At 50.8% G+C, this 62,042-nt stretch overlaps 1 long non-coding RNA gene across 1 annotated transcript; it reads right to left on the bottom strand.

The window, feature by feature from the left end:
- Positions 1-43,812: 43,812 nt before the first annotated feature.
- Positions 43,813-54,919, bottom strand: LOC142477001 (uncharacterized). The gene is made up of 2 exons (XR_012792121.1): positions 54,214-54,919; positions 43,813-44,184 (listed from the first exon to the last, which is right to left on the bottom strand). It is a non-coding gene; the product is annotated as an uncharacterized LOC142477001 (long non-coding RNA).
- Between the last annotated feature and the right edge of the window lie 7,123 nt (positions 54,920-62,042).

Below are 62,042 nucleotides of genomic sequence, written 5' to 3'. Positions count from 1 at the left end.
CCTGTTACTATACTTAGGGATAGCGTAGAACTTCTAGCCGTGAGGTCTGTGTGCTTTATACCGTCCCGCCCCAGATCCCCTCCCTGTTACTATACTTAGGGATAGCGTAGAACTTCTAGGCGTGAGGTCTGTGTGCTTTATACCATCCCGCCCCAGATCCCCTCCCTGTTACTATACTTAGGGATAGCGTAGAACTTCTAGGCGTGAGGCCTGTTTGCTTTATACCATCCCGCCCCAGATCCCTCCCTGTTACTATACTTAGGGATAGCGTAGAACTTCTAGGCGTGAGGGTCTGTGTGCTTTATACCATCCCGCCCCAGATCCCTTCCCTGTTACTATACTTAGGGATAGCGTAGAACTTCTAGGCGTGGGGTCTGTGTGCTTTATACCGTCCCGCCCCAGATCCCTCCCTGTTACTATACTTAGGGATAGCGTAGAACTTCTAGGCGTGAGGTCTGTGTGCTTTATACCATCCCGCCCCAGATCCCTCCCTGTTACTATACTTAGGGATAGCGTAGAACTTCTAGGCGTGGGGTCTGTGTGCTTTATACCATCCCGCCCAGATCCTCCCCTGTTACTATACTTAGGGATAGCGTAGAACTTCTAGGCGTGAGGCCTGTGTGCTTTATACCATCCCGCCCCAGATCCCTTCCCTGTTACTATACTTAGGGATAGCGTAGAACTTCTAGGCGTGGGGTCTGTGTGCTTTATACCGTCCCGCCCCAGATCCCTCCCTGTTACTATACTTAGGGATAGCGTAGAACTTCTAGGCGTGAGGTCTGTGTGCTTTATACCATCCCGCCTCAGATCCCTCCCTGTTACTATACTTAGGGATAGCGTAGAACTTCTAGCCGTGGGGTCTGTGTGCTTTATACCATCCCGCCCCAGATCCCTTCCCTGTTACTATACTTAGGGATAGCGTAGAACTTCTAGGCGTGAGGCCTGTGTGCTTTATACCATCCCGCCCCAGATCCCTTCCCTGTTACTATACTTAGGGATAGCGTAGAACTTCTAGGCGTGGGGTCTGTGTGCTTTATACCGTCCCGCCCCAGATCCCTCCCTGTTACTATACTTAGGGATAGCGTAGAACTTCTAGGCGTGAGGTCTGTGTGCTTTATACCGTCCCGCCCCAGATCCCTTCCCTGTTACTATACTTAGGGATAGCGTAGAACTTCTAGGCGTGGGGTCTGTGTGCTTTATACCATCCCGCCCCAGATCCCTTCCCTGTTACTATACTTAGGGATAGCGTAGAACTTCTAGGCGTGGGGTCTGTGTGCTTTATACCGTCCCGCCCCAGATCCCTCCCTGTTACTATACTTAGGGATAGCGTAGAACTTCTAGGCTGTGGGGTCTGTGTGCTTTATACCATCCCGCCCCAGATCCCTTCCCTGTTACTATACTTAGGGATAGCGTAGAACTTCTAGGCGTGGGGTCTGTGTGCTTTATACCGTCCCGCCCCAGATCCCTCCCTGTTACTATACTTAGGGATAGCGTAGAACTTCTAGGCGTGAGGTCTGTGTGCTTTATACCGTCCCGCCCCAGATCCCTCCCTGTTACTATACTTAGGGATAGCGTAGAACTTCTAGGCGTGAGGTCTGTGTGCTTTATACCATCCCGCCCCAGATCCCTTCCCTGTTACTATACTTAGGGATAGCGTAGAACTTCTAGCCGTGGGGTCTGTGTGCTTTATACCATCCCGCCCCAGATCCCTCCCTGTTACTATACTTAGGGATAGCGTAGAACTTCTAGGCGTGAGGTCTGTGTGCTTTATACCGTCCCGCCCCAGATCCCTTCCCTGTTACTATACTTAGGGATAGCGTAGAACTTCTAGGCGTGAGGTCTGTGTGCTTTATACCATCCCGCCCCAGATCCCTCCCTGTTACTATACTTAGGGATAGCGTAGAACTTCTAGGCGTGAGGTCTGTGTGCTTTATACCGTCCCGCCCCAGATCCCTTCCCTGTTACTATACTTAGGGATAGCGTAGAACTTCTAGGCGTGGGGTCTGTGTGCTTTATACCGTACCGCCCCAGATCCCTCCCTGTTACTATACTTAGGGATAGCGTAGAACTTCTAGGCGTGGGGTCTGTGTGCTTTATACCGTCCCGCCCCAGATCCCTCCCTGTTACTATACTTAGGGATAGCGTAGAACTTCTAGGCGTGAGGTCTGTGTGCTTTATACCGTACCGCCCCAGATCCCTCCCCTGTTACTATACTTAGGGATAGCGTAGAACTTCTAGGCGTGGGGTCTGTGTGCTTTATACCATCCCGCCCCAGATCCCCTCCCTGTTACTATACTTAGGGATAGCGTAGAACTTCTAGCCGTGAGGTCTGTGTGCTTTATACCGTACCGCCCCAGATCCCTTCCCTGTTACTATACTTAGGGATAGCGTAGAACTTCTAGGCGTGAGGTCTGTGTGCTTTATACCGTCCCGCCCCAGATCCCTTCCCTGTTACTATACTTAGGGATAGCGTAGAACTTCTAGGCGTGAGGTCTGTGTGCTTTATACCGTCCTGCCCCAGATCCCTTCCCTGTTACTATACTTAGGGATAGCGTAGAACTTCTAGCCGTGGGGTCTGTGTGCTTTATACCATCCCGCCCCAGATCCCTCCCTGTTACTATACTTAGGGATAGCGTAGAACTTCTAGGCGTGAGGTCTGTGTGCTTTTATACCGTCCCGCCCCAGATCCCTCCCTGTTACTATACTTAGGGATAGCGTAGAACTTCTAGGCGTGAGGTCTGTGTGCTTTATACCGTACCGCCCCAGATCCCTCCCCTGTTACTATACTTAGGGATAGCGTAGAACTTCTAGGCGTGGGGTCTGTGTGCTTTATACCATCCCGCCCCAGATCCCTCCCTGTTACTATACTTAGGGATAGCGTAGAACTTCTAGCCGTGAGGTCTGTGTGCTTTATACCGTACCGCCCCAGATCCCTCCCCTGTTACTATACTTAGGGATAGCGTAGAACTTCTAGGCGTGAGGTCTGTGTGCTTTATACCATCCCGCCCCAGATCCCTTCCCTGTTACTATACTTAGGGATAGCGTAGAACTTCTAGGCGTGAGGTCTGTGTGCTTTATACCATCCCGCCCCAGATCCCTTCCCTGTTACTATACTTAGGGATAGCGTAGAACTTCTAGGCGTGAGGTCTGTGTGCTTTATACCATCCCGCCCCAGATCCCTCCCTGTTACTATACTTAGGGATAGCGTAGAACTTCTAGGCGTGAGGTCTGTGTGCTTTATACCGTCCTGCCCCAGATCCCTTCCCTGTTACTATACTTAGGGATAGCGTAGAACTTCTAGCCGTGGGGTCTGTGTGCTTTATACCATCCCGCCCCAGATCCCTCCCTGTTACTATACTTAGGGATAGCGTAGAACTTCTAGGCGTGAGGTCTGTGTGCTTTATACCGTACCGCCCCAGATCCCTCCCCTGTTACTATACTTAGGGATAGCGTAGAACTTCTAGGCGTGAGGTCTGTGTGCTTTATACCATCCCGCCCCAGATCCCTTCCCTGTTACTATACTTAGGGATAGCGTAGAACTTCTAGGCGTGAGGTCTGTGTGCTTTATACCGTACCGCCCCAGATCCCTCCCCTGTTACTATACTTAGGGATAGCGTAGAACTTCTAGGCGTGGGGTCTGTGTGCTTTATACCATCCCGCCCCAGATCCCCTCCCTGTTACTATACTTAGGGATAGCGTAGAACTTCTAGGCGTGGGGTCTGTGTGCTTTATACCATCCCGCCCCAGATCCCTTCCCTGTTACTATACTTAGGGATAGCGTAGAACTTCTAGGCGTGAGGTCTGTGTGCTTTATACCATCCCGCCCCAGATCCCTTCCCTGTTACTATACTTAGGGATAGCGTAGAACTTCTAGGCGTGGGGTCTGTGTGCTTTATACCGTCCCGCCCCAGATCCCTCCCTGTTACTATACTTAGGGATAGCGTAGAACTTCTAGGCGTGAGGTCTGTGTGCTTTATACCATCCCGCCCCAGATCCCTCCCTGTTACTATACTTAGGGATAGCGTAGAACTTCTAGGCGTGGGGTCTGTGTGCTTTATACCATCCCGCCCCAGATCCTCCCTGTTACTATACTTAGGGATAGCGTAGAACTTCTAGGCGTGAGGCCTGTGTGCTTTATACCATCCCGCCCCAGATCCCTTCCCTGTTACTATACTTAGGGATAGCGTAGAACTTCTAGGCGTGGGGTCTGTGTGCTTTATACCGTCCCGCCCCAGATCCCTCCCTGTTACTATACTTAGGGATAGCGTAGAACTTCTAGGCGTGAGGTCTGTGTGCTTTATACCATCCCGCCTCAGATCCCTCCCTGTTACTATACTTAGGATAGCGTAGAACTTCTAGCCGTGGGGTCTGTGTGCTTTATACCATCCCGCCCCAGATCCCTTCCTGTTACTATACTTAGGGATAGCGTAGAACTTCTAGGCGTGAGGCCTGTGTGCTTTATACCATCCCGCCCCAGATCCCTTCCCTGTTACTATACTTAGGGATAGCGTAGAACTTCTAGGCGTGGGGTCTGTGTGCTTTATACCGTCCCACCCCAGATCCCTCCCTGTTACTATACTTAGGGATAGCGTAGAAACTTCTAGGCGTGAGGCCTGTGTGCTTTATACCATCCCGCCCCAGATCCCTTCCCTGTTACTATACTTAGGGATAGCGTAGAACTTCTAGGCGTGGGGCCTGTGTGCTTTATACCATCCCGCCCCAGATCCCTCCCTGTTACTATACTTAGGGATAGCGTAGAACTTCTAGGCGTGGGGTCTGTGTGCTTTATACCATCCCGCCCCAGATCCCTTCCCTGTTACTATACTTAGGGATAGCGTAGAACTTCTAGGCGTGGGGTCTGTGTGCTTTATACCGTCCCGCCCCAGATCCCTCCCTGTTACTATACTTAGGGATAGCGTAGAACTTCTAGGCGTGGGGTCTGTGTGCTTTATACCATCCCGCCCCAGATCCCTTCCCTGTTACTATACTTAGGGATAGCGTAGAACTTCTAGGCGTGGGGTCTGTGTGCTTTATACCGTCCCGCCCCAGATCCCTCCCTGTTACTATACTTAGGGATAGCGTAGAACTTCTAGGCGTGAGGTCTGTGTGCTTTATACCGTCCCGCCCCAGATCCCTCCCTGTTACTATACTTAGGGATAGCGTAGAACTTCTAGGCGTGAGGTCTGTGTGCTTTATACCATCCCGCCCCAGATCCCTTCCTGTTACTATACTTAGGGATAGCGTAGAACTTCTAGCCGTGGGGTCTGTGTGCTTTATACCATCCCGCCCCAGATCCCTCCCTGTTACTATACTTAGGGATAGCGTAGAACTTCTAGGCGTGAGGTCTGTGTGCTTTATACCGTCCCGCCCCAGATCCCTTCCCTGTTACTATACTTAGGGATAGCGTAGAACTTCTAGGCGTGAGGTCTGTGTGCTTTATACCGTCCCGCCCCAGATCCCTTCCCTGTTACTATACTTAGGGATAGCGTAGAACTTCTAGGCGTGGGGTCTGTGTGCTTTATACCGTACCGCCCCAGATCCCTCCCCTGTTACTATACTTAGGGATAGCGTAGAACTTCTAGGCGTGGGGTCTGTGTGCTTTATACCGTCCCGCCCCAGATCCCTCCCTGTTACTATACTTAGGGATAGCGTAGAACTTCTAGGCGTGAGGTCTGTGTGCTTTATACCGTACCGCCCCAGATCCCTCCCCTGTTACTATACTTAGGGATAGCGTAGAACTTCTAGGCGTGGGGTCTGTGTGCTTTATACCATCCCGCCCCAGATCCCTCCCTGTTACTATACTTAGGGATAGCGTAGAACTTCTAGGCGTGAGGTCTGTGTGCTTTATACCGTACCGCCCCAGATCCCTTCCCTGTTACTATACTTAGGGATAGCGTAGAACTTCTAGGCGTGAGGTCTGTGTGCTTTATACCGTCCCGCCCCAGATCCCTTCCCTGTTACTATACTTAGGGATAGCGTAGAACTTCTAGGCGTGAGGTCTGTGTGCTTTATACCGTCCTGCCCCAGATCCCTTCCCTGTTACTATACTTAGGGATAGCGTAGAACTTCTAGCCGTGGGGTCTGTGTGCTTTATACCATCCCGCCCCAGATCCCTCCCTGTTACTATACTTAGGGATAGCGTAGAACTTCTAGGCGTGAGGTCTGTGTGCTTTATACCGTCCCGCCCCAGATCCCTCCCTGTTACTATACTTAGGGATAGCGTAGAACTTCTAGGCGTGAGGTCTGTGTGCTTTATACCGTACCGCCCCAGATCCCTCCCCTGTTACTATACTTAGGGATAGCGTAGAACTTCTAGGCGTGGGGTCTGTGTGCTTTATACCATCCCGCCCCAGATCCCTCCCTGTTACTATACTTAGGGATAGCGTAGAACTTCTAGGCGTGAGGTCTGTGTGCTTTATACCGTACCGCCCCAGATCCCTCCCCTGTTACTATACTTAGGGATAGCGTAGAACTTCTAGGCGTGAGGTCTGTGTGCTTTATACCATCCCGCCCCAGATCCCTTCCCTGTTACTATACTTAGGGATAGCGTAGAACTTCTAGGCGTGAGGTCTGTGTGCTTTATACCATCCCGCCCCAGATCCCTTCCCTGTTACTATACTTAGGGATAGCGTAGAACTTCTAGGCGTGAGGTCTGTGTGCTTTATACCGTCCCGCCCCAGATCCCTTCCCTGTTACTATACTTAGGGATAGCGTAGAACTTCTAGGCGTGAGGTCTGTGTGCTTTATACCGTCCTGCCCCAGATCCCTTCCCTGTTACTATACTTAGGGATAGCGTAGAACTTCTAGCCGTGGGGTCTGTGTGCTTTATACCATCCCGCCCCAGATCCCTCCCTGTTACTATACTTAGGGATAGCGTAGAACTTCTAGGCGTGAGGTCTGTGTGCTTTATACCGTACCGCCACAGATCCCTCCCCTGTTACTATACTTAGGGATAGCGTAGAACTTCTAGGCGTGAGGTCTGTGTGCTTTATACCATCCCGCCCCAGATCCCTTCCCTGTTACTATACTTAGGGATAGCGTAGAACTTCTAGGCGTGAGGTCTGTGTGCTTTATACCGTACCGCCCCAGATCCCTCCCCTGTTACTATACTTAGGGATAGCGTAGAACTTCTAGGCGTGGGGTCTGTGTGCTTTATACCATCCCGCCCAGATCCCCTCCCTGTTACTATACTTAGGGATAGCGTAGAACTTCTAGGCGTGGGGTCTGTGTGCTTTATACCATCCCGCCCCAGATCCCTCCCTGTTACTATACTTAGGGATAGCGTAGAACTTCTAGCCGTGAGGTCTGTGTGCTTTATACCATCCCGCCCCAGATCCCTTCCCTGTTACTATACTTAGGGATAGCGTAGAACTTCTAGGCGTGAGGCCTGTGTGCTTTATACCATCCCGCCCCAGATCCCTTCCCTGTTACTATACTTAGGGATAGCGTAGAACTTCTAGGCGTGAGGTCTGTGTGCTTTATACCATCCCGCCCCAGATCCCTCCCTGTGACTATACTTAGGGATAGCGTAGAACTTCTAGGCGTGAGGTCTGTGTGCTTTATACCATCCCGCCCCAGATCCCTCCCTGTTACTATACTTAGGGATAGCGTAGGACTTCTAGGCGTGAGGTCTGTGTGCTTTATACCGTCCCGCCCCAGATCCCTCCCCTGTTACTATACTTAGGGATAGCGTAGAACTTCTAGCCGTGAGGTCTGTGTGCTTTATACCGTCCCGCCCAGATCCTTCCCTGTTACTATACTTAGGGATAGCGTAGAACTTCTAGGCGTGAGGCTGTGTGCTTTATACCATCCCGCCCAGATCCCTCCCTGTTACTATACTTAGGGATAGCGTAGAACTTCTAGGCGTGAGGCCTGTGTGCTTTATACCGTCCCGCCCCAGATCCCTCCCTGTTACTATACTTAGGGACAGCGTAGAACTTCTAGGCGTGGGGTCTGTGTGCTTTATACCATCCCGCCCCAGATCCCTTCCCTGTTACTATACTTAGGGATAGCGTAGAACTTCTAGGCGTGAGGTCTGTGTGCTTTATACCATCCCGCCCCAGATCCCTCCCTGTTACTATACTTAGGGATAGCGTAGAACTTCTAGGCGTGGGGTCTGTGTGCTTTATACCGTCCCGCCCCAGATCCCTTCCCTGTTACTATACTTAGGGATAGCGTAGAACTTCTAGGCGTGAGGTCTGTGTGCTTTATACCATCCCGCCCCAGATCCCTCCCTGTTACTATACTTAGGGATAGCGTAGAACTTCTAGGCGTGAGGTCTGTGTGCTTTATACCGTCCCGCCCAGATCCCTCCCTGTTACTATACTTAGGGATAGCGTAGAACTTCTAGGCGTGAGGTCTGTGTGCTTTATACCATCCCGCCCCAGATCCCTCCCTGTTACTATACTTAGGGATAGCGTAGGACTTCTAGGCGTGAGGTCTGTGTGCTTTATACCGTCCCACCCCAGATCCCTCCCTGTTACTATACTTAGGGATAGCGTAGAACTTCTAGGCGTGGGGTCTGTGTGCTTTATACCGTCCCGCCCCAGATCCCTTCCCTGTTACTATACTTAGGGATAGCGTAGAACTTCTAGGTGTGAAGTCTGTGTGCTTTATACCATCCCGCCCCAGATCCCTCCCTGTTACTATACTTAGGGATAGCGTAGAACTTCTAGGCGTGGGGTCTGTGTGCTTTATACCGTCCCGCCCCAGATCCCTTCCCTGTTACTATATTAGGGATAGCGTAGAACTTCTAGGCGTGAGGCCTGTGTGCTTTATACCATCCCGCCCCAGATCCCTCCCTGTTACTATACTTAGGGATAGCGTAGGACTTCTAGGCGTGAGGTCTGTGTGCTTTATACCATCCCGCCCCAGATCCCTTCCCGTAACTATACTTAGGGATAGCGTAGAACTTCTAGGCGTGAGGCCTGTGTGCTTTATACCGTCCCGCCCCAGATCCCTCCCTGTTACTATACTTAGGGATAGCGTAGAACTTCTAGGCGTGGGGTCTGTGTGCTTTATACCGTCCCGCCCCAGATCCCTCCCTGTTACTATACTTAGGGATAGCGTAGGACTTCTAGGCGTGAGGTCTGTGTGCTTTATACCGTCCCGCCCCAGATCCCTTCCCTGTTACTATACTTAGGGATAGCGTAGAACTTCTAGGCGTGGGGTCTGTGTGCTTTATACCATCCCGCCCCAGATCCCTTCCTGTTACTATACTTAGGGATAGCGTAGGACTTCTAGGCGTGAGGTCTGTGTGCTTTATACCGTCCCGCCCCAGATCCCTCCCTGTTACTATACTTAGGGATAGTGTAGAACTTCTAGGCGTGAGGCCTGTGTGCTTTATACCATCCCGCCCCAGATCCCTTCCCTGTTACTATACTTAGGGATAGCGTAGAACTTCTAGCCGTGAGGTCTGTGTGCTTTATACCATCCCGCCCAGATCCCTCCCTGTTACTATACTTAGGGATAGCGTAGAACTTCTAGGCGTGGGGTCTGTGTGCTTTATACCGTCCCGCCCCAGATCCCTCCCTGTTACTATACTTAGGGATAGCGTAGAACTTCTAGGCGTGGGGTCTGTGTGCTTTATACCGTCCGCCCCAGATCCCTCCCTGTTACTATACTTAGGGATAGCGTAGAACTTCTAGCCGTGGGGTCTGTGTGCTTTATACCGTCCCGCCCCAGATCCCTCCCTGTTACTATACTTAGGGATAGCGTAGAACTTCTAGCCGTGAGGTCTGTGTGCTTTATACCATCCCGCCCCAGATCCCTCCCTGTTACTATACTTAGGGATAGCGTAGAACTTCTAGGCGTGAGGTCTGTGTGCTTTATACCATCCCGCCCCAGATCCCTTCCTGTTACTATACTTAGGGATAGCGTAGGACTTCTAGGCGTGAGGTCTGTGTGCTTTATACCATCCCGCCCCAGATCCCTTCCCTGTTACTATACTTAGGGATAGCGTAGGACTTCTAGGCGTGAGGTCTGTGTGCTTTATACCATCCCGCCCCAGATCCCTTCCCTGTTACTATACTTAGGGATAGCGTAGAACTTCTAGGCGTGGGGCCTGTGTGCTTTATACCATCCCGCCCCAGATCCCTTCCCTGTTACTATACTTTAGGGATAGTGTAGAACTTCTAGGCGTGAGGCCTGTGTGCTTTATACCGTCCCGCCCCAGATCCCTCCCTGTTACTATACTTAGGGATAGCGTAGAACTTCTAGGCGTGAGGTCTGTGTGCTTTAATACCATCCCGCCCCAGATCCCTCCCTGTTACTATACTTAGGGATAGCGTAGAACTTCTAGGCGTGAGGTCTGTGTGCTTTATACCATCCCGCCCCAGATCCCTTCCCTGTTACTATACTTAGGATAGCGTAGAACTTCTAGGCGTGGGGTCTGTGTGCTTTATACCATCCCGCCCCAGACCCCTCCCTGTTACTATACTTAGGGATAGCGTAGAACTTCTAGCCGTGGGGTCTGTGTGCTTTATACCATCCCGCCCCAGATCCCTCCCTGTTACTATACTTAGGGATAGCGTAGAACTTCTAGGCGTGAGGTCTGTGTGCTTTATACCATCCCGCCCCAGATCCCTTCCTGTTACTATACTTAGGGATAGCGTAGAACTTCTAGCCGTGGGGTCTGTGTGCTTTATACCATCCCGCCCCAGATCCCTTCCTGTTACTATACTTAGGGATAGCGTAGAACTTCTAGGCGTGGGGCCTGTGTGCTTTATACCATCCCGCCCCAGATCCCTTCCCTGTTACTATACTTAGGGATAGCGTAGAACTTCTAGGCGTGGGGTCTGTGTGCTTTATACCATCCCGCCCCAGATCCCTCCCTGTTACTATACTTAGGGATAGCGTAGAACTTCTAGCCGTGGGGTCTGTGTGCTTTATACCATCCCGCCCCAGATCCCTCCCTGTTACTATACTTAGGGATAGCGTAGAACTTCTAGCCGTGGGGTCTGTGTGCTTTATACCATCCCGCCCCAGATCCCTTCCTGTTACTATACTTAGGGATAGCGTAGAACTTCTAGGCGTGGGGCCTGTGTGCTTTATACCATCCCGCCCCAGATCCCTTCCTGTTACTATACTTAGGGATAACGTAGAACTTCTAGGCGTGAGGTCTGTGTGCTTTATACCATCCCGCCCCAGATCCCTCCCTGTTACTATACTTAGGGATAGCGTAGAACTTCTAGGCGTGAGGCCTGTGTGCTTTATACCATCCCGCCCCAGATCCCTTCCCTGTTACTATACTTAGGGATAGTGTAGAACTTCTAGGCGTGAGGCCTGTGTGCTTTATACCGTCCCGCCCCAGATCCCTCCCTGTTACTATACTTAGGGATAGCGTAGAACTTCTAGGCGTATGGTCTGTGTGCTTTATACCATCCCGCCCCAGACCCCTCCCTGTTACTATACTTAGGGATAGCGTAGAACTTCTAGGCGTGGGTCTGTGTGCTTTATACCGTCCCGCCCCAGATCCCTTCCCTGTTACTATACTTAGGGATAGCGTAGAACTTCTAGCCGTGGGGTCTGTGTGCTTTATACCGTCCCACCCCAGATCCCTTCCCTGTTACTATACTTAGGGATAGCGTAGAACTTCTAGGCGTGAGGTCTGTGTGCTTTATACCATCCCCCCCAGATCCCTCCCTGTTACTATACTTAGGGATAGCGTAGAACTTCTAGGCGTGAGGTCTGTGTGCTTTATACCGTCCCGCCCCAGATCCCTCCCTGTTACTATACTTAGGGATAGCGTAGAACTTCTAGGCGTGGGGTCTGTGTGCTTTATACCGTCCCGCCCCAGATCCCTCCCTGTTACTATACTTAGGGATAGCGTAGAACTTCTAGGCGTGGGGTCTGTGTGCTTTATACCGTCCCGCCCCAGATCCCTTCCTGTTACTATACTTAGGGATAGTGTAGAACTTCTAGGCGTGAGGTCTGTGTGCTTTATACCATCCCGCCCCAGATCCCTTCCTGTTACTATACTTAGGGATAGCGTAGAACTTCTAGGCGTGAGGTCTGTGTGCTTTATACCGTCCCGCCCCAGATCCCCTCCCTGTTACTATACTTAGGGATAGCGTAGGACTTCTAGGCGTGGGGTCTGTGTGCTTTATACCGTCCCGCCCCAGATCCCTCCCTGTTACTATACTTAGGGATAGCGTAGAACTTCTAGCCGTGGGGTCTGTGTGCTTTATACCGTCCCGCCCCAGATCCCCTCCCTGTTACTATACTTAGGGATAGCGTAGAACTTCTAGCCGTGGGGTCTGTGTGCTTTATACCATCCCGCCCCAGATCCCTTCCCTGTTACTATACTTAGGGATAGCGTAGAACTTCTAGGCGTGAGGTCTGTGTGCTTTATACCATCCCGCCCCAGATCCCTCCCCTGTTACTATACTTAGGGATAGCGTAGAACTTCTAGGCGTGAGGTCTGTGTGCTTTATACCGTCCCGCCCCAGATCCCTCCCTGTTACTATACTTAGGGATAGCGTAGAACTTCTAGCCGTGGGGTCTGTGTGCTTTATACCGTCCCGCCCCAGATCCCTTCCCTGTTACTATACTTAGGGATAGCGTAGAACTTCTAGGCGTGAGGTCTGTGTGCTTTATACCATCCCGCCCCAGATCCCTTCCTGTTACTATACTTAGGGATAGCGTAGAACTTCTAGCCGTGGGGTCTGTGTGCTTTATACCGTCCCGCCCCAGATCCCTCCCTGTTACTATACTTAGGGATAGCGTAGAACTTCTAGCCGTGAGGTCTGTGTGCTTTATACCGTCCCGCCCCAGATCCCTTCCCTGTTACTATACTTAGGGATAGCGTAGGACTTCTAGGCGTGAGGTCTGTGTGCTTTATACCATCCCGCCCCAGATCCCTCCCTGTTACTATACTTAGGGATAGCGTAGAACTTCTAGCCGTGAGGTCTGTGTGCTTTATACCGTCCCGCCCCAGATCCCTCCCTGTTACTATACTTAGGGATAGCGTGGAACTTCTAGGCGTGAGGTCTGTGTGCTTTATACCATCCCGCCCCAGATCCCTTCCCTGTTACTATACTTAGGGATAGCGTAGAACTTCTAGGCGTGGGGTCTGTGTGCTTTATACCGTCCCGCCCCAGATCCCTCCCTGTTACTATACTTAGGGATAGCGTAGAACTTCTAGGCGTGAGGTCTGTGTGCTTTATACCATCCCGCCCCAGATCCCTTCCCTGTTACTATACTTAGGGATAGCGTAGGACTTCTAGGCGTGAGGTCTGTGTGCTTTATACCATCCCGCCCCAGATCCCTCCCTGTTACTATACTTAGGGATAGCGTAGAACTTCTAGGCGTGAGGTCTGTGTGCTTTATACCGTCCCGCCCCAGATCCCTCCCGTTACTATACTTAGGGATAGCGTAGAACTTCTAGGCGTGAGGTCTGTGTGCTTTATACCATCCCGCCCCAGATCCCTTCCCTGTTACTATACTTAGGGATAGCGTAGAACTTCTAGGCGTGGGGTCTGTGTGCTTTATACCGTCCCGCCCCAGATCCCTCCCTGTTACTATACTTAGGGATAGCGTAGAACTTCTAGGCGTGGGGTCTGTGTGCTTTATACCATCCCGCCCCAGATCCCTCCCTGTTACTATACTTAGGGATAGCGTAGAACTTCTAGCCGTGGGGCCTGTGTGCTTTATACCATCCCGCCCCAGATCCCTTCCCTGTTACTATACTTAGGGATAGCGTAGAACTTCTAGGCGTGAGGTCTGTGTGCTTTATACCATCCCGCCCCAGATCCCTCCCTGTTACTTATACTTAGGGATAGCGTAGAACTTCTAGCCGTGAGGTCTGTGTGCTTTATACCATCCCGCCCCAGATCCCTCCCTGTTACTATACTTAGGGATAGCGTAGAACTTCTAGGCGTGGGGTCTGTGTGCTTTATACCATCCCGCCCCAGATCCCCTCCCTGTTACTATACTTAGGGATAGCGTAGAACTTCTAGGCGTGAGGTCTGTGTGCTTTATACCATCCCGCCCCAGATCCCTCCCTGTTACTATACTTAGGGATAGCGTAGAACTTCTAGGCGTGAGGTCTGTGTGCTTTATACCATCCCGCCCCAGATCCCTTCCTGTTACTATACTTAGGGATAGCGTAGAACTTCTAGGCGTGAGGTCTGTGTGCTTTATACCATCCCGCCCCAGATCCCTCCCTGTTACTATACTTAGGGATAGCGTAGAACTTCTAGGCGTGAGGCCTGTGTGCTTTATACCATCCCGCCCCAGATCCCTCCCTGTTACTATACTTAGGGATAGCGTAGAACTTCTAGCCGTGAGGTCTGTATGCTTTATACCGTCCCGCCCCAGATCCCTTCCCTGTTACTATACTTAGGGATAGCGTAGAACTTCTAGGCGTGAGGTCTGTGTGCTTTATACCGTCCCGCCCCAGATCCCTCCCTGTTACTATACTTAGGGATAGCGTAGAACTTCTAGGCGTGAGGTCTGTGTGCTTTATACCATCCCGCCCCAGATCCCTTCCCTGTTACTATACTTAGGGATAGCGTAGAACTTCTAGGCGTGGGGTCTGTGTGCTTTATACCATCCCGCCCCAGATCCCTTCCCTGTTACTATACTTAGGGATAGCGTAGAACTTCTAGGCGTGGGGTCTGTGTGCTTTATACCATCCCGCCCCAGATCCCTCCCTGTTACTATACTTAGGGATAGCGTAGAACTTCTAGGCGTGGGGTCTGTGTGCTTTATACCATCCCGCCCCAGATCCCTTCCCTGTTACTATACTTAGGGATAGCGTAGAACTTCTAGCCGTGAGGTCTGTGTGCTTTATACCGTCCCGCCCCAGATCCCTCCCTGTTACTATACTTAGGGATAGCGTAGAACTTCTAGGCGTGAGGTCTGTGTGCTTTATACCGTCCCGCCCCAGATCCCTCCCTGTTACTATACTTAGGGATAGCGCAGGACTTCTAGGCGTGAGGTCTGTGTGCTTTATACCATCCCGCCCCAGATCCCTTCCCTGTTACTATACTTAGGGATAGCGTAGGACTTCTAGGCGTGAGGCCTGTGTGCTTTATACCGTCCCGCCCCAGATCCCTCCCTGTTACTATACTTAGGGATAGCGTAGAACTTCTAGCCGTGAGGTCTGTGTGCTTTATACCGTCCCGCCCCAGATCCCTCCCTGTTACTATACTTAGGGATAGCGTAGAACTTCTAGGCGTGAGGTCTGTGTGCTTTATACCGTCCCGCCCCAGATCCCTTCCCTGTTACTATACTTAGGGATAGCGTAGAACTTCTAGGCGTGAGGTCTGTGTGCTTTATACCATCCCGCCCCAGATCCCTCCCTGTTACTATACTTAGGGATAGCGTAGAACTTCTAGGCGTGGGGTCTGTGTGCTTTATACCATCCCGCCCCAGATCCCTCCCTGTTACTATACTTAGGGATAGCGTAGAACTTCTAGGCGTGAGGCCTGTGTGCTTTATACCATCCCGCCCCAGATCCCTCCCTGTTACTATACTTAGGGATAGCGTAGAACTTCTAGGCGTGGGGTCTGTGTGCTTTATACCGTCCCGCCCCAGATCCCTCCCTGTTACTATACTTAGGGATAGCGTAGAACTTCTAGGCGTGAGGTCTGTGTGCTTTATACCGTCCCGCCCCAGATCCCTTCCCTGTTACTATACTTAGGGATAGCGTAGAACTTCTAGGCGTGAGGTCTGTGTGCTTTATACCGTCCCGCCCCAGATCCCTTCCCTGTTACTATACTTAGGGATAGCGTAGAACTTCTAGGCGTGGGGTCTGTGTGCTTTATACCGTCCCGCCCCAGATCCCTTCCCTGTTACTATACTTAGGGATAGCGTAGAACTTCTAGGCGTGAGGCCTGTGTGCTTTATACCGTCCCGCCCCAGATCCCTTCCTGTTACTATACTTAGGGATAGCGTAGAACTTCTAGGCGTGAGGCCTGTGTGCTTTATACCGTCCCGCCCCAGATCCCTTCCCTGTTACTATACTTAGGGATAGCGTAGAACTTCTAGGCGTGAGGTCTGTGTGCTTTATACCGTCCCGCCCCAGATCCCTCCCTGTTACTATACTTAGGGATAGCGTAGAACTTCTAGGCGTGAGGTCTGTGTGCTTTATACCGTCCCGCCCCAGATCCCTCCCTGTTACTATACTTAGGGATAGCGTAGAACTTCTAGGCGTGGGGTCTGTGTGCTTTATACCATCCCGCCCCAGATCCCTCCCTGTTACTATACTTAGGGATAGCGTAGAACTTCTAGGCGTGAGGCCTGTGTGCTTTATACCGTCCCGCCCCAGATCCTTCCCTGTTACTATACTTAGGGATAGCGTAGGACTTCTAGGCGTGAGGTCTGTGTGCTTTATACCATCCCGCCCCAGATCCCTCCCTGTTACTATACTTAGGGATAGCGTAGGACTTCTAGGCGTGAGGTCTGTGTGCTTTATACCATCCCGCTCCAGATCCCTCCCTGTTACTATACTTAGGGATAGCGTAGGACTTCTAGGCGTGAGGTCTGTGTGCTTTATACCGTCCCGCCCCAGATCCCTTCCCTGTTACTATACTTAGGGATAGCGTAGGACTTCTAGGCGTGAGGCCTGTGTGCTTTATACCGTCCCGCCCCAGATCCCTCCCTGTTACTATACTTAGGGATAGCGTAGAACTTCTAGGCGTGAGGTCTGTGTGCTTTATACCATCCCGCCCCAGATCCCTCCCTGTTACTATACTTAGGGATAGCGTAGAACTTCTAGCCGTGGGGCCTGTGTGCTTTATACCATCCCGCCCCAGATCCCTCCCTGTTACTATACTTAGGGATAGCGTAGAACTTCTAGCCGTGGGGTCTGTGTGCTTTATACCATCCCGCCCCAGATCCCTCCCCTGTTACTATACTTAGGGATAGCGTAGAACTTCTAGGCGTGGGGTCTGTGTGCTTTATACCATCCCGCCCCAGATCCCTTCCCTGTTACTATACTTAGGGATAGCGTAGGACTTCTAGCCGTGGGGTCTGTGTGCTTTATACCGTCCCGCCCCAGATCCCTCCCTGTTACTATACTTAGGGATAGCGTAGAACTTCTAGCCGTGAGGTCTGTGTGCTTTATACCGTCCCGCCCCAGACCCCTCCCTGTTACTATACTTAGGGATAGCGTAGAACTTCTAGCCGTGGGGTCTGTGTGCTTTATACCGTACCGCCCCAGATCCCTCCCCTGTTACTATACTTAGGGATAGCATAGAACTTCTAGGCGTGGGGTCTGTGTGCTTTATACCATCCCGCCCCAGATCCCTCCCTGTTACTATACTTAGGGATAGCGTAGAACTTCTAGCCGTGAGGTCTGTGTGCTTTATACCGTCCCGCCCCAGATCCCTCCCTGTTACTATACTTAAGGATAGCGTAGAACTTCTAGCCGTGGGGTCTGTGTGCTTTATAGCATCCCGCCCCAGATCCCTTCCCTGTTACTATACTTAGGGATAGCGTAGAACTTCTAGGCGTGAGGCCTGTGTGCTTTATACCGTCCCGCCCCAGATCCCACCCTGTTACTATACTTAGGGATAGCGTAGAACTTCTAGGCGTGAGGCCTGTGTGCTTTATACCATCCCGCCCCAGATACCTCCCTGTTACTATACTTAGGGATAGCGTAGAACTTCTAGGCGTGAGGCCTGTGTGCTTTATACCATCCCGCCCCAGATCCCACCCTGTTACTATACTTAGGGATAGCGTAGAACTTCTAGGCGTGAGGTCTGTGTGCTTTATACCGTCCCGCCCCAGATCCTTCCCTGTTACTATACTTAGGGATAGCGTAGAACTTCTAGGCGTGGGGTCTGTGTGCTTTATACCGTACCGCCCCAGATCCCTCCCCTGTTACTATACTTAGGGATAGCATAGAACTTCTAGGCGTGGGGTCTGTGTGCTTTATACCATCCCGCCCCAGATCCCTTCCCTGTTACTATACTTAGGGATAGCGTAGAACTTCTAGGCGTGAGGTCTGTGTGCTTTATACCATCCCCCCCCAGATCCCTTCCCTGTTACTATACTTAGGGATAGCGTAGAACTTCTAGGCGTGAGGTCTGTGTGCTTTATACCGTCCCGCCCCAGATCCCCTCCCTGTTACTATACTTAGGGATAGCGTAGAACTTCTAGGCGTGGGGTCTGTGTGCTTTATACCATCCCGCCCCAGATCCCTTCCCTGTTACTATACTTAGGGATAGCGTAGAACTTCTAGGCGTGAGGCCTGTGTGCTTTATACCGTCCCGCCCCAGATCCCTTCCCTGTTACTATACTTAGGGATAGCGTAGAACTTCTAGGCGTGGGGTCTGTGTGCTTTATACCGTCCCGCCCCAGATCTCTTCCCTGTTACTATACTTAGGGATAGCGTAGAACTTCTAGCCGTGGGGTCTGTGTGCTTTATACCGTCCCGCCCCAGATCCCTTCCCTGTTACTATACTTAGGGATAGCGTAGAACTTCTAGCCGTGGGGTCTGTGTGCTTTATACCATCCCGCCCCAGATCCCCTCCCTGTTACTATACTTAGGGATAGCGTAGAACTTCTAGGCGTGAGGTCTGTGTGCTTTATACCGTCCCGCCCCAGATCCCTCCCTGTTACTATACTTAGGGATAGCGTAGAACTTCTAGCCGTGGGGTCTGTGTGCTTTATACCGTCCCGCCCCAGATCCCTTCCCTGTTACTATACTTAGGGATAGCGTAGAACTTCTAGCCGTGAGGTCTGTGTGCTTTATACCGTCCCGCCCCAGATCCCTCCCTGTTACTATACTTAGGGATAGCGTAGAACTTCTAGGCGTGGGGTCTGTGTGCTTTATACCATCCCGCCCCAGATCCTTCCCTGTTACTATACTTAGGGATAGCGTAGAACTTCTAGGCGTGAGGTCTGTGTGCTTTATACCGTCCCGCCCCAGATCCCTTCCTGTTACTATACTTAGGGATAGCGTAGAACTTCTAGGCGTGAGGCCTGTGTGCTTTATACCGTCCCGCCCCAGATCCCTCCCCTGTTACTATACTTAGGGATAGCGTAGAACTTCTAGGCGTGAGGTCTGTGTGCTTTATACCATCCCGCCCCAGATTCCTCCCTGTTACTATACTTAGGGATAGCGTAGAACTTCTAGGCGTGAGGCCTGTGTGCTTTATACCATCCCGCCCCAGATCCCTCCCTGTTACTATACTTAGGGATAGCGTAGAACTTCTAGGCGTGAGGCCTGTGTGCTTTATACCGTCCCGCCCCAGATCCCTTCCCTGTTACTATACTTAGGGATAGCGTAGGACTTCTAGGCGTGGGGTCTGTGTGCTTTATACCGTCCCGCCCCAGATCCCTTCCCTGTTACTATACTTAGGGATAGCGTAGAACTTCTAGGCGTGAGGTCTGTGTGCTTTATACTATCCCGCCCCAGATCCCTTCCCTGTTACTATACTTAGGGATAGCGTAGAACTTCTAGGCGTGAGGTCTGTGTGCTTTATACCATCCCGCCCCAGATCCCTTCCCTGTTACTATACTTAGGGATAGCGTAGAACTTCTAGGCGTGAGGTCTGTGTGCTTTATACCATCCCGCCCCAGATCCCCTCCCTGTTACTATACTTAGGGATAGCGTAGAACTTCTAGCCGTGGGGTCTGTGTGCTTTATACCATCCCGCCCCAGATCCCTCCCCTGTTACTATACTTAGGGATAGCGTAGAACTTCTAGGCGTGAGGTCTGTGTGCTTTATACCATCCCGCCCCAGATCCCTCCCTGTTACTATACTTAGGGATAGCGTAGAACTTCTAGGCGTGGGGTCTGTGTGCTTTATACCATCCCGCCCCAGATCCCTCCCTGTTACTATACTTAGGGATAGCGTAGAACTTCTAGGCGTGAGGTCTGTGTGCTTTATACCATCCCGCCCCAGATCCCTCCCTGTTACTATACTTAGGGATAGCGTAGAACTTCTAGGCGTGAGGTCTGTGTGCTTTATACCATCCCGCCCCAGATCCCTCCCTGTTACTATACTTAGGGATAGCGTAGAACTTCTAGCCGTGGGGTCTGTGTGCTTTATACCATCCCGCCCCAGATCCCTCCCTGTTACTATACTTAGGGATAGCGTAGAACTTCTAGCCGTGGGGTCTGTGTGCTTTATACCGTCCCGCCCCAGATCCCTCCCCTGTTACTATACTTAGGGATAACGTAGAACTTCTAGGCGTGAGGTCTGTGTGCTTTATACCATCCCGCCCCAGATCCCTCCCTGTTACTATACTTAGGGATAGCGTAGAACTTCTAGGCGTGAGGTCTGTGTGCTTTATACCATCCCGCCCCAGATCCCTCCCTGTTACTATACTTAGGGATAGCGTAGAACTTCTAGGCGTGGGGTCTGTGTGCTTTATACCGTCCCGCCCCAGACCCCTCCCTGTTACTATACTTAGGGATAGCGTAGAACTTCTAGGCGTGAGGTCTGTGTGCTTTATACTATCCCGCCCCAGATCCCTTCCCTGTTACTATACTTAGGGATAGCGTAGAACTTCTAGGCGTGAGGTCTGTGTGCTTTATACCGTCCCGCCCCAGATCCCTTCCCTGTTACTATACTTAGGGATAGCGTAGAACTTCTAGGCGTGAGGTCTGTGTGCTTTATACTATCCCGCCCCAGATCCCTTCCCTGTTACTATACTTAGGGATAGCGTAGAACTTCTAGCCGTGGGGTCTGTGTGCTTTATACCATCCTGCCCCAGATCCCTCCCTGTTACTATACTTAGGGATAGCGTAGAACTTCTAGGCGTGGGGTCTGTGTGCTTTATACCGTACCGCCCCAGATCCCTCCCTGTTACTATACTTATGGATAGCGTAGAACTTCTAGGCGTGAGGTCTGTGTGCTTTATACCATCCTGCCCCAGATCCCTCCCTGTTACTATACTTAGGGATAGCGTAGAACTTCTAGGCGTGGGGTCTGTGTGCTTTATACCGTCCCGCCCCAGATCCCTTCCCTGTTACTATACTTAGGGATAGCGTAGAACTTCTAGCCGTGAGGTCTGTGTGCTTTATACCATCCCGCCCCAGATCCCTTCCCTGTTACTATACTTAGGGATAGCGTAGAACTTCTAGGCGTGAGGCCTGTGTGCTTTATACCATCCCGCCCCAGATCCCTCCCTGTTACTATACTTAGGGATAGCGTAGAACTTCTAGGCGTGAGGTCTGTGTGCTTTATACCGTCCCGCCCCAGATCCCTCCCTGTTACTATACTTAGGGATAGCGTAGAACTTCTAGGCGTGAGGTCTGTGTGCTTTATACCATCCCGCCCCAGATCCCTCCCTGTTACTATACTTAGGGATAGCGTAGAACTTCTAGGCGTGAGGTCTGTGTGCTTTATACCATCCCGCCCCAGATCCCTCCCTGTTACTATACTTAGGGATAGCTTAGAACTTCTAGGCGTGAGGTCTGTGTGCTTTATACCGTCCCGCCCCAGATCCCTTCCCTGTTACTATACTTAGGGATAGCGTAGAACTTCTAGGCGTGAGGTCTGTGTGCTTTATACCGTCCCGCCCCAGATCCCCTCCCTGTTACTATACTTAGGGATAGCGTAGAACTTCTAGCCGTGAGGCCTGTGTGCTTTATACCGTCCCGCCCCAGATCCCTCCCGTTACTATACTTAGGGATAACGTAGAACTTCTAGGCGTGAGGTCTGTGTGCTTTATACCATCCCGCCCCAGATCCCTCCCCGTTACTATACTTAGGGATAGCGTAGAACTTCTAGGCGTGAGGTCTGTGTGCTTTATACTATCCCGCCCCAGATCCCTCCCTGTTACTATACTTAGGGATAGCGTAGAACTTCTAGCCGTGGGGTCTGTGTGCTTTATACCATCCCGCCCCAGATCCCTTCCCTGTTACTATACTTAGGGATAACGTAGAACTTCTAGGCGTGAGGTCTGTGTGCTTTATACCATCCCGCCCCAGATCCCTTCCCTGTTACTATACTTAGGGATAGCGTAGAACTCCTAGGCGTGAGGTCTGTGTGCTTTATACTATCCCGCCCCAGATCCCTCCCTGTTACTATACTTAGGGATAGCGTAGAACTTCTAGCCGTGGGGTCTGTGTGCTTTATACCATCCCGCCCCAGATCCCTTCCCCGTTACTATACTTAGGGATAGCGTAGAACTTCTAGGCGTGGGGTCTGTGTGCTTTATACCGTCCCGCCCCAGATCCCCTCCCTGTTACTATACTTAGGGATAGCGTAGAACTTCTAGGCGTGAGGCCTGTGTGCTTTATACCATCCCGCCCCAGATCCCTCCCTGTTACTATACTTAGGGATAGCGTAGGACTTCTAGGCGTGAGGTCTGTGTGCTTTATACCGTCCCACCCCAGATCCCTTCCCTGTTACTATACTTAGGGATAGCGTAGAACTTCTAGGCGTGGGGTCTGTGTGCTTTATACCGTCCCGCCCCAGATCCCTCCCGTTACTATACTTAGGGATAGCGTAGAACTTCTAGGCGTGAGGTCTGTGTGCTTTATACCGTCCCACCCCAGATCCCTCCCTGTTACTATACTTAGGGATAGCGTAGAACTTCTAGGCGTGGGGTCTGTGTGCTTTATACCGTCCCGCCCCAGATCCCTTCCCTGTTACTATACTTAGGGATAGCGTAGAACTTCTAGGCGTGGGGTCTGTGTGCTTTATACCATCCCGCCCCAGATCCCTTCCCTGTTACTATACTTAGGGATAGCGTAGAACTTCTAGCCGTGGGGTCTGTGTGCTTTATACCGTCCCGCCCCAGATCCCTCCCTGTTACTATACTTAGGGATAGCGTAGAACTTCTAGCCGTGGGGTCTGTGTGCTTTATACCGTCCCGCCCCAGATCCCTCCCTGTTACTATACTTAGGGATAGCGTAGAACTTCTAGGCGTGGGGTCTGTGTGCTTTATACCGTACCGCCCCAGATCCCTCCCCGTTACTATACTTAGGGATAGCGTAGAACTTCTAGGCGTGGGGTCTGTGTGCTTTATACCGTCCCGCCCCAGATCCCTCCCTGTTACTATACTTAGGGATAGCGTAGAACTTCTAGGCGTGGGGTCTGTGTGCTTTATACCGTACCGCCCCAGATCCCTCCCCGTTACTATACTTAGGGATAGCGTAGAACTTCTAGGCGTGGGGTCTGTGTGCTTTATACCGTCCCGCCCCAGATCCCTTCCCTGTTACTATACTTAGGGATAGCGTAGAACTTCTAGGCGTGGGGTCTGTGTGCTTTATACCATCCCGCCCCAGATCCCTTCCCTGTTACTATACTTAGGGATAGCGTAGAACTTCTAGGCGTGGGGTCTGTGTGCTTTATACCGTCCCGCCCCAGATCCCTCCCTGTTACTATACTTAGGGATAGCGTAGGACTTCTAGGCGTGAGGTCTGTGTGCTTTATACCATCCCGCCCCAGATCCCTTCCCCGTAACTATACTTAGGGATAGCGTAGAACTTCTAGGCGTGAGGTCTGTGTGCTTTATACCGTCCCGCCCCAGATCCCTCCCTGTTACTATACTTAGGGATAGCGTAGAACTTCTAGGCGTGGGTTCTGTGTGCTTTATACCATCCCGCCCCAGATCCCTTCCCTGTTACTATACTTAGGGATAGCGTAGAACTTCTAGGCGTGGGGTCTGTGTGCTTTATACCATCCCGCCCCAGATCCCTTCCCCGTTACTATACTTAGGGATAGCGTAGAACTTCTAGGCGTGGGGTCTGTGTGCTTTATACCATCCCGCCCCAGATCCCTTCCCTGTTACTATACTTAGGGATAGCGTAGAACTTCTAGGCGTGGGGTCTGTGTGCTTTATACCATCCCGCCCCAGATCCCCTCCCTGTTACTATACTTAGGGATAGCGTAGAACTTCTAGGCGTGAGGCCTGTGTGCTTTATACCGTCCCACCCCAGATCCCTTCCCTGTTACTATACTTAGGGATAGCGTAGAACTTCTAGGCGTGAGGCCTGTGTGCTTTATACCATCCCGCCCCAGATCCCCTCCCTGTTACTATACTTAGGGATAGCGTAGAACTTCTAGGCGTGAGGCCTGTTTGCTTTATACCATCCGCCCCAGATCCCTCCCTGTTACTATACTTAGGGATAGCGTAGAACTTCTAGGCGTGAGGTCTGTGTGCTTTATACCGTCCCGCCCCAGATCCCTCCCTGTTACTATACTTATGGATAGCGTAGAACTTCTAGGCGTGAGGTCTGTGTGCTTTATACCATCCCGCCCCAGATCCCTTCCCTGTTACTATACTTAGGGATAGCGTAGAACTTCTAGGCGTGAGGTGTGTGTTCTTTATACCATCCTGCCCCAGATCCCTTCCCTGTTACTATACTTAGGGATAGCGTAGAACTTCTAGGCGTGGGGTCTGTGTGCTTTATACCGTCCCGCCCCAGATCCCTTCCCTGTTACTATACTTAGGGATAGCGTAGAACTTCTAGGCGTGGGGTCTGTGTGCTTTATACCGTCCCGCCCCAGATCCCTTCCCTGTTACTATACTTAGGGATAGCGTAGAACTTCTAGGCGTGGGGTCTGTGTGCTTTATACCATCCCGCCCCAGATCCCTCCCTGTTACTATACTTAGGGATAGCGTAGAACTTCTAGGCGTGAGGTCTGTGTGCTTTATACCGTCCCGCCCCAGATCCCTCCCCGTGACTATACTTAGGGATAGCGTAGAACTTCTAGGCGTGGGGTCTGTGTGCTTTATACCGTCCCGCCCCAGATCCCTTCCCTGTTACTATACTTAGGGATAGCGTAGAACTTCTAGGCGTGGGGTCTGTGTGCTTTATACCATCCCGCCCCAGATCCCCTCCCTGTTACTATACTTAGGGATAGCGTAGAACTTCTAGGCGTGAGGCCTGTGTGCTTTATACCGTCCCGCCCCAGATCCCTCCCCTGTTACTATACTTAGGGATAGCGTAGGACTTCTAGGCGTGAGGTCTGTGTGCTTTATACCGTCCCGCCCCAGATCCCTTCCCTGTTACTATACTTAGGGATAGCGTAGAACTTCTAGGCGTGAGGTCTGTGTGCTTTATACCGTCCCGCCCCAGATCCCTCCCTGTTACTATACTTAGGGATAGCGTAGAACTTCTAGGCGTGAGGTCTGTGTGCTTTATACCATCCCGCCCCAGATCCCTCCCTGTTACTATACTTAGGGATAGCGTAGAACTTCTAGGCGTGAGGTCTGTGTGCTTTATACCATCCCGCCCCAGATCCCTCCCTGTTACTATACTTAGGGATAGCGTAGAACTTCTAGGCGTGAGGTCTGTGTGCTTTATACCGTCCCACCCCAGATCCCTCCCTGTTACTATACTTAGGGATAGCGTAGAACTTCTAGGCGTGAGGTCTGTGTGCTTTATACCGTCCCGCCCCAGATCCCTTCCCTGTTACTATACTTAGGGATAGCGTAGAACTTCTAGGCGTGGGGTCTGTGTGCTTTATACCGTCCCTCCCAGATCCCTCCCCTGTTACTATACTTAGGGATAGCATAGAACTTCTAGGCGTGGGGTCTGTGTGCTTTATACCATCCCGCCCCAGATCCCTTCCCTGTTACTATACTTAGGGATAGCGTAGAACTTCTAGGCGTGGGGTCTGTGTGCTTTATACCGTACCGCCCCAGATCCCTCCCTGTTACTATACTTAGGGATAGCGTAGAACTTCTAGGCGTGAGGTCTGTGTGCTTTATACCATCCCGCCCCAGATCCCTCCCTGTTACTATACTTAGGGATAGCGTAGAACTTCTAGGCGTGAGGTCTGTGTGCTTTATACCGTCCCACCCCAGATCCCTCCCTGTTACTATACTTAGGGATAGCGTAGAACTTCTAGGCGTGAGGTCTGTGTGCTTTATACCATCCCGCCCCAGATCCCTTCCCTGTTACTATACTTAGGGATAGCGTAGAACTTCTAGGCGTGAGGTCTGTGTGCTTTATACCGTCCCGCCCCAGATCCCTTCCCTGTTACTATACTTAGGGATAGCGTAGAACTTCTAGCCGTGAGGTCTGTGTGCTTTATACCGTCCCGCCCCAGATCCCTCCCTGTTACTATACTTAGGGATAGCGTAGAACTTCTAGCCGTGAGGTCTGTGTGCTTTATACCGTCCCTCCCAGATCCCTCCCCTGTTACTATACTTAGGGATAGCGTAGAACTTCTAGGCGTGGGGTCTGTGTGCTTTATACCGTCCCTCCCAGATCCCTCCCCTGTTACTATACTTAGGGATAGCATAGAACTTCTAGGCGTGGGGTCTGTGTGCTTTATACCATCCCGCCCCAGATCCCTTCCCTGTTACTATACTTAGGGATAGCGTAGAACTTCTAGGCGTGGGGTCTGTGTGCTTTATACCGTACCGCCCCAGATCCCTCCCCTGTTACTATACTTAGGGATAGCATAGAACTTCTAGGCGTGGGGTCTGTGTGCTTTATACCATCCCGCCCCAGATCCCTTCCCTGTTACTATACTTAGGGATAGCGTAGAACTTCTAGGCGTGGGGTCTGTGTGCTTTATACCGTACCGCCCCAGATCCCTCCCTGTTACTATACTTAGGGATAGCGTAGAACTTCTAGGCGTGAGGTCTGTGTGCTTTATACCGTCCCTCCCAGATCCCTCCCTGTTACTATACTTAGGGATAGCGTAGAACTTCTAGCCGTGGGGTCTGTGTGCTTTATACCATCCCACCCCAGATCCCTTCCTGTTACTATACTTAGGGATAGCGTAGAACTTCTAGGCGTGAGGCCTGTGTGCTTTATACCGTCCCGCCCCAGATCCCTTCCCTGTTACTATACTTAGGGATAGCGTAGAACTTCTAGGCGTGGGGTCTGTGGGCTTTATACCATCCCGCCCCAGATCCCTCCCTGTTACTATACTTAGGGATAGCGTAGAACTTCTAGGCGTGAGGTCTGTGTGCTTTATACCATCCCGCCCCAGATCCCCTCCCTGTTACTATACTTAGGGATAGCGTAGAACTTCTAGGCGTGAGGTCTGTGTGCTTTATACCATCCCGCCCCAGATCCCTCCCTGTTACTATACTTAGGGATAGCGTAGAACTTCTAGGCGTGGGGTCTGTGTGCTTTATACCATCCCGCCCCAGATCCCTCCCTGTTACTATACTTAGGGATAGCGTAGAACTTCTAGGCGTGAGGCCTGTGTGCTTTATACCGTACCGCCCCAGATCCCTCCCCTGTTACTATACTTAGGGATAGCGTAGAACTTCTAGGCGTGGGGTCTGTGTGCTTTATACCATCCCGCCCCAGATCCCTCCCTGTTACTATACTTAGGGATAGCGTAGAACTTCTAGGCGTGAGGTCTGTGTGCTTTATACCATCCCGCCCCAGATCCCTCCCTGTTACTATACTTAGGGATAGCGTAGAACTTCTAGGCGTGAGGCCTGTGTGCTTTATACCGTACCGCCCCAGATCCCTCCCCTGTTACTATACTTAGGGATAGCGTAGAACTTCTAGGCGTGGGGTCTGTGTGCTTTATACCATCCCGCCCCTGATCCCTCCCTGTTACTATACTTAGGGATAGCGTAGAACTTCTAGGCGTGAGGTCTGTGTGCTTTATACCATCCCGCCCCAGATCCCTCCCTGTTACTATACTTAGGGATAGCGTAGAACTTCTAGGCGTGAGGCCTGTGTGCTTTATACCATCCCGCCCCAGATCCCTTCCTGTTACTATACTTAGGGATAGCGTAGAACTTCTAGGCGTGAGGTCTGTGTGCTTTATACCATCCCGCCCCAGATCCCTCCCTGTTACTATACTTAGGGATAGCGTAGAACTTCTAGGCGTGAGGCCTGTGTGCTTTATACCGTACCGCCCCAGATCCCTCCCCTGTTACTATACTTAGGGATAGCGTAGAACTTCTAGGCGTGGGGTCTGTGTGCTTTATACCATCCCGCCCCAGATCCCTTCCCCGTTACTATACTTAGGGATAGCGTAGAACTTCTAGGCGTGAGGTCTGTGTGCTTTATACCATCCCGCCCCAGATCCCCTCCCTGTTACTATACTTAGGGATAGCGTAGAACTTCTAGCCGTGGGGTCTGTGTGCTTTATACCATCCCGCCCCAGATCCCCTCCCTGTTACTATACTTAGGGATAGCGTAGCACTTCTAGCCGTGGGGTCTGTGTGCTTTATACCATCCCGCCCCAGATCCCTCCCTGTTACTATACTTAGGGATAGCGTAGAACTTCTAGGCGTGAGGCCTGTGTGCTTTATACCATCCCGCCCCAGATCCCTTCCTGTTACTATACTTAGGGATAGCGTAGAACTTCTAGGCGTGAGGTCTGTGTGCTTTATACCGTCCCGCCCCAGATCCCTCCCTGTTACTATACTTAGGGATAGCGTAGAACTTCTAGGCGTGAGGTCTGTGTGCTTTATACCATCCCGCCCCAGATCCCTCCCTGTTACTATACTTAGGGATAGCGTAGAACTTCTAGGCGTGAGGCCTGTGTGCTTTATACCATCCCGCCCCAGATCCCTCCCTGTTACTATACTTAGGGATAGCGTAGAACTTCTAGGCGTGAGGTCTGTGTGCTTTATACCATCCCGCCCCAGATCCCTCCCGTTACTATACTTAGGGATAGCGTAGAACTTCTAGGCGTGAGGTCTGTGTGCTTTATACCATCCCGCCCCAGATCCCTCCCTGTTACTATACTTAGGGATAGCGTAGAACTTCTAGCCGTGGGGTCTGTGTGCTTTATACCGTCCCGCCCCAGATCCCTCCCTGTTACTATACTTAGGGATAGCGTAGAACTTCTAGGCGTGAGGTCTGTGTGCTTTATACCGTCCCGCCCCAGATCCCTCCCTGTTACTATACTTAGGGATAGCGTAGAACTTCTAGCCGTGAGGTCTGTGTGCTTTATACCATCCCGCTCCAGATCCCTCCCTGTTACTATACTTAGGGATAGCGTAGAACTTCTAGGCGTGAGGTCTGTGTGCTTTATACCATCCCGCCCCAGATCCCTTCCCTGTTACTATACTTAGGGATAGCGTAGAACTTCTAGGCGTGAGGCCTGTGTGCTTTATACCATCCCGCCCCAGATCCCTTCCCTGTTACTATACTTAGGGATAGCGTAGAACTTCTAGCCGTGGGGTCTGTGTGCTTTATACCGTCCCGCCCCAGATCCCTCCCTGTTACTATACTTAGGGATAGCGTAGAACTTCTAGGCGTGAGGCCTGTGTGCTTTATACCATCCCGCCCCAGATCCCTTCCCTGTTACTATACTTAGGGATAGCGTAGAACTTCTAGCCGTGGGGTCTGTGTGCTTTATACCGTCCCGCCCCAGATCCCTCCCTGTTACTATACTTAGGGATAGCGTAGAACTTCTAGGCGTGAGGTCTGTGTGCTTTATACCGTCCCGCCCCAGATCCCTCCCTGTTACTATACTTAGGGATAGCGTAGAACTTCTAGCCGTGAGGTCTGTGTGCTTTATACCATCCCGCTCCAGATCCCTCCCTGTTACTATACTTAGGGATAGCGTAGAACTTCTAGGCGTGAGGTCTGTGTGCTTTATACCGTCCCGCCCCAGATCCCTCCCTGTTACTATACTTAGGGATAGCGTAGAACTTCTAGCCGTGAGGTCTGTGTGCTTTATACCATCCCGCTCCAGATCCCTCCCTGTTACTATACTTAGGGATAGCGTAGAACTTCTAGGCGTGAGGTCTGTGTGCTTTATACCGTCCCGCCCCAGATCCCTCCCTGTTACTATACTTAGGGATAGCGTAGAACTTCTAGCCGTGAGGTCTGTGTGCTTTATACCATCCCGCTCCAGATCCCTCCCTGTTACTATACTTAGGGATAGCGTAGAACTTCTAGGCGTGAGGTCTGTGTGCTTTATACCGTCCCGCCCCAGATCCCTTCCCCGTTACTATACTTAGGGATAGCGTAGAACTTCTAGGCGTGGGGTCTGTGTGCTTTATACCATCCGGCCCCAGATCCCTTCCCCGTTACTATACTTAGGGATAGCGTAGAACTTCTAGCCGTGAGGTCTGTGTGCTTTATACCATCCCGCCCCAGATCCCTTCCCTGTTACTATACTTAGGGATAGCGTAGGACTTCTAGGCGTGAGGTCTGTGTGCTTTATACCATCCCGCCCCAGATCCCTCCCTGTTACTATACTTAGGGATAGCGTAGAACTTCTAGGCGTGAGGTCTGTGTGCTTTATACCGTCCCGCCCCAGATCCCTTCCCTGTTACTATACTTAGGGATAGCGTAGAACTTCTAGGCGTGAGGCCTGTGTGCTTTATACCATCCCGCCCCAGATCCCTCCCTGTTACTATACTTAGGGATAGCGTAGGACTTCTAGGCGTGAGGTCTGTGTGCTTTATACCGTCCCGCCCCAGATCCCTTCCCTGTTACTATACTTAGAGATAGCGTAGAACTTCTAGGCGTGAGGCCTGTGTGCTTTATACCATCCCGCCCCAGATCCCTCCCTGTTACTATACTTAGGGATAGCGTAGAACTTCTAGGCGTGAGGCCTGTGTGCTTTATACCATCCCGCCCCAGATCCCTCCCTGTTACTATACTTAGGGATAGCGTAGGACTTCTAGGCGTGAGGTCTGTGTGCTTTATACCGTCCCGCCCCAGATCCCTTCCCTGTTACTATACTTAGAGATAGCGTAGAACTTCTAGGCGTGAGGCCTGTGTGCTTTATACCATCCCGCCCCAGATCCCTCCCTGTTACTATACTTAGGGATAGCGTAGAACTTCTAGGCGTGAGGCCTGTGTGCTTTATACCATCCCGCCCCAGATCCCCTCCCTGTTACTATACTTAGGGATAGCGTAGAACTTCTAGGCGTGGGGTCTGTGTGCTTTATACCATCCCGCCCCAGATCCCTCCCTGTTACTATACTTAGAGATAGCGTAGAACTTCTAGGCGTGGGGTCTATGTGCTTTATACCATCCCGCCCCAGATCCCTCCCTGTTACTATACTTAGGGATAGCGTAGAACTTCTAGGCGTGAGGTCTGTGTGCTTTATACCATCCCGCCCCAGATCCCTCCTGGTTACTATACTTAGGGATAGCGTAGAACTTCTAGGCGTGAGGTCTGTGTGCTTTATACCGTCCCACCCCAGATCCCTTCCCTGTTACTATACTTAGGGATAGCGTAGAACTTCTAGGCGTGAGGCCTGTGTGCTTTATACCATCCCGCCCCAGATCCCTCCCTGTTACTATACTTAGGGATAGCGTAGAACTTCTAGGCGTGAGGCCTGTGTGCTTTATACCATCCCGCCCCAGATCCCTTCCCTGTTACTATACTTAGGGATAGCGTAGAACTTCTAGGCGTGAGGTCTGTGTGCTTTATACCATCCCGCCCCAGATCCCTCCCTGTTACTATACTTAGGGATAGCGTAGAACTTCTAGGCGTGAGGCCTGTGTGCTTTATACCATCCCGCCCCAGATCCCTTCCCTGTTACTATACTTAGGGATAGCGTAGAACTTCTAGGCGTGGGGTCTGTGTGCTTTATACCATCCCGCCCCAGATCCCTCCCTGTTACTATACTTAGGGATAGCGTAGAACTTCTAGCCGTGGGGTCTGTGTGCTTTATACCATCCCGCCCCAGATCCCACCCTGTTACTATACTTAGGGATAGCGTAGAACTTCTAGGCGTGGGGTCTGTGTGCTTTATACCGTCCCGCCCCAGATCCCTTCCCTGTTACTATACTTAGGGATAGCGTAGAACTTCTAGGCGTGGGGTCTGTGTGCTTTATACCGTCCCACCCCAGATCCCTTCCCCGTTACTATACTTAGGGATAGCGTAGAACTTCTAGCCGTGGGGTCTGTGTGCTTTATACCATCCCGCCCCAGATCCCTTCCCTGTTACTATACTTAGGGATAGCGTAGGACTTCTAGGCGTGGGGTCTGTGTGCTTTATACCATCCCGCCCCAGATCCCTCCCTGTTACTATACTTAGGGATAGCGTAGAACTTCTAGGCGTGGGGTCTGTGTGCTTTATACCGTCCCACCCCAGATCCCTTCCCCGTTACTATACTTAGGGATAGCGTAGAACTTCTAGCCGTGGGGTCTGTGTGCTTTATACCATCCCGCCCCAGATCCCTCCCTGTTACTATACTTAGGGATAGCGTAGAACTTCTAGGCGTAAGGTCTGTGTGCTTTATACCATCCCACCCCAGATCCCTTCCCTGTTACTATACTTAGGGATAGCGTAGAACTTCTAGCCGTGGGGTCTGTGTGCTTTATACCGTCCCGCCCCAGATCCCTTCCCTGTTACTATACTTAGGGATAACGTAGAACTTCTAGGCGTGAGGTCTGTGTGCTTTATACCATCCCACCCCAGATCCCTCCCTGTTACTATACTTAGGGATAGCGTAGAACTTCTAGGCGTAAGGTCTGTGTGCTTTATACCATCCCGCCCCAGATCCCTTCCCTGTTACTATACTTAGGGATAGCGTAGAACTTCTAGGCGTGGGGTCTGTGTGCTTTATACCATCCCGCCCCAGATCCCTTCCCTGTTACTATACTTAGGGATAGCGTAGAACTTCTAGGCGTGGGGTCTGTGTGCTTTATACCATCCCACCCCAGATCCCTTCCCTGTTACTATACTTAGGGATAGCGCAGAACTTCTAGGCGTGAGGTCTGTGTGCTTTATACCATCCCGCCCCAGATCCCTCCCTGTTACTATACTTAGGGATAGCGTAGAACTTCTAGGCGTGAGGCCTGTGTGCTTTATACCGTCCCGCCCCAGATCCCTCCCTGTTACTATACTTAGGGATAGCGTAGAACTTCTAGGCGTGAGGCCTGTGTGCTTTATACCATCCTGCCCCAGATCCCTTCCCTGTTACTATACTTAGGGATAGCGTAGAACTTCTAGGCGTGGGGTCTGTGTGCTTTATACCATCCCACCCTGTTACTATACTTAGGGATAGCGCAGAACTTCTAGGCGTGAGGCCTGTGTGCTTTATACCATCCCGCCCCAGATCCCACCCTGTTACTATACTTAGGGATAGCGTAGAACTTCTAGGCTTGGGCTCTGTGTGCTTTATACCATCCTGCCCCAGATCCCTTCCCTGTTACTATACTTAGGGATAGCGTAGAACTTCTAGGCGTGGGGTCTGTGTGCTTTATACCATCCCACCCCAGATCCCTTCCCTGTTACTATACTTAGGGATAGCGCAGAACTTCTAGGCGTGAGGCCTGTGTGCTTTATACCATCCTGCCCCAGATCCCTTCCCTGTTACTATACTTAGGGATAGCGTAGAACTTCTAGGCGTGAGGTCTGTGTGCTTTATACCATCCCGCCCCAGATCCCTCCCTGTTACTATACTTAGGGATAGCGTAGGACTTCTAGGCGTGAGGCCTGTGTGCTTTATACCATCCCGCCCCAGATCCCTTCCCTGTTACTATACTTAGGGATAGCGTATGACTTCTAGGCGTGAGGTCTGTGTGCTTTATACCATCCCGCCCCAGATCCCTTCCCTGTTACTATACTTAGGGATAGCGTAGAACTTCTAGGCGTGAGGTCTGTGTGCTTTATACCGTCCCGCCCCAGATCCCTCCCTGTTACTATACTTAGGGATAGCGTAGAACTTCTAGGCGTGAGGCCTGTGTGCTTTATACCATCCCGCCCCAGATCTTTCCCTGTTACTATACTTAGGGATAGCGTAGAACTTCTAGGCGTGGGGTCTGTGTGCTTTATACCATCCCGCCCCAGATCCCTCCCTGTTACTATACTTAGGGATAACGTAGAACGTCTAGGCGTGGGGTCTGTGTGCTTTATACCGTCCCGCCCCAGATCCCTCCCTGTTACTATACTTAGGGATAGCGTAGAACTTCTAGGCGTGAGGTCTGTGTGCTTTATACCATCCCGCCCCAGATCCCTCCCTGTTACTATACTTAGGGATAGCGTAGAGCTTCTAGCCGTGAGGTCTGTGTGCTTTATACCGTCCCGCCCCAGATCCCTTCCCTGTTACTATACTTAGGGATAGCGTAGATCTTCTAGGCGTGAGGTCTGTGTGCTTTATACCATCCCGCCCCAGATCCCTCCCTGTTACTATACTTAGGGATAGCGTAGAACTTCTAGGCGTGGGGTCTGTGTGCTTTATACCGTCCCGCCCCAGATCCCTTCCCTGTTACTATACTTAGGGATAGCGTAGAACTTCTAGGCGTGAGGTCTGTGTGCTTTATTCCATCCCGCCCCAGATCCCTCCCTGTTACTATACTTAGGGATAGCGTAGAACTTCTAGGCGTGGGGTCTGTGTGCTTTATACCATCCCGCCCCAGATCCCTTCCTGTTACTATACTTAGGGATAGCGTAGAACTTCTAGGCGTGGGGTCTGTGTGCTTTATACCATCCCGCCCCAGATCCCTTCCCTGTTACTATACTTAGGGATAGCGTAGGACTTCTAGGCGTGGGGTCTGTGTGCTTTATACCATCCCGCCCCAGATCCCTCCCTGTTACTATACTTAGGGATAGCGTAGAACTTCTAGGCGTGGGGTCTGTGTGCTTTATACCATCCCGCCCCAGATCCCTTCCCTTTTACTATACTTAGGGATAGCGTAGAACTTCTAGGCGTGGGGTCTGTGTGCTTTATACCGTCCCGCCCCAGATCCCTCCCTGTTACTATACTTAGGGATAGCGTAGAACTTCTAGGCGTGGGGTCTGTGTGCTTTATACCATCCCGCCCCAGATCCCTTCCCTGTTACTATACTTAGGGATAGCGTAGAACTTCTAGGCGTGAGGTCTGTGTGCTTTATACCATCCCGCCCCAGATCCCTCCCTGTTACTATACTTAGGGATAGCGTAGAACTTCTAGGCGTGAGGTCTGTGTGCTTTATACCGTCCCGACCCAGATCCCTTCCCTGTTACTATACTTAGGGATAGCGTAGAACTTCTAGGCGTGAGGTCTGTGTGCTTTATACCATCCCGCCCCAGATCCCTCCCTGTTACTATACTTAGGGATAGCGTAGAACTTCTAGGCGTGAGGTCTGTGTGCTTTATACCATCCCGCCCCAGATCCCTCCCTGTTACTATACTTAGGGATAGCGTAGAACTTCTAGGCGTGAGGTCTGTGTGCTTTATACCGTCCCGCCCCAGATCCCTCCCTGTTACTATACTTAGGGATAGCGTAGAACTTCTAGGCGTGAGGTCTGTGTGCTTTATACCGTCCCGCCCCAGATCCCTCCCTGTTACTATACTTAGGGATAGCGTAGAACTTCTAGCCGTGAGGTCTGTGTGCTTTATACCGTCCCACCCCAGATCCCTCCCTGTTACTATACTTAGGGATAGCGTAGAACTTCTAGGCGTGGGGTCTGTGTGCTTTATACCATCCCGCCCCAGATCCCTTCCCTGTTACTATACTTAGGGATAACGTAGAACTTCTAGGCGTGAGGTCTGTGTGCTTTATACCGTCCCGCCCCAGATCCCTCCCTGTTACTATACTTAGGGATAGCGTAGAACTTCTAGGCGTGAGGTCTGTGTGCTTTATACCATCCCGCCCCAGATCCCTCCCTGTTACTATACTTAGGGATAGCGTAGAACTTCTAGGCGTGAGGCCTGTGTGCTTTATACCATCCCGCCCCAGATCCCTCCCTGTTACTATACTTAGGGATAGCGTAGAACTTCTAGCCGTGGGGTCTGTGTGCTTTATACCATCCCGCCCCAGATCCCTCCCTGTTACTATACTTAGGGATAGCGTAGAACTTCTAGGCGTGAGGTCTGTGTGCTTTATACCGTACCGCCCCAGATCCCTCCCCTGTTACTATACTTAGGGATAGCGTAGAACTTCTAGGCGTGAGGTCTGTGTGCTTTATACCATCCCGCCCCAGATCCCTTCCCTGTTACTATACTTAGGGATAGCGTAGAACTTCTAGGCGTGAGGCCTGTGTGCTTTATACCATCCCGCCCCAGATCCCTCCCTGTTACTATACTTAGGGATAGCGTAGAACTTCTAGCCGTGGGGTCTGTGTGCTTTATACCATCCCACCCCAGATCCCTCCCTGTTACTATACTTAGGGATAACGTAGAACTTCTAGCCGTGGGGTCTGTGTGCTTTATACCGTCCCGCCCCAGATCCCTTCCCTGTTACTATACTTAGGGATAACGTAGAACTTCTAGGCGTGAGGTCTGTGTGCTTTATACCATCCCACCCCAGATCCCTCCCTGTTACTATACTTAGGGATAGCGTAGAACTTCTAGGCGTGAGGTCTGTGTGCTTTATACCGTCCCGCCCCAGATCCCTTCCCTGTTACTATACTTAGGGATAACGTAGAACTTCTAGCCGTGGGGTCTGTGTGCTTTATACCGTCCCGCCCCAGATCCCTTCCCTGTTACTATACTTAGGGATAACGTAGAACTTCTAGGCGTGAGGTCTGTGTGCTTTATACCATCCCGCCCCAGATCCCTTCCCCGTTACTATACTTAGGGATAGCGTAGAACTTCTAGGCGTGAGGCCTGTGTGCTTTATACCATCCCGCCCCAGATCCCACCCTGTTACTATACTTAGGGATAGCGTAGAACTTCTAGGCGTAAGGTCTGTGTGCTTTATACCATCCCACCCCAGATCCCTTCCCTGTTACTATACTTAGGGATAGCGCAGAACTTCTAGGCGTGAGGTCTGTGTGCTTTATACCATCCCGCCCCAGATCCCTCCCTGTTACTATACTTAGGGATAGCGTAGAACTTCTAGGCGTGAGGTCTGTGTGCTTTATACCATCCCGCCCCAGATCCCTTCCCTGTTACTATACTTAGGGATAGCGTAGAACTTCTAGGCGTGAGGCCTGTGTGCTTTATACCATCCCGCCCCAGATCCCTCCCTGTTACTATACTTAGGGATAGCGTAGGACTTTCTAGGCTTGGGCTCTGTGTGCTTTATACCATCCTGCCCCAGATCCCTTCCCTGTTACAATACTTAGGGATAGCGTAGAACTTCTAGGCGTGAGGTCTGTGTGCTTTATACCGTCCTGCCCCAGATCCCTTCCCTGTTACTATACTTAGGGATAGCGCAGAACTTCTAGGCGTGAGGCCTGTGTGCTTTATACCGTCCCGCCCCAGATCCCTTCCCTGTTACTATACTTAGGGATAGCGCAGAACTTCTAGGCGTGAGGTCTGTGTGCTTTATACCATCCCGCCCCAGATCCCTTCCCTGTTACTATACTTAGGGATAGCGTAGGACTTCTAGGCGTGAGGCCTGTGTGCTTTATACCATCCTGCCCCAGATCCCTTCCCTGTTACTACTGTATACTTAGGGATAGCGTAGAACTTCTAGGCGTGAGGTCTGTGTGCTTTATACCATCCCGCCCCAGATCCCTCCCTGTTACTATACTTAGGGATAGCGTAGGACTTCTAGGCGTGAGGCCTGTGTGCTTTATACCGTCCCGCCCCAGATCCCTCCCTGTTACTATACTTAGGGATAGCGTAGAACTTCTAGGCGTGGGGTCTGTGTGCTTTATACCATCCCGCCCCAGATCCCTCCCTGTTACTATACTTAGGGATAGCGTAGAACTTCTAGGTGTGAGGTCTGTGTGCTTTATACCGTCCCGCCCCAGATCCCTCCCTGTTACTATACTTAGGGATAGCGTAGGACTTCTAGGCGTGAGGTCTGTGTGCTTTATACCGTCCCGCCCCAGATCCCTCCCTGTTACTATACTTAGGGATAGCGTAGGACTTCTAGGCGTGAGGCCTGTGTGCTTTATACCATCCCGCCCCAGATCCCTCCCTGTTACTATACTTAGGGATAGCGTAGAACTTCTAGGCGTGAGGCCTGTGTGCTTTATACCGTCCCGCCCCAGATCCCTCCCTGTTACTATACTTAGGGATAGCGTAGAACTTCTAGGCGTGAGGTCTGTGTGCTTTATACCGTCCCGCCCCAGATCCCTCCCTGTTACTATACTTAGGGATAGCGTAGAACTTCTAGGCGTGAGGTCTGTGTGCTTTATACCATCCCGCCCCAGATCCCTTCCCTGTTACTATACTTAGGGATAGCGTAGAACTTCTAGGCGTGGGGTCTGTGTGCTTTATACCATCCCGCCCCAGATCCCTTCCCTGTTACTATACTTAGGGATAGCGTAGAACTTCTAGCCGTGGGGTCTGTGTGCTTTATACCATCCCGCCCCAGATCCCTCCCTGTTACTATACTTAGGGATAGCGTAGAACTTCTAGGCGTGGGGTCTGTGTGCTTTATACCATCCCGCCCCAGATCCCTCCCTGTTACTATACTTAGGGATAGCGTAGAACTTCTAGGCGTGAGGTCTGTGTGCTTTATTCCATCCCGCCCCAGATCCCTTCCCTGTTACTATACTTAGGGATAGCGTAGAACTTCTAGGCGTGAGGTCTGTGTGCTTTATACCATCCTGCCCCAGATCCCTCCCTGTTACTATACTTAGGGATTGCGTAGAACTTCTAGCCGTGGGGTCTGTGTGCTTTATACCATCCCGCCCCAGATCCTTCCCTGTTACTATACGTAGGGATAGCGTAGAACTTCTAGGCGTGGGGTCTGTGTGCTTTATACCATCCCGCCCCAGATCCCTCCCGTTACTATACTTAGGGATAGCGCAGAACTTCTAGGCGTGAGGTCTGTGTGCTTTATACCATCCCGCCCCAGATCCCTTCCCTGTTACTATACTTAGGGATAGCGTAGGACTTCTAGGCGTGAGGCCTGTGTGCTTTATACCATCCTGCCCCAGATCCCTTCCCTGTTACTACTGTATACTTAGAGATAGCGTAGAACTTCTAGGCGTGAGGTCTGTGTGCTTTATACCATCCCGCCCCAGATCTCTCCCTGTTACTATACTTAGGGATAGCGTAGGACTTCTAGGCGTGAGGCCTGTGTGCTTTATACCGTCCCGCCCCAGATCCCTCCCTGTTACTATACTTAGGGATAGCGTAGAACTTCTAGGTGTGAGGTCTGTGTGCTTTATACCGTCCCGCCCCAGATCCCTCCCTGTTACTATACTTAGGGATAGCGTAGGACTTCTAGGCGTGAGGTCTGTGTGCTTTATACCGTCCCGCCCCAGATCCCTCCCTGTTACTATACTTAGGGATAGCGTAGAACTTCTAGGCGTGAGGTCTGTGTGCTTTATACCGTCCCGCCCCAGATCCCTCCCTGTTACTATACTTAGGGATAGCGTAGAACTTCTAGGCGTAAGGTCTGTGTGCTTTATACCGTCCCGCCCCAGATCCCTTCCCTGTTACTATACTTAGGGATAGCGTAGAACTTCTAGCCGTGGGGTCTGTGTGCTTTATACCATCCCGCCCCAGATCCCTCCCTGTTACTATACTTAGGGATAGCGTAGAACTTCTAGGCGTGGGGTCTGTGTGCTTTATACCATCCCGCCCCAGATCCCTCCCTGTTACTATACTTAGGGATAGCGTAGAACTTCTAGGCGTGAGGTCTGTGTGCTTTATTCCATCCCGCCCCAGATCCCTTCCCTGTTACTATACTTAGGGATAGCGTAGAACTTCTAGGCGTGAGGTCTGTGTGCTTTATACCATCCCGCCCCAGATCCCTCCCTGTTACTATACTTAGGGATTGCGTAGAACTTCTAGGCGTGAGGTCTGTGTGCTTTATACCGTCCCGCCCCAGATCCCTCCCTGTTACTATACTTAGGGATAGCGTAGAACTTCTAGGCGTGGGGTCTGTGTGCTTTATACCGTCCCGCCCCAGATCCCTTCCCTGTTACTATACTTAGGGATAGCGTAGAACTTCTAGGCGTGAGGTCTGTGTGCTTTATACCGTCCCGCCCCAGATCCCTTCCCTGTTACTATACTTAGGGATAGCGTAGAACTTCTAGGCGTGGGGTCTGTGTGCTTTATACCGTCCCGCCCCAGATCCCTTCCCTGTTACTATACTTAGGGATAGCGTAGAACTTCTAGCCGTGAGGTCTGTGTGCTTTATACCATCCCGCCCCAGATCCCTTCCCCGTTACTATACTTAGGGATAGCGTAGAACTTCTAGGCGTGGGGTCTGTGTGCTTTATACCATCCCACCCCAGATCCCTCCCTGTTACTATACTTAGGGATAGCGTAGAACTTCTAGGCGTGAGGCCTGTGTGCTTTATACCATCCCGCCCCAGATCCCTTCCCTGTTACTATACTTAGGGATAGCGTAGAACTTCTAGGCGTGGGGCCTGTGTGCTTTATACCATCCCGCCCCAGATCCCTTCCTGTTACTATACTTAGGGATAGCGTAGGACTTCTAGGCGTGAGGTCTGTGTGCTTTATACCATCCCGCCCCAGATCCCTCCCTGTTACTATACTTAGGGATAGCGTAGAACTTCTAGCCGTGAGGTCTGTGTGCTTTATACCGTCCCGCCCCAGATCCCTTCCCTGTTACTATACTTAGGGATAGCGTAGAACTTCTAGGCGTGAGGTCTGTGTGCTTTATACCATCCGCCCCAGATCCCTTCCCTGTTACTATACGTAGGGATAGCGTAGAACTTCTAGCCGTGAGGTCTGTGTGCTTTATACCATCCCGCCCCAGATCCCTTCCCTGTTACTATACTTAGGGATAGCGTAGAACTTCTAGGCGTGAGGTCTGTGTGCTTTATACCATCCGCCCCAGATCCCTTCCCTGTTACTATACGTAGGGATAGCGTAGAACTTCTAGCCGTGAGGTCTGTGTGCTTTATACCGTCCCGCCCCAGATCCCTCCCTGTTACTATACTTAGGGATAGCGTAGAACTTCTAGCCGTGGGGTCTGTGTGCTTTATACCATCCCGCCCCAGATCCCTTCCCTGTTACTATACTTAGGGATAGCGTAGGACTTCTAGGCGTGGGGTCTGTGTGCTTTATACCATCCCGCCCCAGATCCCTCCCTGTTACTATACTTAGGGATAGCGTAGAACTTCTAGCCGTGGGGTCTGTGTGCTTTATACCATCCCGCCCCAGATCCCTCCCGTTACTATACTTAGGGATAGCGTAGAACTTCTAGGCGTGGGGTCTGTGTGCTTTATACCGTCCCGCCCCAGATCCCTCCCGTTACTATACTTAGGGATAGCGTAGAACTTCTAGGCGTGAGGCCTGTGTGCTTTATACCGTCCCGCCCCAGATCCCTTCCCTGTTACTATACTTAGGGATAGCGTAGAACTTCTAGCCGTGGGGTCTGTGTGCTTTATACCGTCCCGCCCCAGATCCCTCCCTGTTACTATACTTAGGGATAGCGTAGAACTTCTAGGCGTGAGGCCTGTGTGCTTTATACCATCCCGCCCCAGATCCCTTCCCTGTTACTATACTTAGGGATAGCGTAGAACTTCTAGGCGTGAGGTCTGTGTGCTTTATACCATCCTGCCCCAGATCCCTTCCCTGTTACTATACTTAGGGATAGCGTAGAACTTCTAGGCGTGGGGTCTGTGTGCTTTATACCATCCCGCCCCAGATCCCTCCCTGTTACTATACTTAAGGATAGTGTAGAACTTCTAGGCGTGGGGTCTGTGTGCTTTATACCATCCCGCCCCAGATCCCTCCCTGTTACTATACTTAGGGATAGCGTAGAACTTCTAGGCGTGAGGCCTGTGTGCTTTATACCGTCCCGCCCCAGATCCCTTCCCTGTTACTATACTTAGGGATAGCGTAGAACTTCTAGGCGTGAGGTCTGTGTGCTTTATACTATCCCGCCCCAGATCCCTTCCCTGTTACTATACTTAGGGATAGCGTAGAACTTCTAGGCGTGAGGTCTGTGTGCTTTATACCATCCCGCCCCAGATCCCTTCCCTGTTACTATACTTAGGGATAGCGTAGAACTTCTAGGCGTGAGGTCTGTGTGCTTTATACCATCCCGCCCCAGATCCTTCCCTGTTACTATACTTAGGGATAGCGTAGAACTTCTAGGCGTGAGGCCTGTGTGCTTTATACCGTCCCGCCCCAGATCCCTCCCTGTTACTATACTTAGGGATAGCGTAGAACTTCTAGGCGTGAGGCCTGTGTGCTTTATACCGTCCCGCCCCAGATCCCCTCCCTGTTACTATACTTAGGGATAGCGTAGAACTTCTAGGCGTGAGGCCTGTGTGCTTTATACCATCCCCCCCCAGATCCCTCCCTGTTACTATACTTAGGGATAGCGTAGAACTTCTAGGCGTGAGGTCTGTGTGCTTTATACCGTCCCGCCCCAGATCCCTTCCCTGTTACTATACTTAGGGATAGCGTAGAACTTCTAGGCGTGAGGTCTGTGTGCTTTATACCGTCCCGCCCCAGATCCCTTCCCTGTTACTATACTTAGGGATAGCGTAGGACTTCTAGGCGTGAGGTCTGTGTGCTTTATACCATCCCGCCCCAGATCCCTCCCTGTTACTATACTTAGGGATAGCGTAGAACTTCTAGGCGTGAGGTCTGTGTGCTTTATACCGTCCCGCCCCAGATCCCTCCCTGTTACTATACTTAGGGATAGCGTAGAACTTCTAGGCGTGGGGTCTGTGTGCTTTATACCGTCCCGCCCCAGATCCCTCCCTGTTACTATACTTAGGGATAGCGTAGAACTTCTAGGCGTGGGGTCTGTGTGCTTTATACCATCCCGCCCCAGATCCCTCCCCTGTTACTATACTTAGGGATAGCGTAGAACTTCTAGGCGTGGGGTCTGTGTGCTTTATACCGTCCCGCCCCAGATCCCTTCCCTGTTACTATACTTAGGGATAGCGTAGAACTTCTAGGCGTGAGGTCTGTGTGCTTTATACCGTTCCGCCCCAGATCCCTCCCTGTTACTATACTTAGGGATAGCGCAGAACTTCTAGCCGTGAGGTCTGTGTGCTTTATACCGTCCCGCCCCAGATCCCTCCCTGTTACTATACTTAGGGATAGCGCAGAACTTCTAGCCGTGGGGTCTGTGTGCTTTATACCGTCCCGCCCCAGATCCCTCCCTGTTACTATACTTAGGGATAGTGTAGAACTTCTAGCCGTGGGGTCTGTGTGCTTTATACCGTCCCGCCCCAGATCCCTCCCTGTTACTATACTTAGGGATAGCGTAGAACTTCTAGGCGTGGGGTCTGTGTGCTTTATACCATCCCGCCCCAGATCCCTTCCCTGTTACTATACTTAGGGATAGCGTAGAACTTCTAGGCGTGGGGCCTGTGTGCTTTATACCGTCCCACCCCAGATCCCTCCCTGTTACTATACTTAGGGATAGCGCAGAACTTCTAGCCGTGAGGTCTGTGTTAGCAGTTCCTTATCCTCTGTGGGTGTCACGGACCATTAGATCTATGTGATCTTTACCTCTATGTGGTGTTATATGTTCTGTCTTTTTATATATAAAGATTGTGTGTACTAATTTCGGTTTTGTTTCTTTCGATGCGCTCCTATTTTTTATGACTGAGTGTACCCCGCTGATCACGGGAGCAGCTGGGAGCAGCAGGAAGACCCGTTAGTAAAGGGAGAAATACCAAGGGACAGCGCTCACGTTTCTCTTTACCTACAAAACCCTACCTATAAGTCCTATTGCCCCATATACCATTCCCTTATAAACCCCATATCCCCATATAACTCCTCCCACTGCCCAAATTAACCTCTCCCTATAACTCCTCCCTTTTTGAATTGCCCCATATAACCCCTCCCATTGCCCAATTTAACCTCTCCCTATAACTCCTCCCTCCTCCAATTGCCCCATATAACCCCTCCTATTACTCCCATTCACATGAAGGTAAAATATTCTCCACTCTCGATTCTGGGACAGAATGAATTCACCTCCAGCCTCTGTGATGCTGACATCACCCTGATGCCCACTAACACCCCTGTCCACTAACTCCCCGGCCCACTTGCACACCCACCCACCCACTAACTCCCCCCCGCACACTAACACCCCCCCCGCCCACTAACTCCCCCCGCCCACTAATACCCCCCGCCCACTTACACACCCACCCACTAACTCCCCCCCGCCCACTAACTCACCCCCCGCCCACTAACTCCCCCCCGCCCAGTAATACCCCGGAACACTGGTTACAAGCAATACTTTATTGACTCCTTCAAATGGGGATGCCGTCTGCTTTCTAGGGTGTGGTCTCGGGGTCGTGCTGCCTTGTAGTGGGGTCTCGGGGTCGAGCAGTCTTGTAGTGGGGTCTTGGGGTCGTGCAGTCTTGTGGTGGGGTCTCGGGTCGTGCTGTCCTGGGGTGGGGGCTCGGTTTGTGCTGTCTTGGGGTGGGGGTCTCTTAAGATCCTGCTGGTTTCCTGGGGGGGGGTGTCTGTTGGGGTTGGGTTTCTTGGAGTCCTGATTTCTTCGGGGCAGAGGGGGTTTCTTTTGCCCCTAAGGTTTATATTTGCATAGGTAGTGCTTCTCCAGCTTACAGTTACTGTCATTCCACTTCAAGAATTCTGCAAGAGGGAGAGAGAGGGGGATACGGAAATGTTCTTTCGTCATGCCAATAAAGCTTGTTTGATTCGATTGAGAGAGGTGTGTGAGAAGACAGCGGTGTGTGTGTCAGAAGAAAGAGCGGTGTGTGTGTGAGAAGAAAGAGCGGTGTGTGGGAGAAGAGAGAGCGGTGTGTGTGAGAAGAGAGAGCGGTGTGTGTGTGGGAGAAGAGAGAGCGGTGTGTGTGTGTGAGAAGAGAGAGCGGTGTGTGTGTGAGAAGAAAGAGCGGTGTGTGGGAGAAGAGAGAGAGCGGTGTGTGTGTGTGAGATTGAGAGAGCGGTGTGTGTGTGTGTGAGAAGAGAGAGCGGTGTGTGTGTGAGTGTGAGAGAGCGGTGTGTGTGTGTGAGAAGAAAGAGCGGTGTGTGTGCGAAGAGAGAGCGGTGTGTGTGTGAGAAGAGAGAGCGGTGTGTGTGTGTGAGAAGAGAGAGCGGTGTGTGTGAGAAGAGAGCGGTGTGTGTGAGAGAAGAGAGAGCGGTGTGTGTGTGAGAAGAGAGAGCGGTGTGTGTGTGAGAAGAGAGAGCGGTGTGTGTGTGAGAGAAGAGAGAGCGGTTTGTGTGTGTGTGAGAAGAGAGAGCGGTGTGTGTGTGAGAAGAGAGAGCGGTGTGTGTGTGAGAAGAGAGAGCAGTGTGTGTGTGAGAAGAGAGAGCGGTGTGTGTGTGAGAAGAGAGAGCGGTGTGTGTGTGAGAAGAGAGAGCGGTGTGTGTGTGAGAAGAGAGAGCGGTGTGTGTGTGAGAAGAGAGAGCGGTGTGTGTGTGAGAAGAGAGAGCGGTGTGTGTGTGAGAAGAGAGAGCGGTGTGTGTGTGAGAAGAGAGAGCGGTGCGTGTGTGAGAAGAGAGAGCGGTGTGTGTGTGTGAGAAGAGAGAGCCGTGTGTGTGTGAGAGAAGAGAGCATGGTGTGTGTGAGAGAAGAGAGCGGTGTGTGAGAGAAAAGAGAGCGGTGTGTGTGAGAGAGAAAAGAGAGCGGTGTGTGTGTGAGAGAAGAGAGAGCTTTGTGTGTGTGTGTGAGAGGAGAGAGCGGTGTGTGTGAGAAGAGAGAGCGGTGTGTGTGTGAAAAAAGAGAGCAGTGTGTGTGTGAGAAGAGAGAGCGGTGTGTGTGTGTGTGAGAGGAGAGAGCGGTGTGTGTGAGAAGAGAGAGCAGTGTGTGTGTGTGAGAAGAGAGAGCGGTGTGTGTGAGACAAGAGAGCAGTGTGTGTGTGAGAAGAGAGAGCGGTGTGTGTGTGAGAAAAGAGAGAGTGGTGTGTGTGAGAAGAGAGAGCGGTGTGTGTGTGTGAGAAGAGAGAGCGGTGTGTGTGAGACGAGAGAGGAGTGTGTGAGAGAAGAGAGCGGTGTGTGTTAGAAGAGAGCGGTGTGTGTGTGTGTGAGAAGAGAGAGAGGTGTGTGTGTGAGAGGAGAGAGCGGTGTGTGTGAGACGAGAGAGCGGTGTGTGTGTGTGAGAAAATAGAGAGCGGTGTGTGTGAGAAGAGAGAGCGGTGTGTGTGTGTGAGAAGAGAGAGCGGTGTGTGTGTGAGAAGAGAGAGCTGTGTGTGTGTGTGTGTGAAAAGAGAGAGCGGTGTGTGTGTGTGTGTGAGAGGAGAGAGCGGTGTGTGTGAGAAGAGAGAGTGGTGTGTGTGAGAAGAGAGAGCTGTGTGTGTGTGTGTGTGAGAAGAGAGAGCGGTGTGTGTGTGTGAGAAAAGAGAGTGGTGTGTGAGAGAAGAGAGCGGTGTGTGTGAGAGAAGAGAGAGCTTTGTGTGTGTGAGAGAAGAGAGAGCGGTGTGTGTGTGAGAGAAGAGAGCTGTGTGTGTTAGAAGAGAGCGGTGTGTGTGAGAGAAGAGAGAGCTTTGTGTGTGTTTGTGAGAAGAGAGAGCTTTGTGTGTGTGTGAGAGAAGAGAGCGGTGTGTGTGAGAGAAGAGAGAGCTTTGTGTGTGTGAGAGAAGAGAGAGCGGTGTGTGTGTGAGAGAAGAGAGCTGTGTGTGTTAGAAGAGAGCGTTGTGTGTGAGAGAAGAGAGAGCTTTGTGTGTGTTTGTGAGAAGAGAGAGCTTTGTGTGTGTGTGTGTGTGAGAAGAGAGTGGTGTGTGTGTGTGTGTGTGAGAAGAGAGAGCTTTGTGTGTGTGTGTGTGTGAGAAGAGAGCGGTGTGTGTGTGTGTGTGAAGAGAGAGAGCGGTGTGTGTGTGTGTGTGAAGAGAGAGAGCGGTGTGTGTGTGTGTGAGAAGAGTATTTGGTTCCTGGGGCCTGCTGCTCATTCTCCATAGCAGAGGCCGTGTCCTGGTTCCTGTGCTGAAGCGGAGCACCTCCAGTGTATACTTCAGCTCTCTGTTCCCCGGGGCCTGCTGTCCTACCCTTAGCAGAGGCCAATCTACGAGTCCTGAGGTCGGTAGCCCTCTCTCTCCTTGCACAGGCCCGCTCGGGACTCTTGCGCTGAAGCACTGGGTTACCAGTGCTGCCAGGCGGTGTGCCCACTCCGGTCTGCCTATACTTTCCTGAGAGCAGTACCATGGGCCATGGTCGCCGCACGCGCAGAACCCACGCCCGCGCTCACGCTCCTAAGCTGAGGCGGGGCACTCCTGATTACCTGTTGCCGAACTCCTGCTTGAATAACGTTTACCTTGATCTCTCCAGTCCTGACCCTGGCTTGTCCACTGATGATGCTGCCTTATCCAGCCCCGACCCGGCTACGTACGACTACGAATTGCGCAATCCGGATCAGCCGGCGCGGTCTAAGGTCGGTGCTTATACAACCCCACCTCAGCCACGCGGTCTGACCCAGGTTTGTGGCGAGCACAACCGTGACAGTGTGTGAGAAGAGAGCGGTGTGTGAGAGAAGAAAGAGCGGTGTGTGTGAGAGAAGAAAGAGCGGTGTGTGTGAGAGAAGAAAGAGCGGTGTGTGTGTGTGAGGAGAGAGAGCGGTGTGTGTGTGAGAAGAGAGAGAGCGGTGTGTGTGTGAGAAGAGAGCAGTGTGTGTGAGAGAAGAGAGAGCGGTGTGTGTGTGAGAAGAGAGAGAGTGGTGTGTGTGTGAGAAGAGAGAGAGCGGTGTGTGTGTGAGAAGAGAGAGAGCGGTGTGTGTGAGAAGAAAGAGCGGTGTGTGTGAGAGAAGAAAGACCGGTGTGTGTGTGAGAAGAGAGAGCGGTGTGTGTGTGAGAGAAGAAAGAGCGGTGTGTGTGAGAGAAGAAAGAGCGGTGTGTGTGTGTGAGGAGAGAGAGCGGTGTGTGTGTGAGAAGAGAGAGAGTGGTGTGTGTGAGAGAAGAGAGAGCGGTGTGTGTGTGAGAAGAGAGAGAGTGGTGTGTGTGAGAGAAGAAAGACCGGTGTGTGTGAGAGAAGAAAGAGCGGTGTGTGTGTGTGAGGAGAGAGAGCGGTGTGTGTGAGAGAAGAGAGAGCGGTGTGTGTGTGAGAAGAGAGAGAGTGGTGTGTGTGTGAGAAGAGAGAGAGCGGTGTGTGTGTGAGAAGAGAGAGAGCGGTGTGTGTGAGAAGAAAGAGCGGTGTGTGTGAGAGAAGAAAGACCAGTGTGTGAGTGAGAAGAGAGAGCGGTGTGTGTGTGTGTGAGAGAAGAAAGAGCGGTGTGTGTGAGAGAAGAAAGAGCGGTGTGTGTGAGAGAAGAAAGAGCGGTGTGTGTGAGAAGAGAGAGCGGTGTGTGTGTGTGAGAAGAGAGAGCGGTGTGTGTGTGTGAGAAGAGAGAGCGGTGTGTGTGTGAGAAGAGAGCGGTGTGTGTGAGAGAAGAGAGAGCGGTGTGTGTGTGAGAAGAGAGAGAGCGGTGTGTGTGTGAGAAGAGAGAGAGCGGTGTGTGTGTGAGAAGAGAGAGAGCGGTGTGTGTGAGAGAAGAGAGAGCGGTGTGTGTGTGAGAAGAGAGAGAGCGGTGTGTGTGTGAGAAGAGAGAGCGGTGTGTGTTAGAAGAGAGAGAGCGGTGTGTGTGAGAGAAGAGAGAGAGCGGTGTGTGTGTGAGAAGAGAGAGAGCGGTGTGTGTGAGAAGAGAGAGAGCGGTGTGTGTGAGAAGAAAGAGCGGTGTGTGTGAGAGAAGAAAGAGCGGTGTGTGTGTGTGAGGAGAGAGAGCGGTGTGTGTGTGAGAAGAGAGAGCGGTGTGTGTGTGAGAGAAGAAAGAGCGGTGTGTGTGAGAGAAGAAAGAGCGGTGTGTGTGTGTGAGGAGAGAGAGCGGTGTGTGTGTGAGAAGAGAGAGAGTGGTGTGTGTGAGAGAAGAGAGAGCGGTGTGTGTGTGAGAAGAGAGAGAGTGGTGTGTGTGAGAGAAGAAAGACCGGTGTGTGTGAGAGAAGAAAGAGCGGTGTGTGTGTGTGAGGAGAGAGAGCGGTGTGTGTGAGAGAAGAGAGAGCGGTGTGTGTGTGAGAAGAGAGAGAGTGGTGTGTGTGTGAGAAGAGAGAGAGCGGTGTGTGTGTGAGAAGAAAGAGCGGTGTGTGTGTGTGAGGAGAGAGAGCGGTGTGTGTGAGAGAAGAGAGAGCGGTGTGTGTGAGAAGAGAGAGAGTGGTGTGTGTGTGAGAAGAGAGAGAGCGGTGTGTGTGTGAGAAGAGAGAGAGCGGTGTGTGTGAGAAGAAAGAGCGGTGTGTGTGAGAGAAGAAAGACCAGTGTGTGTGTGAGAAGAGAGAGCGGTGTGTGTGTGTGTGAGAGAAGAAAGAGCGGTGTGTGTGAGAGAAGAAAGAGCGGTGTGTGTGAGAGAAGAAAGAGCGGTGTGTGTGTGAGAAGAGAGAGCGGTGTGTGTGTGTGAGAAGAGAGAGCGGTGTGTGTGTGTGAGAAGAGAGAGCGGTGTGTGTGTGAGAAGAGAGCGGTGTGTGTGAGAGAAGAGAGAGCGGTGTGTGTGTGAGAAGAGAGAGAGCGGTGTGTGTGTGAGAAGAGAGAGAGCGGTGTGTGTGTGAGAAGAGAGAGAGCGGTGTGTGTGAGAGAAGAGAGAGCGGTGTGTGTGTGAGAAGAGAGAGAGCGGTGTGTGTGTGAGAAGAGAGAGAGCGGTGTGTGTGAGAAGAGAGAGAGCGGTGTGTGTGAGAAGAAAGAGCGGTGTGTGTGAGAGAAGAAAGAGCGGTGTGTGTGTGTGAGGAGAGAGAGCGGTGTGTGTGTGAGAAGAGAGAGGGCGGTGTGTGTGTGAGAAGAGAGCAGTGTGTGTGAGAGAAGAGAGAGCGGTGTGTGTGTGAGAAGAGAGAGAGTGGGGTGTGTGTGAGAAGAGAGAGAGCGGTGTGTGTGTGAGAAGAGAGAGAGCGGTGTGTGTGAGAAGAAAGAGCGGTGTGTGTGAGAGAAGAAAGACCGGTGTGTGTGTGAGAAGAGAGAGCGGTGTGTGTGTGTGAGAAGAGAGAGCGGTGTGTGTGTGAGAAGAGAGAGCGGTGTGTGTGTGAGAAGAGAGCGGTGTGTGTGAGAGAAGAGAGAGCGGTGTGTGTGTGAGAAGAGAGAGAGCTGTGTGTGTGTGAGAAGAGAGAGAGCGGTGTGTGTGTGAGAAGAGAGAGAGCGGTGTGTGTGAGAAGAAAGAGCGGTGTGTGTGAGAGAAGAAAGACCGGTGTGTGTGTGAGAAGAGAGAGCGGTGTGTGTGTGTGTGTGAGAAGAAAGAGCGGTGTGTGTGAGAGAAGAAAGAGCGGTGTGTGTGAGAGAAGAAAGACTGGTGTGTGTGTGAGAAGAGAGAGCGGTGTGTGTGTGTGTGAGAAGAGAGAGCGGTGTGTGTGTGTGAGAAGAGAGAGCGGTGTGTGTGTGAGAAGAGAGCGGTGTGTGTGAGAGAAGAGAGAGCGGTGTGTGTGTGAGAAGAGAGAGAGCGGTGTGTGTGTGAGAAGAGAGAGAGCGGTGTGTGTGAGAAGAGAGAGAGCGGTGTGTGTGAGAAGAAAGAGCGGTGTGTGTGAGAGAAGAAAGACCGGTGTGTGTGTGAGAAGAGAGAGCGGTGTGTGTGTGTGTGTGAGAAGAAAGAGCGGTGTGTGTGAGAGAAGAAAAAGCGGTGTGTGTGAGAGAAGAAAGACTGGTGTGTGTGTGAGAAGAGAGAGCGGTGTGTGTGAGAAGAGAGAGCGGTGTGTGTGTGTGAGAAGAGAGAGCGGTGTGTGTGTGAGAAGAGAGCGGTGTGTGTTAGAAGAGAGCGGTGTGTGTGTGTGTGAGAGAAGAGAGAGTTCGGTGTGTGTGTCAGAGAAGAGAGAGTTCGGTGTGTGTGTGTGAGAGAAAAGAGAGCGGTGTGTGTGAGAGAAGAGAGAGCTTTGTGTGTGTATGTGAGAAGAGAGAGCTTTCTGTGTGTGTGTGTGAGAAGAGAGAGCTGTGTGTGTGTGAGAAGAGAGAGCGGTGTGTGTGTGAGAAGAGAGAGCGGTGTGTGTGAGAAGAGAGAGTGGTGTGTGTGTGTGATAAGAGAGAGCGGTGTGTGTGTGTGAGAAGAGAGAGCGGTGTGTGTGAGAAGAGAGAGCAGTGTGTGTGTGAGAAGAGAGAGAGCGGTGTGTGTGTGAGAAGAGAGAGCGGTGTGTGTGAGAGAAGAGAGAGCTTTGTGTGTGTATGTGAGAAGAGAGAGCTTTGTGTGTGTGTGTGTGAGAAGAGAGAGCTGTGTGTGTGTGAGAAGAGAGAGCGGTGTGTGTGAGAAGAGAGAGCAGTGTGTGTGTGAGAAGAGAGAGAGCGGTGTGTGTGTGAGAAGAGAGAGCGGTGTGTGTGTGTGAGAAGAGAGAGCGGTGTGTGTGTGTGTGTGAGAAGAGAGAGCGGTGTGTGTGTGTGAGAAGAGAGAGCGGTGTGTGTGAGAAGAGAGAGCGATGTGTGTGTGAGAAGAGAGAGCGGTGTGTGTGTAAGAAGGGAGAGCGGTGTGTGTGAGAAGGGAGAGCGGTGTGTGTGTGATAAGAGAGAGCGGTGTGTGTGTGAGAAGAGAGAGCGGTGTGTGTGTGAGAAGAGAGAGCGGTGTGTGTGAGAAGAGAGAGCGGTGTGTGTGAGAAGAGAGAGCGGTGTGTGTATGAGAAGAGAGAGTTCGGTGTGTGTGTGTGAGAGAAGAGAGAGCGGTGTGTGTGAGAAGAGAGAGCGGTGTGTGTATGAGAAGAGAGAGTTCGGTGTGTGTGTGTGTGAGAAGAGAGAGTTCGGTGTGTGTGTGAGAAGAGGGAGTTCGGTGTGTGTGTGTGTGTGTGTGTGTGTAAGAGCGGTGTGTGTGTGAGAAGAGAGAGCGGGGTGTGTGTGAGAAGAGAGAGCGGTTTGTGTGTGAGAAGAGGGAGTTCGGTGTGTGTTTGTGAGAGGTGTGTGTGTGTGTGTCTGTATGTGTGTGGGAGAGTGGTGTGTGTGTGGGAGAGCGGTGTGTGTGTGTGTGGTGCGGGGAGCAGGGTGGTGTGTGTTAGAGTGGGGTGTGTGGGGGAGCTGTGTGTGTGTGGGATAGCGGTATTTGTGTATGTGTTTGTGTGAGAGAGAGAGGTGTGTGTGTGTGAGAGGTCGGTGTGTGTGTGTGTGTATGTGGGAAAGCGGTGTGTGTGGGAAAGCGGTGTGTGTGTGTGAGAGCTGTGCGTGTGTGTGCGAGAGAGTGGGGTGTGTGTGTGAGAGCTGTGTGTGTGGGGGGGATAGCGGAATTTGTGTATGTGTTTGTGTGAGAGAGAGCTGTGTGTGTGTGAGAGAGGTCGGTGTGTGTGTGTGTATGTGGGAGAGCGGTGTGTGTGTGGGGGTGAGGAGGGTGGTGTGTGTGTGTGAGAGAGCGGGGTGTGTTATTGTGTGTGTGAGGTGTGAGGTGTGTGGGGGGGAAAGTGGTGTGTGTGGGGGGGAAAGTGGTGTGTGTGGGGGGAAGTGGTGTGTGTGGGGGGAATGTGGTGTGTGTGGGGGGAAGTGGTGTGTGTGGGGGGAAGTGGTGTGTGTGGGGGGAAGTGGTGTGTGTGGGGGGAAGTGGTGTGTGTGGGGGGAAGTGGTGTGTGTGGGGGGAAGTGGTGTGTGTGGGGGGAAGTGGTGTGTGTAGGGGGTAGGGGTGTGTGTGGGGGGAAGTGGTGTGTGGGAAAGTGGTGTGTGTGTGGGAAAGTGGTGTGTGTGTGGGAAAGTGGTGTGTGTGGGGGAAAGTGGTGTGTGTGTGGGAAAGTGGTGTGTGTGTGTGTGTGTGTGTGTAAGTGGTGTGTGTGTGTGTAAGTGGTGTGTGTGTGTGTAAGTGGTGTGTGTGGGAAAGTGGTGTGTGTGTGGGGAAGTGGTGTGTGTGTGGGAAAGTGGTGTTTGTGTGAGAGAGGTCGGTGTGTGTGTGGGAAATTGGTGTGTGTGGGAAAGTGGTGTGTGTGTGGGAAAGTGGTGTGTGTGTGTGGGAAAGTGGTGTGTGTGTGGGGAAGTGGTGTGTGTGGGGGGAAAGTGGTGTGTGTGGGGGGAAGTGGTGTGTGTAGGGGGAAGTGGTGTGTGTAGGGGGAAGTGGTGTGTGTGGGGGGAAGTGGTGTGTGTGGGGGGAAGTGGTGTGTGGGGGAAGTGGTGTGTGTGGGGGAAGTGGTGTGTGTGTGAGAGAGGTCGGTGTGTGTGTGGGAAAGTGGTGTGTTTGTGTGGGGAAGTGGTGTGTGTGGGGGGAAAGTGGTGTGTGTGTGGGAAAGTGGTGTGTGTGGGGGGAAGTGGTGTGTGTGGGGGGAAAGTGGTGTGTGTGGGGGGAAGTGGTGTGTGTGGGGGGAAGTGGTGTGTGTAGGGGGAAGTGGTGTGTGTAGGGGGAAGTGGTGTGTGTGGGGGGAAGTGGTGTGTGTGGGGGGAAGTGGTGTGTGGGGGAAGTGGTGTGTGTGGGGGAAGTGGTGTGTGTGGGGGAAAGTGGTGTGTGTGTGTGGGAAAGTGGTGTGTGTGGGGAAAGTGGTGTGTGTGGGGAAGTGGTGTGTGTGTGAGAGAGGTCGGTGTGTGTGTGGGAAAGTGGTGTGTGTGTGGGAAAGTGGTGTGTTTGTGTGGGAAAGTGGTGTGTTTGTGTGGGGAAGTGGTGTGTGTGTGGGAAAGTGGTGTGTGTGGGGGGAAAGTGGTGTGTGTGGGGGGAAGTGGTGTGTGTGGGGGGAAGTGGTGTGTGTGGGGGGAAGTGGTGTGTGTGGGGGGAAAGTGGTGTGTGTGGGGGGAAGTGGTGTGTGTGGGGGGAAGTGGTGTGTGTAGGGGGAAGTGGTGTGTGTAGGGGGAAGTGGTGTGTGTGGGGGGAAGTGGTGTGTGTGGGGGAAGTGGTGTGTGTGGGGGAAGTGGTGTGTGTGTGGGAAAGTGATGTGTGTGTGTGGGAAAGTGGTGTGTGGGAAAGTGGTGTGTGTGTGGAAAAGTGGTGTGTGTGTGGGAAAGTGGCGTGTGTGGGGGGAAGTGGTGTGTTTGGGGGAAAGTGGTGTGTGTGTGGGAAAGTGGTGTGTGTGTGTGTAAGTGGTGTGTGTGTGTGTAAGTGGTGTGTGGGGGGGAAAGTGGTGTGTGTGGGAAAGTGGTGTGTGTGTGGGGAAGTGGTGTGTGTGTGTGGGAAAGTGGTGTTTGTGTGAGAGAGGTCGGTGTGTGTGTGGGAAAGTGGTGTGTTTGTGTGGGAAAGTGGTGTGTTTGTGTGGGGAAGTGGTGTGTGTGTGGGAAAGTGGTGTGTGTGTGTGTGTGTGTGGGGGGGGGGGGGGGAAGTGGTGTGTGTGGGGAAGTGGTGTGTGTGTGTGGGAAAGTGGTGTGTGTGGGGGGAAGTGGTGTGTGTGTGTGGGAAAGTGGTGTGTGTGTGGGAAAGTGGTGTGTGTGTGTGGGGAAGTGGTGTGTGTGTGTGGGAAAGTGGTGTGTGTGGGGGGAAGTGGTGTGTGTGTGTGGGAAAGTGGTGTGTGTGGGGGGAAGTGGTGTGTGTGTGTGGGAAAGTGGTGTGTGTGTGTGGGGAAGTGGTGTGTGTGTGTGTGTGTGGGAAAGTGGTGTGTGTGTGTGGGGAAGTGGTGTGTGTGTGTGGGGAAGTGGTGTGTGTGTGTGTGTGTGTGGGGGAAGTGGTGTGTGTGGGGAAGTGATGTGTGTGTGGGAAAGTGGTGTGTGTGTGTGGGAAAGTGGTGTGTGTGTGGGAAAGTGGTGTGTGTGGAAGTGGTGTGTGTGTGTGTGTGGGAAAAAAGAGTGTTATATGGGGGTTGCAGTTATATTCTGGCAGACAGTGTTATATGGGGTGTGTTGTTATACAGAGGTCTCACGTACTCTCACTACAGGACACCTCCCCGCAGTACTCCGCATTCCCAGAATTGTCTGGTTTGCCGGACAGCCAGGCCCGGTAATTATACATCGAACCGTCATTCCACTTCCAGCGACGGTTCTGAGAGGAAAGGAGAGCAGGGTGTTACTATATACAGTATTACTGCAGGAGAGAGCAGGGTGTTACTATATACAGTATTACTGCAGGAGAGAGAGCAGGGTGTTACTATATACAGTATTACTGCAGGAGAGAGAGCAGGGTGTTACTATATACAGTATTACTGCAGGAGAGAGAGCAGGGTGTTACTATATACAGTATTACTGCAGGAGAGAGAGCAGGGTGTTACTATATACAGTATTACTGCAGGAGAGAGCAGGGTGTTACTATATACAGTATTACTGCAGGAGAGAGAGCAGGGTGTTACTATATACAGTATTACTGCAAGAGAGAGAGCAGGGTGTTACTATATACAGTATTACTGCAGGAGAGAGAGCCGGGTGTTACTATATACAGTATTACTGCAGGAGAGAGAGCAGGGTGTTACTATATACAGTATTACTGCAGGAGAGAGCAGGGTGTTACTATATACAGTATTACTGCAGGAGAGAGAGCAGGGTGTTACTATATACAGTATTACTGCAAGAGAGAGAGCAGGGTGTTACTATATACAGTATTACTGCAGGAGAGAGAGCCGGGTGTTACTATATACAGTATTACTGCAGGAGAGAGCAGGGTGTTACTATATACAGTATTACTGCAGGAGAGAGCAGGGTGTTACTATATACAGTATTACTGCAGGAGAGAGCAGGGTGTTACTATATACAGTATTACTGCAGGAGGGAGCAGGGTGTTACTATATACAATATTACTGCAGGAGAGAGCAGGGTGTTACTATATACAGTATTACTGCAGGAGAGAGCCGGGTGTTACTATATACAGTATTACTGCAGGAGAGAGCAGGGTGTTACTATATACAGTATTACTGCAGGAGAGAGCAGGGTGTTACTATATACAGAATTACTGCAGGAGAGAGCAGGGTGTTACAAAATACAGTATTACTGCAGGAGAAAGAGCAGGGTGTTACTATATACAGTATTACTGCAGGAGAGAGCAGGGTGTTACTATATACAGTATTACTGCAGGAGAGAGCAGGGTGTTACTATATACAGTATTACTGCAGGAGAGAGCAGGGTGTTACTATATACAGTATTACTGCAGGAGGGAGAAGGGTGTTACTATATACAATATTACTGCAGGAGAGAGAGCAGGGTGTTACTATATACAGTATTACTGCAGGAGAGAGCCGGGTGTTACTATAAACAGTATTACTGCAGGAGAGAGCAGGGTGTTACTATATACAGTATTACTGCAGGAGAGAGAGCAGGGTGTTACTATATACAGTATTACTGCAGGAGAAAGCAGGGTGTTACTATATACAGTATTACTGCAGGAGAGAGAGCAGGGTGTTACTATATACAGTATTACTGCAGGAGAGAGCAGGGTGTTACTATATACAGTATTACTGCAGGAGAGAGAGCAGGGTGTTACTATATACAGTATTACTGCAAGAGAGAGAGCAGGGTGTTACTATATACAGTATTACTGCAGGAGAGAGCAGGGTGTTACTATATACAGTATTACTGCAGGAGAAAGCAGGGTGTTACTATATACAGTATTACTGCAGGAGAGAGAGCCGGGTGTTACTATATACAGTATTACTGCAGGAGAGAGAGCAGGGTGTTACTATATACAGTATTACTGCAAGAGAGAGAGCAGGGTGTTACAATATACAGTATTACTGTAGGAGAGAGAGCAGGGTGTTACTATATACAGTATTACTGCAAGAGAGGGAGCAGGGTGTTACTATATACAGTATTACTGCAGGAGAGAGAGAGCAGGGTGTTACTATATACAGTATTACTGCAGGAGAGAGAGAGCAGGGTGTTACTATATACAGTATTACTGCAGGAGAGAGAGCAGGGTGTTACTATATACAATATTACTGCAGGAGAGAGAGAGCAGGGTGTTACTATATACAGTATTACTGCAGGAGAGAGAGCAGGGTGTTACTATATATTTCTGCAGCAGAGAGCAGGGTGTTACTATGTATTACTGCAGGAGAGAGCAGGGTGTTACTACATATTACTGCAGGAGAGAGCAGGGTGTTACTACATATTACTGCAGGAGAGAGCAGGGTGTTACTATATATTACTGCAGGAGGGAGCAGGGTGTTACTATACATTACTGCAGGAGAGAGCAGGGTGTTAATATGTATTACTGCAGGAGAGAGCAGGGTGTTACTATATATTACTGCAGGAGGGAGCAGGGTGTTACTATATACAGTATTACTGCAGGCTAGAGCAGGGTGTTACTATATATTCCTGCAGGACAGAGCAGGGTGTTACTATATATTACTGCAGGAGAGAGCAGGGTGTTACTATATATTACTGCAGGAGAGAGCAGGGTGTTACTATATATTACTGCAGGAGAGAGCAGGGTGTTACTATATATTACTGCAGGAGAAAGCAGGGTGTTACTATATATTACTGCAGGAGAGAGCAGGGTGTTACTATATATCCCTGCAGGACAGAGCAGGGTGTTACTATATATTACTGCAGGAGAGAGCAGGGTGTTACTATATATTACTGCAGGAGAGAGCAGGGTGTTACTATATATTACTGCAGGAGAGAGCAGGGTGTTACTATATATTACTGCAGGAGAGAGCAGGGTGTTACTATATACAGTATTACTGCAGGAGAGAGCAGGGTGTTACTATATACAGTATTACTGCAGGAGAGAGCAGGGTGTTACTATATACAGTATTACTGCAGGAGGGAGCAGGGTGTTACTATATACAATATTACTGCAGGAGAGAGCAGGGTGTTACTATATACAGTATTACTGCAGGAGAGAGCCGGGTGTTACTATATACAGTATTACTGCAGGAGAGAGCAGGGTGTTACTATATACAGTATTACTGCAGGAGAGAGCAGGGTGTTACTATATACAGAATTACTGCAGGAGAGAGCAGGGTGTTACAAAATACAGTATTACTGCAGGAGAAAGAGCAGGGTGTTACTATATACAGTATTACTGCAGGAGAGAGCAGGGTGTTACTATATACAGTATTACTGCAGGAGAGAGCAGGGTGTTACTATATACAGTATTACTGCAGGAGAGAGCAGGGTGTTACTATATACAGTATTACTGCAGGAGGGAGAAGGGTGTTACTATATACAATATTACTGCAGGAGAGAGAGCAGGGTGTTACTATATACAGTATTACTGCAGGAGAGAGCCGGGTGTTACTATATACAGTATTACTGCAGGAGAGAGCAGGGTGTTACTATATACAGTATTACTGCAGGAGAGAGAGCAGGGTGTTACTATATACAGTATTACTGCAGGAGAAAGCAGGGTGTTACTATATACAGTATTACTGCAGGAGAGAGAGCAGGGTGTTACTATATACAGTATTACTGCAGGAGAGCGCAGGGTGTTACTATATATTACTGCAGGAGGGAGCAGGGTGTTACTATACATTACTGCAGGAGAGAGCAGGGTGTTAATATGTATTACTGCAGGAGAGAGCAGGGTGTTACTATATATTACTGCAGGAGAGAGCAGGGTGTTACTATATATTACTGCAGGAGAGAGCAGGGTGTTACTATATATTACTGCAGGAGAAAGCAGGGTGTTACTATATATTACTGCAGGAGAGAGCAGGGTGTTACTATATATCCCTGCAGGACAGAGCAGGGTGTTACTATATATTACTGCAGGAGAGAGCAGGGTGTTACTATATATTACTGCAGGAGAGAGCAGGGTGTTACTATATATTACTGCAGGAGAGAGCAGGGTGTTACTATATATTACTGCAGGAGAGAGCAGGGTGTTACTATATATTACTGCAGGAGAGAGCAGGGTGTTACTATACATTACTGCAAGAGAGAGCATGGTGTTACTACATATTACTGCAGGAGAGAGCAGGGTGTTACTATAAATTACTGCAGGAGAGAGCAGGGTGTTACTATATATCCCTGCAGGAGAAAGCAGGGTGTTACTATATATTACTGCAGGAGAGAGCAGGGTGTTACTATATATCCCTGCAGGAGAAAGCAGGGTGTTACTATATATTACTGCAGGAGAGAGCAGGGTGTTACTATACATTACTGCAAGAGAGAGCATGGTGTTACTACATATTACTGCAGGAGAGAGCAGGGTGTTACTATATATTACTGCAGGAGGGAGCAGGGTGTTACTATATATTACTGCAGGAGAGAGCAGGGTGTTACTATATATTACTGCAGGAGAGAGCAGGGTGTTACTGTATATTACTGCAGGAGGGAGCAGGGTGTTACTATGTATTGCTGCAGGAGGGAGCAGGGTGTTACTATATATTACTGCAGGAGGGAGCAGGGTGTTACTATATATTACTGCAGGAGAGAGCAGGGTGTTACTATATGTTACTGCAGGAGAAAGCAGGGTGTTACTATATATTACTGCAGGAGAGAGCAGGGTGTTACTATACATTACTGCAAGAGAGAGCATGGTGTTACTACATATTACTGCAGGAGAGAGCAGGGTGTTACTATATATTACTGCAGGAGGGAGCAGGGTGTTACTATATATTACTGCAGGAGAGAGCAGGGTGTTACTATATATTACTGCAGGAGAGAGCAGGGTGTTACTGTATATTACTGCAGGAGGGAGCAGGGTGTTACTATGTATTGCTGCAGGAGGGAGCAGGGTGTTACTATATATTACTGCAGGAGGGAGCAGGGTGTTACTATATATTACTGCAGGAGAGAGCAGGGTGTTACTATATGTTACTGCAGGAGAAAGCAGGGTGTTACTATATATTACTGCAGGAGAGAGCAGGGTGTTACTATACATTACTGCAAGAGAGAGCATGGTGTTACTATATATTACTGCAGGAGAGAGCAGGGTGTTACTATATGTTACTGCAGGAGGGAGCAGGGTGTTACTATGTATTACTGCAGGAGAGAGCAGGGTGTTACTATATATTACTGCAGGAGAGAGCAGGTTGTTACTATATATTACTGCAGGAGTGAGCAGGGTGTTACTATGTATTACTGCAGGAGAGAGCAGGGTGTTACTATATATTACTGCAGGAGGGAGCAGGGTGTTACTATGTATTGCTGCAGGAGAGAGCAGGGTGTTACTATATATTACTGCAGGAGAGAGCAGGGTGTTACTATGTATCCCTGCAGGAGAGACCAGGGTGTTACTATATATTACTGCAGGAGAGCAGGGTGTTACTATATATCCCTGCAGGAGAGAGCAGGGTGTTACTGTATATTACTGCAGGAGAGCAGGGTGTTACTATATATTACTGCAGGAGAGAGCAGGGTGTTACTGTATATTACTGCAGGAGGGAGCAGGGTGTTACTATATATTACTGCAGGAGAGAGCAGGGTGTTACTATATATTACTGCAGGAGAGAGCGGGGTGTTACTATATATTACTGCAGGAGAGAGCAGGGTGTTACTGTATATTACTGCAGGAGAGAGCAGGGTGTTACTATATATTACTGCAGGAGAAAGCAGGGTGTTACTATATATTACTGCAGGAGGGAGCAGGGTGTTACTATATATTACTGCAGGAGAGATCAGGGTGTTACTATATATTACTGCAGGAGAGAGCAGGGTGTTACTATATGTTACTGCAGGAGGGAGCAGGGTGTTACTATATATTACTGCAGGAGGGAGCAGGGTGTTACTATATATTACTGCAGGAGGGAGCAGGGTGTTACTATGTATTGCTGCAGGAGAGAGCAGGGTGTTACTATATGTTACTGCAGGAGAGAGCAGGGTGTTACTATATGTTACTGCAGGAGGGAGCAGGGTGTTACTATGTATTGCTGCAGGAGAGATCAGGGTGTTACTATATATTACTGCAGGAGAGAGCAGGGTGTTACTATGTATTGCTGCAGGAGAGAGCAGGGTGTTACTATATATTACTGCAGGAGGGATCAGGGTGTTACTATATGTTACTGCAGGAGGGAGCAGGGTGTTACTATGTATTGCTGCAGGAGAGAGCAGGGTGTTACTATATATTACTGCAGGAGAGAGCAGGGTGTTACTATATATTACTGCAGGAGGGAGCAGGGTGTTACTATATATTACTGCAGGAGGGAGCAGGGTGTTACTATATATTACTGCAGGAGGGATCAGGGTGTTACAATGTATTACTGCAGGAGGGAGCAGGGTGTTACTATATATTACTGCAGGAGAGATCAGGGTGTTACTATATATTACTGCAGGAGAGAGCAGGGTGTTACTATATATTACTGCAGGAGAGAGCAGGGTGTTACTATATATTACTGCAGGAGGGAGCAGGGTGTTACTGTATATTACTGCAGGAGGGAGCAGGGTGTTACTATATATTACTGCAGGAGAGAGCAGGGTGTTACTATATATTACTGCAGGAGGGAGCAGGGTGTTACTATATATTACTGCAGGAGAGAGCAGGGTGTTACTATATATTACTGCAGGAGGGAGCAGGGTGTTACTGTATATTACTGCAGGAGAGAGCAGGGTGTTACTATATATTACTGCAGGAGGGAGCAGGGTGTTACTGTATATTACTGCAGGAGGGAGCAGGGTGTTACTATGTATTACTGCAGGAGAGAGCAGGGTGTTACTATATATTACTGCAGGAGAGAGCAGGGTGTTACTATATATTACTGCAGGAGGGAGCAGGGTGTTACTATATATTACTGCAGGAGAGATCAGGGTGTTACTATATATTACTGCAGGAGAGAGCAGGGTGTTACTATATGTTACTGCAGGAGGGAGCAGGGTGTTACTATATATTACTGCAGGAGAAGCAGGGTGTTACTATATATTACTGCAGGAGGGAGCAGGGTGTTACTGTATATTACTGCAGGAGGGAGCAGGGTGTTACTGTATATTACTGCAGGAGAGAGCAGGGTGTTACTATATATTACTGCAGGAGGGAGCAGGGTGTTACTATGTATTTACTGCAGGAGGGAGCAGGGTGTTACTATATATTACTGCAGGAGAAAGCAGGGTGTTACTATATATTACTGCAGGAGGGAGCAGGGTGTTACTGTATATTACTGCAGGAGGGAGCAGGGTGTTACTATATATTACTGCAGGAGGGAGCAGGGTGTTACTATATATTACTGCAGGAGAGAGCAGGGTGTTACTATATATTACTGCAGGAGGGAGCAGGGTGTTACTGTATATTACTGCAGGAGGGAGCAGGGTGTTACTGTATATTACTGCAGGAGAGAGCAGGGTGTTACTATATATTACTGCAGGAGGGAGCAGGGTGTTACTATGTATTACTGCAGGAGGGAGCAGGGTGTTACTATATATTACTGCAGGAGAAAGCAGGGTGTTACTATATATTACTGCAGGAGGGAGCAGGGTGTTACTGTATATTACTGCAGGAGGGAGCAGGGTGTTACTATATATTACTGCAGGAGGGAGCAGGGTGTTACTATGTATTACTGCAGGAGGGAGCAGGGTGTTACTATATATTACTGCAGGAGAAGCAGGGTGTTACTATATATTACTGCAGGAGGGAGCAGGGTGTTACTGTATATTACTGCAGGAGGGAGCAGGGTGTTACTATGTATTACTGCAGGAGGGAGCAGGGTGTTACTATGTATTACTGCAGGAGAGCAGGGTGTTACTATGTATTACTGCAGGAGGAGCAGGGTGTTACTATGTATTACTGCAGGAGAGAGCAGGGTGTTACTATATATTACTGCAGGAGAGAGCAGGGTGTTACTATATATTACTGCAGGAGAAAGCAGGGTGTTACTATATATTACTGCAGG

This window comes from Ascaphus truei, unplaced genomic scaffold (assembly GCF_040206685.1).
Source record: "Ascaphus truei isolate aAscTru1 unplaced genomic scaffold, aAscTru1.hap1 HAP1_SCAFFOLD_1848, whole genome shotgun sequence".
NCBI classification, from domain to species: domain Eukaryota; kingdom Metazoa; phylum Chordata; class Amphibia; order Anura; family Ascaphidae; genus Ascaphus; species Ascaphus truei.
The sequence above is the reverse complement of the archived record's forward strand: the minus strand, read 5'-3'. Positions and strand labels throughout refer to the sequence as shown.